The sequence below is a fragment of the Somniosus microcephalus genome, chromosome 14 (genome assembly GCF_052327205.1).
Source record: "Somniosus microcephalus isolate GS21.2 chromosome 14, FLI_Smic_1.0, whole genome shotgun sequence".
NCBI lineage: Eukaryota > Metazoa > Chordata > Chondrichthyes > Squaliformes > Somniosidae > Somniosus > Somniosus microcephalus.
In genome coordinates, this window is record NC_141000.1 from 102,245,902 (window position 1) to 102,311,881 (window position 65,980).

At 42.7% G+C, this 65,980-nt stretch overlaps 1 protein-coding gene across 3 annotated transcripts; it reads left to right on the forward strand.

Annotated features, from left to right (window-relative positions):
- Positions 1 to 15,898: 15,898 nt before the first annotated feature.
- Positions 15,899 to 37,016, forward strand: LOC147107776 (uncharacterized). Of its 3 annotated transcripts, none has more exons than XM_086007079.1 (9): positions 15,899 to 16,134; positions 20,593 to 20,792; positions 21,208 to 21,298; positions 25,450 to 25,579; positions 27,720 to 27,928; positions 28,650 to 28,831; positions 31,170 to 31,341; positions 33,572 to 33,693; positions 34,323 to 37,016. In XM_086007079.1, exons 3-9 carry the CDS (start codon positions 21,247 to 21,249, stop codon positions 34,998 to 35,000), a joined length of 1,545 nt encoding a protein of 514 aa, XP_085863205.1. In that variant the 5' UTR covers positions 15,899 to 16,134; positions 20,593 to 20,792; positions 21,208 to 21,246; the 3' UTR covers positions 35,001 to 37,016. The 3 variants fall into 3 exon arrangements, with proteins under 3 accessions (XP_085863205.1, XP_085863207.1, XP_085863206.1); XM_086007081.1 differs by lacking the exon at positions 15,899 to 16,134 and adding an exon at positions 16,330 to 16,642; XM_086007080.1 differs by lacking the exon at positions 15,899 to 16,134 and adding an exon at positions 19,189 to 20,280.
- Positions 37,017 to 65,980: the final 28,964 nt, after the last annotated feature.

The window sequence follows — 65,980 nt, forward strand, 5'->3', positions numbered from 1 at the left end:
CATCAAGGCAGCATTTGACCGAGTGTGGCATCAAGGAGCCCTAGTAAAATTGAAGTCAATGTGAATCGGGGGAAAACTCTCCACTGGCTGGAGTCATACCTAGCACAAAGGAAGATGGTTGTGGTTATTGCAGGTCATCTTAGCCCCAGGACTTCGCTGCAGAAGTCCCTCAAGGCAGTGTCCTAGGCCCACCCATCTTCAGCTGCTTCATTAATGATCTTCCCTCCATCATAAGGTCGGAAGTGCGGATGTTCGCTAATGATTGCACAGTGTTCAGTTCCATTGCAACTCCTCAGACAAGGAAGCAGTCCATGCCCACATGCAGCAAGACCTAGACGACATTCAGGCTTGGGCTGATAAGTGGCAACTAACATTCGCGCCACACAAGTGCCAGGCATTGACTATGTCCAACAAGAGACTTACCACCTCCCCTTGATATTCAACGGCATTACAATCGCCGAATACCCCAACATCAACATCCTGGGGGTCACCATTGACCAGAAACATAACTGGACCAGCCACATAAATACTATGGTACTGTGGCCACAAGTGTGCATCAGGGGCTGTGTATTCTGCGGCGAGCGTCTCACCTCCTGACTCCTCAATGCCTTTCCACCATCTACAAGGCACAAGTCAGGAGTGTGATGGAATACTCTCCACTTGCCTGGATGAGTGCAGCTCCAACAATACTCGAGAAGCTCGACACCATCCAGGACAAAGCAGTTCGCTGGATTGGCACCCCATCCACCACATTAAATATTCACTCCCTCCACCACTGGCACACCGTGGCTGCAGTGTGTGCCATCTACAAGATGTACTGCAGCAACTCGCCAAGGCTACTTCGGCAGCATCTCCCAAACCCGCAACCTCTTCCAGCTAGAAGGACGAGGGCAGCAGGCGCATGGAAACACCATCACCTGCAAGTTCCTCTCCAAATTACTCACCATTCTGACTTGGAAATATATCGCCGTTCCTTCATCGTTGCTGAGTCAAAATCCTGGAACTCCCTCCCTAACAAAATCCTGGAACTCCCTCTGAAGTAGCTCCACCACGCAGACTGCAGCGGTTCAAGAAGGCGGCTAACCACCACCTTCTCAAGGACAATAAATGCTGGTCTTGCCAGTGACTCCCACCTCCCAGGAACTAATATTTTTTTAAAACACGATGGTGTCCTCAGTGTGAAGACAGGACTTCGTCTCCACAAGGACTGTGCAGTGGTCACTTCTACCAATACTGTCATGGACAGATGCATCTGCGACAGGTAGATTGATGAGGATGAGGTCAAGTAGGTTTTTCCCTCATGTTGGTTCTCTCACCACCTGCCGCAGGCCCAATCTGGCAGCTATGTCCTTCAGGACTTGGCCAACTTGGTCAGTAGTTGTGCTACCGAGCCACTCTTGGTGATGGACATTAAAGTCCCCCACCCAGAGTACATTCTGTGCCCTTGCTATCCTCAGTGCTTCTTCTAAGTGGTGTTCAACATGGAGGAGTACTGATTCAGCAGCTGAGGGAGGGCAGTAGGTGGTAATCAGCAGGCGGTTTCCTTGCCCATGCTTGACCTGAAGCCATGAGATTTCATGGGGTCCAGAGTCAATGTTGAGGACTCCCAGGGCCACTCCCTCCCGACAGTATACCACTGTGCCGCCACCTCTGGTAGGTCTGTCCTGCCGGTGGGACAGGAGATACTCAGGGATGGTGATGGTAGCATCTGGGACATTGGCTGAAAGGTATGATTCTGTGACTATGACTATGTCAGGCTGTTGTTTGACTAGTCTGTGGGACAGCTCTCCCAATTTTGGCACAAGTCCCCAGATGTTAGTGAGGAGGACTTTGCAAGGTCGACTGGGCTGGGTGTGCTGTTGTCGTGTCTGAAGCCGCTGCCTAGGTCGATGCCAGGTGGTCCGTCCAGTTTTATTCTTATTATTGTGTTTCGTAGCGGTTTTGTACAACTGAGTGTCTTGCTAGGCCATTTCAGAACCAGTTAAGAGTCAACCACATTGCTGTGGGTCAGGAGTCATATATCGGCCAGACCAGGTAAGGACAGCAGATTTCCTTCCCTAAAGGACATTAGTGAACCAGATGGGTTTTTACAACAATCCAGTAGTTTCATGGTCACCATTACTAATACTAGCTTTTTATTCCAGATTTATTGATTAAAAAGATGTAATTTCTCAGCTGTCGTGTTTTAATTTGAACTCATGTCTCCAGATCATTCGTCCAGGCCTGTGGATTAATAGTCCAGTAACATAACCACTATGCTACCATACCCTATTGCCTTTCTTAATAATAGTCTGAAACAATTAAATAGCAATTAAAGGGATACATGACAGCGGCAAAACGGCAACACGATGCACAAGTAGGAAGATGGGCTGAGAAAAAATAAATATCCTATGGAAAAAAGAAATTAAGATTAAACCTACAAAAAGAGAAATTAATATACAGAAAGGCATAACAACAGCAGAGAATTCTAAGTGGAGGAAGTAAAAGAAATTAAGAATGGGAAATGGGAAACATAGAAAATAAATTATATATGCCGGAGAAGAGCTGCTTTGGAATGGAATTTGCCTCCGGTATCTGGCTCTTGTCTGAAAATATCACACCTAGGATTTACAGCTCTGAGCAAAGGGGATTTGTCGCAGGGGAGGAAATAAACAGGAGCTTTGAAGAGTACAAAAGCATAGTGTCATTTTGCACAATTTACAACAGATGATGTATGTAGTGTATGTACCTTTAAGTCAGAACTACTTTTACAGCTCCTGTATACTGTAGTACCGGCAGTGACCACACCGGTATATAAGCTTTGCGCATGCCTCTGTACCCCCAGTCTAGAGATTACCCTCCTCCAGTAAAGACCTGCTATTTGTTAATGTACAGCATCCGTGTGATTATTTAATAATAGCGTATCCACTGAACCACAGATCCAACAATGTAGTCATACCCTGCAGCTCAGCTTCTGTAAATGGACCTTTTAATTCCCATTAAACACTCCCATTTCTTGGTTAATAAGCATAAACCAAGTGTCAGAATCTTAATTTATCAATGCAGGATGCTAAGTACTGTATGAACTGAGTATGTGCATGCAATATATAACAGTGTATATTGTCTCCTGCTACTTATAATTTGTTGAAACACAGATATCTCAAAACAGGGATAAATAATACAGGGACTAGAACTTGTTAAATAATGACTTCATCTTAAGTGGTATTAAAGGTGTCCTTACCGTCAATCACCAATCTGATCCGCTCAATAATTATCTCTGGTTTGAGTTGCGATACAGCTATCTTTGCCATCAGTCAGTGGTTTCTTGGAACCTGCACCTGTCTAAGTTGTGACTTTGCGGTAACACTTGATATTAGCCAATTTCTCCTCTGTGCGTCATTTAAAACTGCTGCACCGTCTAGTGCACTGCTTTTTCTGGTCACGTAACTAATTGCCGTCTGTGGGACCTTCCTGTGTGCAACTTGGCTGCCACGTTTCCCTACATTACAACAGTGACTGCACTTTAAAAGGCTTAAGTACCAGTAAAATGCTTTGGAATGTCCTGAGGTCGTGAAAAGTGCAAGTTCTTTTTATCGAAGGACATAAATGAATCAGTTGTGTTTTTACAACAATCCAACAGCTTTGTGGTCATTTTTTCTGGTACCAGCTTTTTATACCCACATTTTTTTAACTGAATTTAAATTCTCACACTGCAATGGCGGGATTATGAACTCGCATTCTCTGGATTACTAGTCCAGTAACATAAACACTGTACTTCCCAAGCAAGATGTCCCTCTTTAGTGCAGAGGATCGTTTCATGTGGGTGCTAAAGATTGCCCTTCCACCTACTGGTTTGTTTCTATGAACAGTTCAACCTCATCAGTCTTTCTGAGCCCCTCCTTTCCATTTCCCACTTCTGGAACTCATTTTTCATTTTGTACACACAGCAGTGCAGCTTTCTAGTGCCATATTACGGCATTAACTACATTTTGATTCTGATTGATAATTGCAAAATTATGCACTCTGCCCTCATGTAGCCAGACAAAGCTGGTTTCTACAAACTTCCTGTGCTTGCAATAGCACACTGCTGCATATGCAAATTAGCATTTCCAGTAAGATGAAATGGAGACCCACACATTGTTTGAAATATTTCAACAGGTTTTGCACCAGGGTCACTGAAGCATATATTTGAGACATCCAATAGACTAGTTAGATTCAATTGTCACCAATCTTCTAATATTGCAGAAAATTTTGCAGGCTGAATAACAGTCTGACAGGCCACGACGTGAACATAGAAACATAGAAGATAGGAGCAGCAGTAGGCCATTCGGCCCCTCGAGCCTGCTCTGCCGTTCAATGAGATCATGGCTGATCATCTAAACTCAGTACCCTGTCCCTGCCTTCTCCCCATATCCCTTGATCCCTTTAGCCTTAAGAAATATATCTAACTCGTTCTTGAATATATTTAATGAATTGGCCTCAACTGCCTTCTGTGGTAGAGAATTCCACAGGTTCACCACTCTCTGGGTGAAGAAATTCCTCATCTCTGTCCTAAATGGCTTACTCCTTATCCTTAGACTGTGATCCCTGGTTCTGGGCTCCGCCACGATCGGACTCTCTATCGAGTTCAACAATTTCAGGTCATAACCTCGGCCCCTATTACTTTTTACTTGTAATTTTTCCACTCCTTTCCCCCCCCCCCCCCTTTCCTTTTGTTTCACTCTCCCACCTGGCAGCTATCTCTTGCCCTGCCAGTGCACTTCACACCTAATCTCAGCCTATTACCATCTCGTCTGGCTTCGAATACCTTTTATTGTCTCTTCTACTACTTTTGTCTCTTTCACTTCTTTTGTCCGATCGCAGCCCTGCCTTCGGTCTATTTTCTTTTCTTTCCAGTTTTGAAGAAGGGTTCGACCCGAAACGTCAACTCAAATTTCTCTCCACGGATGTTGCCTGACCTGCTGAGTTTTTCCAGCATTTTCTGTTGTTATTTCACAATACTCAAGGTGTGGTCTCACCAAGGCCCTGAACAACTGCAGCAAGACATCCTTGTTCCTGTACTCAAATCCTCTCGCTACGAAGGCCAACATGCCATTTGCCTTCTTAACCGCCTGCTGCACCTGCATGCTTACCTTCAGTGACTGGTGCACATGGACACCCAAGTCTCGTTGCACTTCCCCTTTTCCCAATCTATTGCCATTCAGATAATAATCTGCCTTCCTGTTTTTGCCACCAAAGTGGATAACCTCGCATTTATCCACATTATATTGCATCTGCCATGCATCTGCCCAATCACCCAACCTGTCCAAATCATACTGGAGTTTCTCGGCATCCTCCTCACAGCACACACGCCCACCCAGCTTTGTGTCGTCTGCAAACTTGGAGATATTACATCTAGTTCCCTCGTCTAGATCATTAATATATATTGTGAATAGCTGGGGTCCAAGGACCGATCCCTGCGGTACCCCACTAGTCACTGCCTGCCACTCGGAAAAAGACCCATTTATTTCAACGCTCCTTCCATGGCCACAATCATCATTATACCAGCTGACAGCGTGGGAGCCCACAACCCATATGATGCGAGGGGGCTACCCACACTCACCAGACACAAGCATCGTACTGGATATCAACCCAGAATTCAGAGCTGGAGTTCCGATCTCCACTTGCTGGGACTGTCTGGAGTGGGGTTCGCACCCTGCACCGTCTGACTCAGGGGCAGGAATGCTACCACTAAGCGAAAGGCTCGCTGCTATAGGGAGTTGAGGGGGGCAAACTCAAAGGGAAATTTACAATTTCTCGCAAATGCCTACAGAATAGCATTACCATAAACCTAGGAGCAAGTTACCTGTCTGTCCTCTTGGTTAGAATATTGTAAATTTTGGGAGTCCAATATCAATGTGACTTGAAGCTCCATATTGCTTCATAATATAAAAGCTCTGTATAATGTATATATACATTTTTATATGAACTTTTATCTGAGCTAATGTATTGCAAAGGCTAACTGTAACACTGTTAGTTACTTTCTGAAAGGATCTCCTTTGTCTTGGGGCCTGAGGGCTGAGCGATTATAGAGTTCTGGTTAGTTGCGGGTGATAACTGAGCAAACCTCCCAGACAGGAATCATTAGCATATTAACTGCAACTGGTCAAGAATGTTTAGCCAAATACCTCAGGTTTATGAAAAGTTGCAGGCATGCATGTGGGCTAACCGAGGAAGTAGACAAAGGTTGTTATCGGTAATATTTGACCTACAGGGAGACCGCCACCAAGAAGACTGATGTCTCAAAATTAACACCTTGACATAGAAGGCTTTGATTCAGGCCTGAGCTATTAAGCATTGCTCCAGACAAAGATGTGGCTGCAAACCACATCACCATCTGCTCGAATGGTAGAAATAATTAACGGTCCATATTTTGCTGGAGCGGGGCATCTCGTGATGTGCCTCATTAGTTCGACTTTTCCCTCACCCTTCAGCTCAAAAAAATTTTGCTCTGCAATTTGCTGGAAGTACGAGCTGATAACATCTGGAACCTTGGTGATCGATGGGACTAACAGTCTATCTCCTTAACCAATGAGATTTAAGGATTGAGAAAGAAACAGAGGAACGACGGAGAAGGAAATAGGGTGGATTAGAGTCAAATCAGGTACAGAAAGAAAAAGAAAAAGAGGGAAAGAAAGATTGGATTAAGAAAGAGAGAAAGAAAAGGCAGAAAGGAAAAGTAATTTTAAAAATCTTTAACAACAATTTACTACCTGTAGGAATGAGACTCCAGCTTAAATTGTTCACTTTATGGGCCAGAGCAGTTGAGAGGCATTGCAGGAACATAAATCTCATCATTAAAAAGTTACTTCACTGTTAAGTAGCAGCATAACTTTCTGCGGCGAGTTTAATTGGTAATTAATGCACAAATGCAGCAATTTCATGAAACTCAAGGCGAGGTTGCAGGTGAGCAGCCATTTTCATGAGGATAACAGCAGAGCAGTACAAATCTTCCAACAATTTGTGCCGATTCACAATTCACGGGGTATCTCTTCCTAGCCACAAGTTGCTGGACGATTTACACAATAATAATAGCGAGCACCATTAAACTCACTGTTATTTTAGTAGCAAAATCTGGGCCAATATTTTAAATATCAGCCTGTTCAGAAAAAAACAGAGGCTTCTTCAAAGAAACTGTCCTCTGCTCCAAAGGAGGTGATGGATATAGAATCATAGAATAGTACAGCACAGAAGCAGGCCATTCGGCCCATCGAGTCTGCGCCGGCTCTTTCAGAGAGCAATCCAGTTCATCCGACAGCCCCGCTCTTTCCCCATAACTCTGCAATTTTTTCTCCTTTTATCCAATTCCCTTTTGAAGGCTAATATTGAATCGGTATCCACCACCCTATCGGGCAGTCCTATCAAATCCTAACCACTCGTTGTGTAAAAAGGTTTTTCCTCATGTCGCCGCTGGCTCTTTTGCCAATCACCTTAAATCTGTGCCCTCTGGTTATCGATCCTTCAGTCACTGGAAACAGTTTCTCTTTATTTACTCTAACTAAATCCTTCATGATTTAAACATCTCTATCAAATCTCCTCTTAGCTATATATATGGACAGCAGCCTTAGCAGTTTAATTCGCACAGTTCAAGCATATTACCACATCACGGCATTGAGGCAGAACTCAGTACATCAACAAAAGATCCTGAAAAGGGAGACATTATAGAGTTTAGTTGTTTCAAAGTCAAGAAAAAAGTTGTGTGTAAAGTTAACATTGTTCTGTATACATTTTGTTTCTATTTGAATTTCATAATAAATTGAACTGACAGTCTAGCCTGAATTATACAGTTGTTTTCCACCTATCAAAGAGGACAAGAGCACATGGTGGGCAACCCATATAGAACTTCAGTGTGAAATAACTCGGTAAAAGGGTCATTGTTAATTCTGCAGCATGCTAACCCATTCAGTCCACATATAAAGTCATAAGTTCGTGATCATAGAAGGCGTGCATCTATCTCTGACTGCTGCCTTGTGATATGAGCACTGATGATATTGGGACAGTTCTGACATTTTTTTAATTCGTTTTTTTATGGGATGTGCGCGTCGCTGGCAAGGCCAGCATTTATTGCCCATCCCTAATTGCCCTTGAGAAAGTGGTGGTGAGCCACCTTCTTGAACCGCAGCAGTGCATGCCGTGAAGGTGCTCCCACGGTGCTGTTAGGTAGGGAGTTCCAGGATTTTGCCCGAGCAATGATGAAGGATCGGTGATATACTTCTAAGTCAGGATGGTGTGTGACTTGGAGGGGAACTTGGAGGTGGTGGTGTTCCCATGCGCCTGCTGCCCTTGTCCTTCTAGGTGGAAGAGGTTGCGGGTTTGGGAGGTGCTGTCGAAGAAGCCTTGGTGAGTTGCTGCAGTGCATCTTGTAGATGGTACACACTGTAGCTGCGGTACGCCAGTGGTGGAGGGAGTGAATGTTTAAGGCGGTGGATGGGGTGCCAATCAAGCGGGCTGCTTTGTCCTGGATGGTGTCGAGCTTCTTGAGTTTTGTTGGAGCTGCACTCATCCAGGCAAGTGGAGAGTATTCCATCACACTCCTTACTTGTGCCTTGTAGATGGTGGAAAGGCTTTGGGGAGTCAGGAGGTGAGACACTCGCCACAGAATACCCGGCCTCTGACCTGCTCTTGTTGCCACAGTATTTATGTGGCTAATCCAGTTAAGTTCCTGGTCAATGGTGACCCCCAGGATGTTGATGGTGGGGGATTCGGCGATGGTAATGCCGTTGAATGTCAAGGGGCGGTGGTTAGGCTCCCGCTTGTTGGAGATAGTCATTGCCTGGCACTTGTATGGCGTGAATGTTACCTGCCACTTATCAACCTAAGCCTGAACATCGTCCAGGTCTTGTTGCATGCGGGCATGGACTGCTTCATTATCTGAGGAGTTGTGAATGGCACTGAACACTGTGCAGTCATCAGCGAACATCCCCATTTCTGATCTTATGTTGGAGGGAAGGTCATTGATGAAGCAGCTGAAGATGGTTGGGCCTAGGACACTGCCCTGAGGAACTCCTGCGGTGATGTCCTGGGCTGCGATGATTGACTTTCAACCACCACAACCATCTTCGTTTGTGCTTGGTATGACTCCAGCCAGTGGAGAGATTTCCCCCCCCCCCCCAATTCCCATTGACTTCAGTTTTACTAGGGCTCCTTGATGCCACACTCGGTCAAATGCTGCCTTGATGTCAAGGGCAGTCACTTTCACATCACCTCTGGAATTCAGCTCCTTTGTCCATGTTTGGACCAAGGCTGTAATGAGGTCAGGAGCCGAGTGGTCTTGGCGGAATCCAAACTGGGCATCAGTAAGCAGGCTATTGGTGAGTAAGTGCCACTTGATAGCACTGTTGACGACACCTTCCATCACTTTGCTAATGATTGAGAGTAGACTGATGGGGCGGTAATTGGCCGGATTGGATTTGTCCTGCTTTTTGTGGACAGGTCATACCTGGGCAGTTTTCCACATTATCGGATAGATGCCAGTGTTGTAGCTGTACTGGAACAGCTTGGCTAGAGGTGCGGCTAGTCTTCAGCACGACAGCGCGGCTGTGCATTGTAACAGTCACATGCAAAAAAATTCTAAAACAGCAAGGAAAATTCAACAGCAAAACATTAGGAACCATACAATGTTCCCTCTCATTTTTTTTTGCTGTGCGGTATCTTTTCCAACGGCAGCAGCTGGTGAGTGGCCTGTGCGGGACCTCTCGAATGGTGCGCAGCCGCCCACCTTAGGGGGAACATTGGAACCATATATGATCTTGAATGTGATTTAACGTGGAACTCGCTGCCACATAGAGTGGTTGAGGCAAATAGCATAAATGCATTTAAGGAGAAACTAGATAAGTACATGAGGGGCAAAGGAACAGAAGGATATGGTGATAGGTTGAGATGAAGTACGGTGGGAGGAGGCTCGTGTGGAGCGTAAACACTGACATAGACCTATTGGGCCGAATGGCCTTTTTCTGTGCAGTAAATACTTTGTAAATACTTTGTAACACTGCTGTAAATTGCCTTGTACACCCCAGCGCAAAATAATTCCTTAAGGAATGAAGGGGAGAAATCGTTTTTTTATAACTGGCCCATTATCTCTGACCTGGCATAAAGCCCGGCAAAGACCTATTGGGCCGATTGGCCTGCCTCTGTGCAGTAAATTCTTTGTAATTCTATGATTGTTGACAAACAAATGCCTCATTGTCCATACAATAAGAAATAAGAAATGCAGCACAGCAATCGTACCACTTCTGACTGAGTGAGAGGACAGTTGCTAGTATAAGAGGCCAGTTTATAAAACCCAGTCAGACGGAACAAATTCATTCTTCACAAATGGAACACACCTGACAACTACATGGTTTGTTGCTTAGCAAGGATTCAGTGAAATCAAAACGGAGGCTCCATTCCTTCCAAAACCAACATTTAACGTTGCCAGGAGAAACTATTTGGTCTCTGAGCAGATCTGCCAAGATTCATTCTTTTTGCATGAGACTCATTTATTTCCATTCCAAAATATAATTGATATGTTTTCATGTAACTCACACTTTAAACAACACCCTCGTAGTTACACCTACAGACACCATGAAACATGGGGCAAGATATGGCTGCACTGAGGGTGAAGAGAACAGAGAAAACTGACAATCTGAAAACATTTGAAATTTGGACCAGATTGATCCAATGAAAATTTCCACTCTCTACCCACGCTATAAAGTTCCTATCTGAAATGAGTTTTTGCCGTGTCAACTCAGTTCCTGCTGTGTTCACACCATTTCCTTTTATCCTTTACCATTCACTCCAGTCTAAGCACCTTCTATAGCCAAGAGGGCAAGCCAAGTATGCTGCAGTGGCACCCTTGGCTAGCCACCACAAAAAGCAAGAACAAGACTTGCAGCTATATAGTGCCTCCTCACATCTCTCAGGAACATACGAAAGTGCTTCACATACAATGAATTAGTTTGAGGTGCAGGGACTGCTATTACATTGGAAAGCCAGCAGCCAGTTTTGTACATGGCAGGATCCAACAAACAGCAATGAGATGAATGACCAGATGATCGATTTTTGTTGGTATTGGGTGAGAGAAGAATGTTTGGCAGCATCCCCTACTGAACCAGTGTGCATTTTCCCACTTAAAATCAATGGTAATGAAAATTGGGCGGTTTCAAGAACTGGCAGCTAGTCCACAGCGCCAGATTAACACACGGGTGGCAAGTTGAAAATCCACCACAATGGGTCTGGGATGAGCCAATTGACACATTTTGGGCAGTTTTAACCTAATCCATCCGATGAAAACTGATGGGATCGGGTGCAATGTTGGTTTCACACCCTGCCCAATTTTACTCTCTGTTGAAGTTAATGGAGAGTAATATTGGGCAGGATGTAAAGCCAGCATTCCACCCGATCCTCCGGGTTTCCTGACCGGAGAGTTAGGTTAAATTTACCCCCATTGTCTCAGTTCAAAGTAATATTCAAGTAGCAACATTCCACAAACTGGTTCATCTATCTTTAATAAGCATCTACCACTTCCCCCAATCACTGGCTGCTGTGGTAATTTTAATTCCCTTGAGAATTGTATTTAACTTCAATGTAACAAGTAAATCACACCAGTATCTTCCCTGTGGAAAAATGGTTAAAATTCCCAAAGCATGGCACTCATAAAAAATGCGAGGCTTCAAACCTTCAGTCTCAGCTCTTTAAGCCTCTTGGACCTGAAGGACTGGTCCAGAGACTTAAGCACAAACATCTAGGCTGACACTCCAGTGCAGTGCTGAGAGAGTGCTGCACTGTTGGAGGTGCCGTCTTTCAGATGAGACGTTAAACCGAGGCCCCGTCTGCTCTCTCAGGTGGACGTAAAAGATCCCATTGCACCATTTTGAAGAAGAGCAGGGGAGTTATCCCCGGTGTCCTGGTCAATATTTATCCCTCAGCCAGCATAAGAAAAAAAAACAGATTATCTGGTCATTATCACATTGCTGTTTGTGGGAGCTTGCTGTGCACAAATTGGCTACCACATTTCCTACATTACAACGGTGACTGCACTCCAAAAAGTACTTAATTGACTGTAAAGCATTTGGGATGTCCAGTGGTTGTGAAAGGTGCTATATAAAGGCAAGTCTTTCTTTCTTAACACTAATTCCTGATTAGTGCAGAAAAATTGCTCCCTAATTGGCCTAAATTCACAAACAACCCCCCAGACCCAGGAAGTTTAAAGAGCTGAAGCTGAGCTGAAGTCTAAATTCACTTTGCACACAAGCATGTAAAAACAAAAGAGATCAGCAGGGGCTTTGTAGACCGGATAAATAGAGTTCATGAATGAGATTTGAGCTATGCGTTAGACATCTCCACTGCAGAGCACAGGTTTTTAAAATAGGGTCCCTGGATCCTAGGAGGTCTGTGAGGGATCCCAGTGGTCTCGAAAGTCAATACAGTAGATGGTGTCAGTCTTGGCTCAGTGGTAGCACTCTCATCTCTGAGGCAGAAGGCTGTAGTTTCAAGCCCTACTCCAGAGACTTGAGCACATAATCTGGGTTGAAACTTCAGTGCTATACTGAGGGAGTGCTGCACTGTCGGAGGCAGCTCCAGCTCGGAGGTACTGAATCGTAGAATCATAGAATGGTTACAACACAGAAATAGGCCATTCAGTCCGTCAAGCCGTTGCCGGCTCTCTGCAAGAGCACTTCAGCTAATCCCACTCAACCGCCCTTTTCCCGTAGCCCTGCAATTTTTTTTCCTTCAGGTACTTATCAAATTCCCTTTTGAAAGCCACAATTGAATCTACCTCCACCACCCTCCAGGACATCCTCTCTCTCCCGCACTGTAATATTCTCCTTAATTAATACTGCCACCCCACCTCCTTTCTTTCCTCCCCCTTTCCTGAACACCTTGGGCAGGATTTTCATTGGGCCAGAATCGTCGTGGTTTGCTGTGCACTTCACAACATGGCACAGCGTCGTGGCTTGCAGATTCCTGAGGACCAAGTGGCTCCTCACATATCCTCCTCAGATGAGGAGGAGAGCGAAAACGAACATCCTGCAGAGGCCCATCAACCAGCGGCAGCAGTACGTGAGAACATAGCTGCTCGGGATGCAAGGAACGCGCTCATCTTGGCCAGATTTGCTTAGCCTAGCCACTCAAGCGCTTTTGCCTCGCATCGTCTTACCTGAGCATCGACAATGGCCACAAACGAGCTGATTCCTAGCAATTTGACCACCACACTGACAATTGCAAGTAATCCTAAGCCCTCAATGTGGAAATCCCATTCGCAAAATGACACCCTTGTGACTATTTGTGCAGTATCTTTCTCTTACGCATGCTCCTACGTGGTGCTTCCCCTGTTGCTTCAGCAGATGTAGAGGCCCCTTGCTCAGTTTCTTGCTGCTCCTGTCTCGACACCTTTGGCGGGCGTCCTCTGGGGTGACGAACCTATGAGGGCTCGTCAACAGTCTGCTGCTCCTGCGACTGTGCAGGGGTTGAGACGTCGATCTCAGTTGGGTGGGGACTCTGGTGGGGCTCTGACCGAGGGCTCTGCAGTGGCATGGAAGTGTGAGCACTTGGAGAGGAGCCCCCACTTCCTTGATATCTGCCACCAACTTCCCTCTCATGGGTCAGGTCCCCCTCAGCGCTTGCAAGTGGCTTGAGAGCACCTTGCTGCATATCAGGGGGGCCATGCGGACCCGTATCTGCACTGGCAGTCCTACTCAGAGAGACTGCCATGAAGGTCTGGTTTCTCTGTTCAATAGCTGACTGTCGCTCCTCCAGAGATGTCAGTCTATTCTGAACACTCACCATGTTTTTAACACTCTGGCGACTTAGCTCCTCGATGGCTGTAGCCATCCTCTCGTCTACTGTGGCCATCCTTTCCACGAAGGTTGCCATCCTTTCCGTGGTGATGCGTTCATGCACCAATGACTCCACAAAGGCTCTGCTCATGTTAGTGGTCCTCCTTGTCTGTCTGACGGTCATCCATTCCCTCTTTGCCTGCACACTCTTATGCTGCGAGGTGACCACCTCCTGAAACGTGCTATCCACGTAGCTCTCAGCCTCATGGATGCACTGCAGTGACGCCAGCTGCTGTTCAAGCTCCGAAACCTTGAAACCTCCAGCTAACGACACTTCCTGCAAATGTGGTTGTCCAGGACACGGGAAATGTCCTGGAATCCCACATGGCACAAGATGTGCATTCCACAGGACTGAGGTGACCTGCCATGCCTCTACTTAGTAGACTATTAACTAACTTAACAGAAATAAAGTCAAAACTTTTTTAAAAATCACCAGCTACTCACAAATCAGCTCCTTCCATTGTGTTGACGTCACTTTAGGTTTTTTACCTCACTCCCTGACGCTCGTGCTCCCTCGGGGCATACCTTTATCTACGGCCGCTCCTCCTGCTTTCCTGCAGGTCTGCTCTCATGTCTATTAACTTAGAGTCCTTGGGTTCTGTGGCTCCACTCCTCTTTTTCAGTTAGACGTCTCAAACGCCTTCCTCCTCTCCACCGAATTCCTGCTCTCACCAAATTCTTCCACTCTACTTGCGATCCACTCCAATTGCGTTCGCCCAGCTCTGTTTCCAAGCTTTATTGCCTTTCAGGTGACACATTAAATTAGGTTATGTTGGGGGCCTCCAGGAGTGTATTACTAATTGGAGGGGTTCTCTGGAAGTGTGTCAACATGTGCAGTGATTGTCACCCACATAGAAAAGTTTGAAAACCACTCCTGTAAATTGTCCAGTATACCCAAGCATAAAACAATGCCTTAAGTAAAGAATGGGGGGGGGGGGGGGGGGGGAGAGAATTTTTTTTATATAACTGGCCCATTATCTCTGACCTGGCTGACTCAAAAAATAAATCCATATATTCATGTGAAATTGCAATTGGTTTCACTTTTGCTTATCATGGATAGCGGCTCCTTTAAAGGAACATTTTCCATGTTGATAGCTCCACTTACCAGAAATAAAAACTGAAATTGCTGGAAACACTCAGCAGGTCAGAGAGCATCTGTGGAGAAAGGTAGAATTAGCATTTCAAGTAGATGACCTGAAATATTAACCCTACCTTCCTCTCTCCACAAAAGCTGCCTGACTTGCCGAGTGGTTCCAGCATTTGCAGTTTTTATTTCAGGTAAGTGTGTTAAGAGTGGTTAGAATTTGGAATACACTGGCTGTTAGGATGGTGGATACAGATTCAATAGTGGCCTTCAAAAGGGAATTGGATAAATACTTGAAGGAGAAAAAAAATCGCAGGGATGGGGGAAAGAGCCGGGGGAGTAGGACTAATTGGATTGCTCTTCGAAAGAGCCGGTGCACTCGATGGGCCGAACGGCCTCCTTCTGTGCTGTAAATTTCTATGATTCTATGCTTCTATTAGTGGAGCTGTCAACATGGGACATTGTCCTTTCCAGGAGCTTCCATTTATGATAAGCACAGAAGTTTCCAGTGTTTTCTGTTTTTAGTTCAGATTTCAAGCATGTGTGCGGTATTTTTTGGGTTTTTTTGTCACACTTCAGGCATAACCTGTCCCATTACCGTCTCCTTTTGCCTTGAATGTCTCTTAACTTCTCCTGCCTTCTATCCTGTCACAGACCTTCCCTTTTGTTCTTTCATCCCCTCCCCCATTTCCCAGCCCCTACCCTTGCTTAAAAATCTGTTCCATTTCCTGCTTTATTCCAGTTCTGATAAAAGGTCATCGACCTGAAACGTTAACTCTTGTTTCTCTCTTCACAGATGCTGCCTGACCTGCTGAGTATCTCCAGCATTTTCTGTTTTTATTTCAGTGAAACCGGTTGGGCAAGTCTTTTGAGTCACGTGATTGCCGATAAAGGCAAGCAGCCGGGGAGCGCTGACAGCGGCGGTACTTGTCATGACATCATGCCCGGCGCTGTGATTGACAGGCCCGACAGTTCCACCCCCGCCCCCTCACAGCTCGCCAAGGATATCCAATTGTCGACAAGAGGTTACCAACTGTCGTTGGGCTTTACGGAGGCTGACGGGACATTGGCAGAGGACCTGTCGTCCGCAGGCAGGATTGGTGACAGTGGTGCTTGGTGCAGGGGAGGCAGCGGTTTTAATTGTATGGGGGACCAAGATTTTTTTTCCGTTTCCTCTCATGAAGCAGCGAAAATTTTCTTTCATCGCACAAGATGGTAAGGTGTCCAAAAAAAGAGAAATGATTAAGTTGATGACGAGGTGCAATGGCGCAGCTGCTGGTTGTTGTGAAGGGGCGGGGCGGGGCGAGGTTTGTGTGTTGAGCATTACCGGACCGTAAATGTGAAGGTTTTTTATTATAAAACTAAAGGTAAAATGGTTAAAGTTCCCGGTGCAGGCGTGCCAAAAAAAAGTCAAGACAAAAGCTCGCCTTATTGTCAAATAAGGTCAAGCCAACTTATTTTGTTAATTTTAAGGTTATTTTGATTTTTAAAAAAACCTTAACTTGGTTAACCCACAGGAAAGGGGTTTTGCGCCAATATTTTTTTTGCTAATGAGCTGACACCGTAACAACCGAAGGAAGCGCTGCCCATTGGGTGAATGTTTTCAGAATGAAGTGTTAAAATTACATTGTCTTGGGTCATGTGAAAGGGAAACGGCTTAAAGCCGGTCAGGATTGCTTATTAAAGTGAGTGTTGGATTTTTGAGCTGCTCTTCATGGAAAAGGTATTTGACGAACTTTGCCATCATGCTTATTTCATGTTTTTGGAGATTTTTTGTTGTTGAACAGATTGTAGCTTTTCTACTTTCTGTGGGTTCTTGTTTCTGCTTCACTGCAATGTTTAGGAGGTGGGTTGTATTAACTACATCTATGTATCAATGACTTGTATTTATCTGATGAAAGGTCATCGACCTGAAACGTTAATGCTGTTTTTCTCTCCACAGAGGCTGTCTGACCTGAGTATTTCCAGCATTTTCTGTTTTTAATTTCAGATTTGCAGTATTTTGCTTTTGTACTCTCATTTATCTAATGCCTTTAATAAAAATTTCCCAAAGTCTTCACCGAAGAGGAATGAAGGCCAAGCAATAAGAGTTGAGGTGATTGAATGGAAAAAATGGGAATTGAGGTGACAAGTGGGAGGATGCAAGTGAGAGGGTCTAAAGCAAGGCGTTCTAGAGAGTAGGGCAAAAGCTTCTGTCACGGTTGGTGGAGCAAAGCCTGAGGCCAGAAGGGTGTGATGCACAGGAGGTTGTAGTCTGGCTGGGACAGGTAAAAAGGGATGAAGCCATGAAGGAATTTATCATTTAAAAATGGTGTTTAATACCAATGCTCCTGCAGCATTTTCATCAAACACCCAATAATCGGTCTCATCAAAAAAAATCAGTAAACAAACAATTAGGAAAGCAAATGATATGTTGGCCTTTATTACAAGAGGATTTGAGTATAAGAGTAAAGATGTTTTAATGTAATTATATAGGGCCCTGGTGAGACCACACCTGGAGTATTGTGTATGGTTTTGGTCTCCTTACCTAAGGAAGGATATACTTTTCCATAGAGGAAGTGCAACAAAGGTTCACCAGACTGATTCCTGGGATGGGGGGATTGTCCTATAAGGAGAGATTGAGTAGACTAGGCCTATATTCTCTAGAGTTTAGAAGAATGAGAAGTGATTTTCATTGAAACACACACAATTCTTATAGGGCTTGACAGGGTAGATGCAGGGAGGATATTTCCCCTGGCTGGGGAGTCTAGAACCAGGGGTCACAGTCTCAGAATAAGGGGTCGGCTATTTAGGACTGAGATGCGGAGAAATGTCTTCACTCAGGATGGTGAATCTTTGGAATTCTCTACCCCAGAGGGCTGTGGAGGCTCAGTTGCTGAGTATATTCAACAGAGAGAATGATAGATTTTTGAATATTAAGGGAATCAAGTGATATGGGGATAGCGCAGGAAAGTGGAGTTGAGATAGATCAGCCATGATCAGGCTTGAGGGGCCGAATGGCCTACTCCTCCTATTTCTTATGTTCTTGGAGCAATGCCATACTTCTTCTGGGAGGACTAGGTGAACTATGGCTACATCTGCACTGCACCCACCTACATCTTGGTGCAATGCATCAGACAGCTTGTGGTTCAGTGATGGTCAGAATGGGTTAACTATGACATGTCAATAGTGAATGGTGTGTCATAGATTAGGGATGCCCTGGTTCTTTACAAGTGCAATTTTATTTTATATTTTAAATTTAGTTCATTTGATTATTTGTGATTGACTACCATTAGATAGTAGCATTAAAAATAAGGGGTAAAAGTAACTTTTCAAATTAAAATGTTTATGTACAAGTATTCTATTGCAGTATATCCTTAATTTCTTCATATGGCAAGACAGTTAATTGCAAATGCAGCTACTTTTTCACAATTGCATAAAATTAAAACAGTAAATGAATTTAAATATTGGTTACACCAAAGATTAGACCAGATTGAATGATCTATAACTTCATGCTTTTATTAGAAATTCAGCTTGGAAAGTTGATTACCATTCATAGAGTTACGCAAAACAACAACTTGCATTTATATAGTGCTTTTAACTTTTTTAAAAACCAGACGTTTTAAAAATCGAAACAGCTAGGGGAAAGGTTACCGAGCCACGAAGGGGGAAATTAGATGAGGTGACTGAAAGTTTGGAAAAGGTGTTTTGACGATAGTGAAGTGGCAAGGGGAGGGATTTAGCAAGGGAGCTTGAGAGAAGGAACAAGCCCTCTGCAGGCTCTGCCACCAATGGTGGGGCAGAGGGATGGGGATGCAGAGAAGACTATTGTCGGGGGCTGAAGGGTGGGTGCGGGGTTTGCAGAATTAGTGTTGGTTGACGGCCATAAAGGTATTTGAAGATGAGAAATTCAAAGTTAATGTGTTGGGGACAGGCAGCCATTGTAGATCAGTAAGGATGCAATGATGGGCAAGCAGGAGTTCACGCAGGGCAGCATATAGGCAGCTGAGTTTTGGATAAGTTGGAGATTGCAGAGTGTGGGCAGTGGTAGACTGAAGTAGGGTTGGAGCAATGTTGATGAAAACAATTAATCTTGATGATGGATAAGATGTGGGTTTACATCTCCATTCTGGGCCAAACGCAGTGCCAAGAGTTCATACAGTCTGGGTTCAGCCTGAGGCAGTGGCCAGGAAGGGAATCTAGCCTATGGAAATGGAGCAGAGTTTATGGCAGGAGCCAAAAATAGTAATTTTGGTATTCCTGATGTTCAGTTGAAGGAAGTTGTGACTTCTCCATGAATTGATGTTGGACAGAGAGTCTGACAGTGCAGAAGTAATCATGTGACCAAGAGGTGGTGGCAAAGTAGAGCTGATGCCACCAAAGGGCACCATGTAGATGAGAAAGAGCAGGACAGGGATAAAACCAGGGACTCTTGAGGTGACCGGGTGGGAACAGAAGCCATTGTTGGAGATGGCTGTGTTCTGACCAGTAGAAGTGGAGCTGTGCAAGGGCACTCCCTCAGCATTGAACGATTGAGGAGATTAGCATGGCCAGCTATGAGCACTGCAGAGGTCAAGAGGGATAAAGCACAGCAGCCACAGAGGATCTTGGTTCTGTGAAAAAGGAGCAAGTTGAATTGGATGGTTTCCAACAGGGTGTTTCAATAGAGATTAGCATGCAGCTGGCAAGTAATGAAACATTCAAGGGTGTTGTGGCAAGGCAGATTAGAGAGGGCAGGATATTGGAGAGAATGGATAGGTTGAGGAGAGAGGGTGATGACAGCCATTTTGAAGAGATAGGGACAGTGCCTGAGGAAAGAGTCATTAACAATGTCAAGAAGCACCCAGGTCCAGGAGGGGAAATTGACTGGTCTGGAGATGAGTGCGGAGCGGACCAAGGGCGAAAGCGGTGGATCTCAGAAGATGTGGGAGCAGGATCAGAGCTGCTGTCACCAATAAGTTGTCTTGTGTGGATATCAGAAGATGTGTGAAATGGATAGCCACATGGTTCTGATCACTGGCACAGATCTGAATGGTTCCCAAAGGTTCACTACCTCTCTTGGTGTAAAAACAAGATAAATATTATTTGCCATTTACTCAAATGAGGTTGGAAATGGTGCAGTGGATTCACTGAAGCTAATACTAAAGCGACTCTTCAGATAATGTTTTACCTGTAGGTCGCTGTTCAGCAATGGCAGTCACTAAAGCCAATGTTTGCATGAGAAAATGCCATAAAAGGCTTGAAAATCAAATTTTTGGAGCATTCCTGTTACCCTGGCTGGAGATTGGTCAATTCTTTCGGTGACAAGTAACTATAAAAGACCACAATAGGAAATCCACAAAGTTCCAGAGCTGCTGCCAATTTGATGTTTCACAAAACCAGGTGTGATTTTTTTTTTCCAAGAAAGTGCAGCTGAAATTAATTGCAATCTAATATATAATGACTAACACATCCTAGTTTCTCACTGGACAGAATTGCAGTTATTAAATAAGTTATTATATCTTGATTAATCCTTCAATGAGAGCATCATCAGAAACCTACTGCATGGAGTTCACATCTGCCATGGATGCCCTCCAGCAGCAAAATGGATCTAAAAACATAATGAGACTGACTTGCTATGTATGTTTGTATTTTTTAAATATCTAAAAGAATGGTTACAGGGCTGTAATCTAATTTCTAGTTTTATTCTTGCAGTTTGACATCATCTGAAATACATCCTTGGTTTATCATCATTCAGGATATCTTCGGTCAAGCCACAAGCATACGATAAATTAACACTACCTTATCTCTGCAATAGCAGCTGTGTTGGACAGTTGGCAGCTGCATTCCACTTGTAGCAATAAATGGCAAGCAGGCCAAAGCAGAAGGAAATGTATCAAGGAAAATTAAATAAGGTATTGGGTATTACAGAATTTACCAGCTTAAAATCATATACTAGTTTATTTGTCTGCACGTCAGTGTAATTTGCTTGAAAGGGTAAAGAATGAAGAGGTTTGTCTTCTTGTGTGGAAACTCTTTGAAAGTTGATTGGAGGGTGTGTTACCACACTGGAAAGTAGCACCGACTATTGAATTCTTACTCCTGTTGATGAAATCATCCCATTTATACTGCAGGTCCATTAACCAATAAAGGGGGAGGGGAAGGATGATCCAGGTGGAAAATAAGTCTTATCATCTATTTCTGGTTCAAAAAGCTAGTTAATTTTGCTTTTGAACTTCCGCCTACAAGGGACAGATTGCAAAAGTGTTTACATTTTAATTATATGATGTAATCAATTGTAGTTTTTAATCAATTTTATTTGCATTATAGGATGAAAAAAGGAGAGTGTTAACATTTTAATCTGCCTTAATGATGTTTAAAGTAATGGGCTTCTTGTACCTTCATCAGCTTCTCAACTCTGGTAAATATATAACTTCTCAATGTATGATCAAAATATTTTTCTGTTTTGTAAATGTTCACCACCTTGCATCTCCTAGAAAGTAATCATTTAAAAGTTTATTCTTTGAATCCTGAAAGACGCCTCACCTATCATAGTTACCATCTTTCCTTTCATATTAAGCTTCCAGAATAAAGTTGACTTTCTAAATTTAGAAGTATTTGCAAACTGTCTCAACTTGAGTTTGAGAATTGTGGGGAAAAATATTGTGAATTATTTTGATATTGAACTATTGGGTGTCGGTCTTGGCTCGGTGGTTATACTCTTCTGAGATAGTAGGTGTGGGTTCAAACCCACTCCAGAGATTTAAGTAATCTAGACTGACATTTTGGTGCAGTGCTGAGGGAGTGCTACACTGTCAAAGGGTGCCGCCTTTTGGATGAGATGTTTAAGGCCTTCATCCACCCTCTGAAGTGGATGTAAAAGATCAAATTGCACTGTAGAGCAAGAAAGAGCAGAGGAGTTCTCCCAATGTTCTGGCCTAAATTTATCCCTTATGCAACATCACTAAAATAGATTATTGGGTCATTAATTTCATGCTGTTTATAGGACCCTGTTTTGTGCAAATTTTGATGCCATGTTTCACTACATTACAACAGTGACTACATTTCAAAGTACTAATTGGCTGTGAAGCACTTTGGGACGTCCTAACATTGTAAAGGGTGTTCTATAAATGCCAGCTCTTCTCCCCTTACTCTCCTAAAAGGGCTACTCGGAATCATAAGATAACCTAATTGAAAGCAGACTCTACTGACTTGGTTTTGTTTATGGCACCATCCATTGCTTACAACTGAGTACTGGTAAATCTCTCATGGCCTTACTCGTGTTTAGTTGGAGGAAATGTTATGTTCTTTAGCTGTGTTTGATGGAACAGACTGAGAAGTTACAGTAACACTTACTTCCAAAGCCAGCAGTTCTTGTAATTGTTTTTAGCAATAACAGTTCTATTCTGTGGTGGAACTAAAAATAGCAGATATTAATGTTTCAGATAATAAACCTGATTGGATGGTGGATACAGATTCAATAGTAGCCTTCAAAAGGGAGTTGGATAAATACTTGAAGGAGAAAAAAATTGCAAAGATATGTGGAAAGAGCAGGGGGAGTGGGACTAACTGGATTGCTTTTCAAAAGAGCCAGCGCAGACTTGATGGGCCGAATGGCTTCCTTCTGTGCTGTACTATTTTCTGATTCTATCATACCTTTTGGTGTAAAGCTTGTTGAGTTTCTGGGTCTGTGCCAATTAACCTTTTCACTCTTGTTCCAAAGGATTCAACTTGACCCTTTATTCAGTGTAAGCGAGACTTGGTACATTACTAGTATCTGAGCAGTAGTTAACAAGGCGCAATCAAGTGTTATTTTACCCGTTGTGCCCTGGGTAGAAAGGTTGCAATCTCCACGAGCAAACTCCCGCCAGCCCTTTTAGACTCTGCGTACGGTCGGTGTCACGTGGTCCCTCCACCAGTCCATCCATCCATCCACCAATCCATCCCGTCTGTGGGCAGTCCCAAGCTTTTCAGCTGAATACCTCTACAACCCTTATGTCTAAGAGACCCTCTCTTATACCCCTTCTTTCCAGCAATGTCTATGAGGATCAGTTAACCCAATCATGGACTTGCACCTGAATTTCACTACCCAATTACAGGGATGCCATGTACTCATTGACCCCACCTGCCCCTGTCACGCCATCACCCTCATGACCCCTTCCTTCTCCTGACACCATCTGTGTTTCACTCCCTAACGGTGTCTAATTCAAACGAGACATGTCCATAATTTCACTCGCCTGGGAAGTGAACAGTTATGGTTTTGTTATAGCTTCTCTGACTTAGCCTTTGTCCCTTCTCAGGGCCTCTGGAATCTTGCCAAGCTGGCCTTGTTTTACAGGCGGCTGCTCTTCTGAGAAAATGCTGAAACGGCCTTTTAAATTTTGGACAAGGACCCATGAGCCTTTAGTTTTCTTCCTCCTTCCCTCCCAAACCAAGGCTACCCAGGGCATTTCATAACGGGTTTACAAGTATATGATTATAAGTGCAACAATTACACACAAATCTTTAATGTACAATTAAAAATAGTATGAATTGTTTATTTCAAATTAGTTAGCAAGTGAATGTGAATTGGAGACTTTCCCAGTATTCTCAAGGCTTTGGCATGTCCTTTTATTGGACCTTTCCTTGCTCTATTCCAGCTTCACTTTTGTATTGTGCTAAGCTCAAATGATGGCACGTGATCTAAGCTGATGCAGTACTAAGGGCATACTGCATTCTCAGCGATGCTGTCTTTCCGATGAGACATTCAACTCGGGCACTGCCTGCTTTTTCAGGTGGCTGTAAAAAATAAAATAAAATCCTATGACACTATTCAAAGAAGAGCAAGGGAGCTATCCCAGTAATCAAGCCAGCATTTATCCTTCAACCAACACTACTAAAATAGTTAATCTGGTAATTTTTTTAATTTGCTGTTTGTAGGATCTAGCTGTGTGCAATTGGCTACCAAGTTTGCCAAATAACAATAGTGACTACATTTCAAAAGTAATTTATTGACTGTCAAGCATTTGGGACATTCTGAATGCATGAATGTTACTGTATAAATGTAAGTTCGTTCTTTTGTTAGTAGAAAAATACTTTACTGGCTGGAGTCTGAAGATGATTCCTCAATTTACCCTTGACATTGCCACAATATTTTGACCAAACCCACCGTGCGTTGTGCCTTTCTCCAACAAAATACATAAATTGAATTGCATGATCGAACTGCAATCCACACAACTACTGAACACCCATTTTAAAGGCTATTCTGCAAATGAATGTTTCAACTCATTTGAAAGAAAGATGTGTGCCTGTTTACACTATGCATCCATTTTGCCCCCCTTCCCAGACCATGGGCAGCACGAGTACACAATGCTAATATAAAGTTAATTGGTGTGATACAAGGAGCTGTTTTCTCTGCTTCCTGATTTTCATTTTTCTTTTCTGTTAAATACTTCACTGCTGATCCTCCACGTTTGCAGCACTTCTCCCACTACCTAATGTCACAGTGAATCTATGGTATTGGGAGTGGAGGAATGCTGGCTGCAGTTAGGTGGGAGATTTTACCTCTAGTCTGCTCAGCCCACCCGAATGCTGCAGCCTAACCATGGCTGGGTAATGGGTGTGCCACTCTGCTTGAATTCATAAATATTTCAAGAACTAAATGTTCCTCCAGTGATAGACAAATCACAAAGTAGTGACAATCAAGCCATTAAAAAAAACAAAGTGCTGGGGTTCATTTCTAGAGGAATAAAATTGAAAAGCAGAGAAATTATGTTAAACTTGTATAGAATCTTGATTAGCGAGTACGGTGTACAGTTCTGGGTCTCCATAAAAAGGATATAGAGGCACTGGAGAAGGTGCAAAAAAAAAAAAAAAAAAAAAAAATTACAAGCTTGATACAGAACTGAGCAGTTATACCCTTCAGGAAAGCTGGAACAAGCTGGGGCTCTCTAGAAAAGAGAAGATTGAGGGTGACCTGCTGAGGGTCTTTAAGATTATGAAAGTGGTTTGATAGAGTAGATATAGAGAAGATGTTTCCACTTGTGGGGGAGACCAGAACTAGGGGCCATAAATATAAGATGCTCACCACTAAATCGAATAGAGAATTCAGGATTAACTTCTTCTCCCCAGAGAGTGGGGAGAATGTGGAACTCCCTACCATAAGGAGTAGTTGAGGTGACCAGTATAGATGCATTTAAAGGGAAGCTAGATAGGAATAGGAGGAAATGTTGATGGGGTTAGATGCAGAAGGGTGGGAGGAGGCTCATGTGGAGCATAAACACTGCCTTGGACTGGTTGGGCTGAATGGCCTGTTTCTGTGCTGTAAATACTATGTAATGCTATGTGATTGAATTAGACTATTCCACCAATTATGCCAAATTAAAAGATTACTGCCCTCTGGACACACTGTTTATAATTTAGCATTTGTCTGTAGTTTGCTATCTGAGCACAGTTGTACTGACTACAGCCAAAACACTGCCAGCTCTCAAAAGAGGAATTTGAGATTTTCTTGTATAAACTTACTTTGCTAATAACTTTTTTAAATGTTGTTTGATGTTTATGCCAAAAGATTTTTTTTAAATACTGTTGTAGTGACTGCTGTGGTGCCTCCACCTCGCAAGGCGTCAATTATGTCAGAAAACTTACGTCACTTCCTGATGTGGGAAGCAGGGACAGATGCACCATTTACTACACGCTACACGGTGGAATACTTGCCTTTCGGGTTGGTACCCTCTGGCCTTTTTCAATCCTTTCAAATTATTATTACTGTGCAAAATAATTGCCAGGATAATTAACTTGTGCAAGTCAAATTGTAGTTAGGTGGAGGCTATGGCGGAGCAGGCTTCAAGATGATCAGTGGGGTGGGGAACATACATTCAAGGCAAAGCAATAAAATTGTATACATGTCTTGGTTGATATTCAGTTCTAATTTTGCTTCTGTAATCAATATAAAAGAACATAACAGTCCCTACCTGGGCCCTTGCTTTCAAAATTGCCATCATCAACCCCATTCTCAACCACCCTGTCCTTGCAAGCTACCACCTCATCTCCAACCTCGCTTCCCCTCTTTAGTTTGAGCATGTTGTTACCTACCAAATCCATGCCTATCTTTCTTGCAACTCCATGTTTGAATTCCCCAGTCAGGTTTCTGCTCCTACCACAGCACTGAAATTGCCCTAACCAGTCATAAATAACATTCTCTGACTGTGGTGCCTATCCCCCATATCCTTTGCCACCTCCCTGCAGCCTTTGACAGTCAACCACACCTTTTCCTTGTTGTTCAGCTCAGTGGGATTACCCTCACTCTTTCCCATTCTTACCTATCCAATTGTAGTCAGAGCATCATCAGTAATGGCTTTGTTTTCCAACCCTGGACCATTACCTTTGTCCCCCAAGGATCAATTCTTGGACCCCCCCCCCCCCCCCCCCCCCCAATCTATGTGCTGCCCCTAGGCGGCATCATCGTAGACATGGGTTCAGCTTCCGAATGTACACTTACGACACCCAGCTCTACCCCTCTCGACCCCTCCACTGCCTCTCTGCTGTCAGACTGCTTATCTGATGTCCAGACTCTTGAGCTGTAATTTCCTCCAGTTAAGCATTGGGAAGACTGAAGCCATCCTTTTTGCCCCCTACCACAATCTGCATCCCTTCGCCATCAAGTTTCTCCCCCTCCCCAGCCATTGTCAAGTTGAACCAGACTGTTCGCAATCTCGGGATCTTACTGGACCCGAGCTGAGCTACCAACTCAATGTCCTCTCTATTACAAAGACCACCTCTAACGTCGTTCACCTCCACTCTTGCCTTTGTCTCCTCCAAACTCGACAATTCCAGTGCTCTTCTGGCCAGCCTCTCATCCTCCACTCTCAACTTCATCTTACCCAAAACTCTGCTGCCCATATCCTGTTCCACACCAGGCCCCATTCACCTATCGCCCCTGTCCTTGGTGACCTACATTAGCTCCCAGTCTCCGCACCCATCCCCCCCCCCTCCCCTCCCCCCTCACCAAACGCCTCCAATTTAAAATTCCCACCCTTATGTTTAAATTGCTTCATGGCCTTGCCACTCCCTGTCTCTGTAACCCCTCTCAGCTCTAAAATCACCACCTCCACACCCCACCCCCCCAAAAAAAAACTCTCCATTCCTCTGACTGGCCTTTTGTGCATTCCCTCCCTTTTGCCTTCAGCCACCTAGACCCCATGCCCTGGAATTCCCTTCCTAAGCTTGTCTCCCTCTTCTTTGTTAAGGCCCTCCTTAAAACCCACCTTTTTTTGATTTTTGTTGGCCAAGCCTTTAAGCACCCTCCTAATATCTCCTTATTTGGTTCACCCTCCATTTTTGCCTGATTATGCCTTTGTGGAGGGCCTTGGAACATTTGTCTACCTTTAAAGATGCTATATAAATGTAGGTTTGGTTGATATTACAGTAGTGTAAAGATATTTCTTTTAATATAAATTCTACTCTTGAGTTTACACTTAAATTGCTCCAACGTATCTGTAGCCAAGCTTCCCCTCCTTGTTACATATAGCAGGAAAGATAGATATGATGAACTAATGAACATTGTAATTATGGTGCTGTTATTATTCCATAATAGCTATCATGTAAATTGCACTATAAGCACATTAAACTATAGTCTGTTTTAGAAATGGGGACTAGGGTGCGAATTTGTAATTTTATTTATAAATCTTACTTTGAATGTGTTCTAGTGTAAATTAACTGCTTGATTGGTACTTATTTCTTCACCGAAATAGTTGATTTTTTTTTTGCGTGTAACCATTTGTGGCATAATAGGTTGAAGCTTCTGCACAACATTGCCTCTAACATGTCTCCTCTGTTCATGTGTTTGTTTAAATTCCAAATAGCGCACAAACTGAACTGAGTGCAAACCTGTGTGATCCAGAGAATCAGTGGCTTGCTACACAAAACTGCTCACTGATCACAAACCGAACATGTGACCTAACGGATGAGTTCAGTGACATCAATGAGTCTTACTGGGCTCGAGTTAAAGCGGTTACAGAAATGGGTGAATCCAATTGGACTTGCTTGGACGAGTTCCAACCACAGCAAGACAGTAAGCTTGCCATCTTGTTCTTGGATACATACAACTGTATTTCTTGAGACCATAATCATGTACTAATTATAGCTTGCTCATAATTTTCATTGTTATTGCAAATGTATAAACACTTGTTTTTATAGAAAAAAAAATAACCTCTGCGCATTCTTTAAAATATTGCTTTCCCTCTATGCTCTTTTTTCTGTTCCTATTTACCTTTGCACATGTTCTCTCTCTGATTTTGCCTATTTTACCTTCTCCATTTCCTTGCTTCATACTAGTTTGTACTCTTTCCAGATCTGTAGAAACTTTAATGGGGAAAATGTTGTTTAAATAGATGGGTATATCATATAAACTGGCAAGTTCATTTGTTTAACTGTATATTAAATGTCACCACCAACCCTTACCACCACATACACTGTTACTCACAGTGAAGATTAAAGAAACTGCCTAAAACTTGAGCCAAATTTCAACTTGCTTATTGGCAAGTTTAATTAAATTGAATAAAACTTTGGTTGCAAAATCAAATGCTATGTTTTCAGGTTTGCATTCATTTCAGTGGAACAAAATACATCTGATTTTCTGAAACTATAAAGTGGGTGTGGAAAAACAGTTTAAGCAAAATTTCTTTCAGTTTCAGGTGGTGCTCAATCAGAATTGTTTTGAAAATGCAATCTAATACCATTAACTTGTAAATGTGTTTTTCCTCATTAAAATCAGTTTTATTTTTCTTCTACAGCAAAATTAAGACCAGTTAATGTTCACCTGGCAGAGACCTCCAGTGGAATCCTTAAAGTTAATTTTGATTCTGCAGCACCCCCACCACACATTTCACGTAGCTTGGAAGCCAAATCGTTAATTGATATCTATGCGTCATTCTATTATCACATTGCCATATTCAAAAGTGGAGAGTTGGAAAAGGTATGTTTTTTTTAAAAAGCAGTTGAATAATAGACTAAGGCAATTTCAGAAATAGTACTGAATTTCTGAATAACGACTAGATGAACAATAACTTTTTTACTATATATCAGTTCTGGCTGTTGTAAGTGCTACTTTGTTTTCTCCTTGGGGAGCCTGCTCTCTCTCCTCCCCCAATTTATATAAAAAAAAATTTAAAAAACCTCCAGCTGAAGCCTGGGAAGCTTAATGTGATTGTAAAAAGGGTCCAATTTGAATTTTTTTTTTTTTTTTTAAATGATGTGTTGATTGCTTTCCTTTAGGATGCTTTCAAATTTAATTCAAAACATTAAATAAAATATTAAAATTAATTTGTAGGCTGTGATCATACTATTTAAATACAAGTTTATTCATTCTTTTCTCAGTCAAAAGTGTTTGTTTCCTCAACATCGCTTTCTGGACTTTGGATGTGCTTCCACTCTTTTTTTCTTTGATAGGCTGAATATGGGCAGGTGAAATGGCCTCTTATCAGTATTGTCACTAGGCAATTAGAAATGCACGGAAGTATCTTGACATAACTCTGATGTTTAAGAAATTATGAGTATGAATCTTACTAATACAATTAGTGCATTGTTTATTAAGCTACTTGCAACACCACCAGTTTGTGATTTTTATTTTTGACATGATTTAAAAAATGGATTGCTGTGCAGAATTTTGGGGGATTGAGTGGTGTAATTGCTGAATTGACGGTGAGTGTTATCTGGGACCTGGGTTAAACCAGCCCAGAACACTGGGCTGAATGTCTCCTTTCTGCTTCCTGTGGCTGTGGACCCAGTTTCTAGTAGAGGGTGGATCCACAGCATAAATAAAGCTGGCACTCTTGCTCAGATACTGTGAAGATGGCTAATTATGAAGTTAAAGAATTTGCATTGATTCTGTGGGTGGTGTTGCACATTTTGGGGGGTGGGTGTATGGTGCGGGTAGCATAGAGCGCTTTTCTTCACATCTGTTATGTGCTATACCTTACTAGGAAGTCTTGCTGATGCCTTGTCTCAGTGGTAGTACTCTTGCCTCTGAGTCAAAGATTGTGGTTTCTAGCTAACCTCCAGAGACTTGCGTATATAATCTAGGCTGACACTGCTGCACTACTGATAAGTGCTGCATCGTCTGACATTAAACCAAGATAAGACGTCTGCCCCCTCAGATAGATGTAAAATATCCATGGTACTAGTCAAAGGAGAGGCATTCCCCTAGTCACCTGGTCATCATTTATTAATGGTCTTGGTATTGGCTAGGATGTAGAAATTCTGTTCTTTGAACAAAACACCAAGATTGCAAAAGGTCTGGTTTCGCCTAAGTGAGTGGCAAAGGCAGGGAATGGAGTCAGTGGCAAGAGAACAGTTTGTGCTGTGTACCAAAGTCGGATATTGAGCTGGAGGAAGTTGTCTTATTCAGGACTTGCAGTCTGACAATATGGAGGGGACCAACGAGTGAGGAGATGTGGTGGAGAGATGGAACTGTATATCCAACATAAATGAAAAGTGACCCTGTGCCTGCAAATGATATTGCCAAAGGGCAGCATGTGGAAAAGGAGGGGAGCAAGGATAGGTCTTTTGGGTACCCCACAGGTGACGCTGCAAGGGCGGGAATAAACGTCATTGCTGGAGATGCACTGGCTGGGTACAGATAGGTAGGAATGGAACCATTCAAGGCCTGGACTGACAGAGGATAGGCATTGGAGTGGTCAACTGTATTAAATAATGTAAAAAGGATTCGGAATAATGTAGCACAGTCAGAGGATGCCACTTATGACGTTGGTCAGTGCTAACAATGGCAGAAGTCAGACTGGAGGGATTCAAAAATTGAGTTTTGAGATGGGCATGGAGATGGGAGACAATGACCAAGTTCAAGAACTGTAAGCGGTAAAAAAGACTAGAGATGGCATAGTTGAAGAGGATGGGCATATCGAGGAAGGGCTGATGACTGGTTTTGAAAGAAAACCACTAACTGCTTGTAAGCCAAGAAGTGGATTTGATTGGTTAAAGTTGACTGAAGAGGTGATTGAGGGAGCAGGTGTTGGGACTCTCAGATGAGATGAATTTGTCAAACTTTCTACCTGTGTAAACATTTCATATTTTTTCTGGAAATGTAAAACTTAATGGAGAAAACCAAATTGCTGAAATTGGATCAATCATCACTGCTTATGCCTATTCTGAATTTAACAATGATTGCATACCAAAAACTGGTCTACAAACACAGCACTTGTACACAATATTGTGTTGATTGCAGAAGATTTTCTAAGTCTAGACGGTAAATAGTCCTGTATTGATTTGGATGTAACTCTGGTCTTTTTCGTTTACAGAATAGAGATGTGTACAGACTCTCGGAGGAAATGAGTGTTGAAGAGATAATTGAAAATGTGCAACCCAACGCAAATTATTGTGTCACAATAAAAATGTTTCAATTTAAAGAAGATCACTCTGACCCTTTGGAAATGAAATGTATAGTCACGCAATATGTGCAGGAAGATAAAGGTACAGAATGATGGCACAAGCTGGGTTGGCAGGGTTCCAGCTTTCTTCATTAAAATTTGTAAGAGCTGTCCAATTTAGTCCCACGCCCCAGCTTTCTCCCCATAGCCCTGCAAATTAATCCTCTTCAAGTACATGTCCAATTGCCTTTTGAAAGTTCCTATGGAATCTGCTTTCAACACCCTGTCAAGTATGTGTTTCAGATCTTAACAACCCTCTGTGTGGGGGAAAAAAATTCTCATTTCCCTTCTAGTTCTTTTGTCAGTTACTTTAAATGTATGACCTCTGGTTACTGACCCAATTGCCAAAGGAAATAGTTTCTCCTTACCTGCCCTATGAAATAATTCTTCATAATTTTGAATATCTCTCTTGGGTCTCCCTTGGCCTTCTCTGCTCTCAGGAGAACAATCCCAACTTCTCCAGTCTTGCCACATAACTGAAGTCCCTCATCTCTGGTAAACTTCCTCTGTACCCTTTCCAGAGCCTTGACATCCATCCTAAAGTGTGGTGCCCAGAATTGAACACCATACTCCTGCTGAGGCCTAACCAGAAATTTGTACGGTTTAGCATAACTTCCTTAGTTTTTGTATTCAGTGCCTCCATTGCTGTTAATAAGGGATGAGATTGGTACGGTAGAGATAAAAGATCTTGGTTCGGCAGATCGTGATGTAGAACTGGAATCTGTTTGGGTGGAGCTAAGAAACAGCAAAGGGCAGAAAACATTAGTGGGAGTTGTGTATAGGCCACCAAACAGTAGTGGTAATGTAGGGCACAGTATAATCAAGAAATTAGAAGTGCATGTAACAAGGGCAATACAGTAATCATGGGGGACTTCAATCTACACATTGACTGGGCAAATCAAATTACCACTAATGTGTGGAGGATGAATTTTTGGAATGCTTATGAGATGGCTTCCTGGATCAGTATGTGGAGGAACCAACCAGGGAACAGGCTATTCTGGATCTGGTACTGTGTAATGAGAGGGCTAATCAATAATCTTGTGGTAAAGGGGCCTTTAGGGGCAAGTGACCATAATATGATTGAATTTTACATTAAGTTTGAGAGTGATGTAGTCCAATCTGAAACTAAGGTCTTCAATCTAAACAGAGGAAACTACAAGGGTATGAGGGACAAGTTCGCCATGGTAGATTGGGAGACCACACTAAAAGGTATGAAGGTGGACATATAATGGCTAACATTCAAGGAAGTAATGCATAATTTGCAACAAGCATATATTTTTCTAGGGTGTAAAAACCCAAAAGGAAAGTGATCCAACCGTGGCTAACACAAGAAATTAAAGTTAGTATTAAGTCAAAGGAGGAAGCTTATAACGTTGCCAGAAAAAGTGGTCAGCCTGAGGATTGGGATCTTTTTAGAAATCAGCAAAGGGGGGCCAAGAAGTTGATAAAGAAAGGGAAAATGCAATATGAGCACAAACTAGCGCAAAATATAAAAACGGATTGTAAAAGCTTCTATAGGTATGTGAAAAGGAAAAGACTGCTGAAGGTAAATGTAGGTCCTTTACAGTCAGAGACAGGAGAATTTATAATGGGGAATGAGGAAATGGCAGAGAAATTAAATAAATATTTTGTTTCTGTCTTCAGAGGAAGATGCAAAAACCTCCCAGTAATAAGAGAAAACCAAAGCACTTTACAGCCAATGAAGTACTTTTGAAGTGTAGTCACTGTTGCAATGTAGGAAACGCAGCAGCCAGTTGCGCACAGCAAGCTCCCACAAACAGCAACATGATGATGCCCAGCTTTGTTTGTGATTTTGGTTGAGGGATAAATATTGACTAAATTATCCGTATTAAATTGCAGTTGCCATGTGTCTGCCCATTTCCTGAAGTCTGCTACTTTCCTGATCGCTATTTATTATGTAGTACTTTATCAAATGCATTTTCTCTTTCTTTATTCTATCTAATGCTTTCATGATTTTAAACACCTCTATCAAATTGCCTCTTAACCTGTTAACATCTCAATTAAAATGGAAGACAAAGGAATGCCACATGAACATATTCAAATGCTAATGTTGCAGTTTGTCTTCAGATATTGGTGAGCACTTATTGAAGAAACCAAACTTGCAGAGAAGTCTGAGTGCATTTAACTTAAATAAAAACTATTTTTACTGGGTTTAAGTAAAAGAATGGGGCTTGCCACTGTTGATTTGGATAGTTCTAGGGGTGGGGAAAACTTACAAAGGCATGTTTCTGATGTATCTTATTCTTTTGCAGTACCACAAACACTGCTAATATTTACTTTATCCATTTTGGGATTTGTCTTGGTTATCATCTTCATGGTATTATATCGAGGAGGTTGTCTTGGTTTCTTAAGAAAATATGGTCCACAAGCTCTGGTATGTAATTGATTTTCAAAAATTATCTGATTGAAATCTTACATGAAATAGTTTTTCAGTGCTTAATAAAAGTAGATTGATGGGATCTCTTAAAGCTTACTTTTTCAATCCTAGGTAGCATCTTTAGAAGTTGTGTGATTACTGTTTTAGAAGTTCAATCCTTTGTTTGCCCTAGAAAGAGAAGCATTTTTCTCCTCTACATATATCACTTTTGAGCTTTTAGCTTTGTTTGCACAGTGTTATAATGCCTGGTTTCTAATGATGTCTGCTGCACTCGCAGGTTCTTGTCTGGTACATGTACTGATCAAGAAATGCATGTAGAGATTATAGCAGCTAGGTCTATGAAACCATCAGCCCAGTGTAATAAGTAGTGGAGTGCATTAGAGTTAAAAGTACAAAACAAGAGGTATTGTTTATGAAAGGTGTTGGTCAGATCTCATCTGTAGTACCATTTGCAGTCTGGTCACCTAATCGGGGAGAATATTGTTGCCCTTAAGGGGGTAGTCATATATTTAACAATACCCCAACTTGAGTTACCATCTTCAGAAGAGGTGAAGCAGGAGAAAATTAACAACCTTAATGTAATTTTAATGTTTAAATTGAATGTTTTATTTGGTCTGTCCCATCAGAATAACTTGAAACACGCACATGCTGTCTACAATTGTAATGATGTGCAAGAAAAAATCAGCACTGTGGAAAATGTTTGTTTCAAAGAAAGGAAACTCCAAGACATTGAAGAAGACAGTGAGGAGGAACTAATGTATAGTGCTGATGAGGAAGCTGGCTATGAGTGTAATTCACTACCTCTACCTGTGCAGAACAGTTCTCGGAGTTCCAGTGCATTTTCTAAAGTAGGAATAGATGGAGCCAGCACAGTGTCTTGTGATGAACAAGTGTGTGATTCAGAGCCTGAACATGTTTTCACTAATCTCGATAACTGTCAGATGGCTCCAACAGACGTAATGCAAAATGAATGTCCAGATACTGAAACCATGAGCCAGATACAGAAAATCCACAGCAGAAAGAGCAGTTCAGCTTCTGCAAACATTAATATTTTTGATGTCCCACTGTGCTCTGTCCAAATCCAAGACCCAGACTGTTGCTTTGCTGACTTTGCAAATGAACAGATGCGTGCTCAGGAGGCACTTGAACCTGATATTGCAGAAAGCAATGATCTGAGCGAATGTTTGATCTCCGAGGTTTGTGAGAATGCTGTAATTTACCAATCCGAAAATCCCGGTCTGTGTGACGTACCAGGCTGCTCATCACTTCCCCAGGCTATGCATTACGACTATATGAGACGCTGAAGAAGGTTTACATGAAACGAGAAGTGTGAGAACTACTTTTGTAAAACTGGTCCTCAGAATATCCTCAGCACTTTTAAATGCAAAAACACTGCCTCTGAGTGTCCTTGATATCTTCACTGAAAAAGTTTCAGCTGATGGAATTTTCCTTTCAGATCCTGCAGTAATCACTTTTAACTGTATGCTTTTGAGAGCATTTGAAATATCTAATTTAGCTTACCAAAAAATAAGCATGTTGGGGTTTGCAGTTACTTGTAACCTCAGAACTTTTGAGTAGAATTTTCAAAATTTGGATTAGAAGGGAAGTTGAATATTCAGCTTTGAGTGCTGGTATATTTTATCAAGGTGTGCTTCTGTTTTCAGTTTTTTGGCCAGGGGTGGGGGGCGGAATAGTTAATTTTGAGCAACTTGTCAGTTGAGAGGGGAAAAAAATGCTCTTTAGATAAGTACATGACTTTGTTTTTGGGTAAGTTTACTTTTGCTGCAACAAAATTATGAAAAGTATTGAGATAAAAGTGAAATGAGCATAGGGACACAAGTGCAAAATTCAGAAACTTCAAAGCTTCAAACAAAGTTCCCACTCCAGAGACTTGAGCACAAAAATTTAGGCTGACACGCCAGTGCAGTACTGAGGGAGTGCTGCACTTGAGGTGCTGTCTTTCAGATGACCTGTCAAACCGAGGCCCCGTCTGCTCTCAGGCGGACATGAAAGATCCCGTGGCATTATTTTGAAGAGCAGGGGAGTTATCCCCAGTGTCCTGGCCAATATTTATCCCTCAACAATGTCATTATCACTATGCTGTTTGTGGGAGCTTGCTGTGTGCAAATTGGCTGCTGCATTTCCTACATTACAACAGTGACTACTCTTCAGAAGTACTTCATTGGCTGTAAAGCGTTTTGAGACGTCCTGAGGTCATTAAAAGCATTCTATAAATGCAAGTCTTTTTTGCCTTTTTATGCGGAAGAAACTCCCAAAGAAGATACTTGATTTGGGGTCAGTTGGTTCCTTTGTAAAATGGTCTGGATCAATATCTGTTGAAAAACAGGATGGAGGGGTTCAAAGGAGGTAGGGAAAGGAAATTAGAGTACCCTAAAAAGGGATCGTCAGGTGGTATGGGGAGAAGTCCATAATCACATCATGCATGGGGATTGATGGGCTGAATCGTCTTCTTGCTCTGGATTTTCTTCTGTCTGTGCATTCTGGTTTTATTTGTGGCTAACTTTAAAAAATTGTCAATCTAGAGGGTTTTTTGTTTTAAATTTAGTTTTGGTCATTTTTAGTAAGGTTGAGTTATATTGCTTGCTCCCTTCAAAATATTTAAAAAAACAATGTTCCTTTGGTTCGATCTTCACAGATTGAGATTTTAGTCAGGTGTTGTGGAAAGTTGATTTTAAAAATGAAGACTTTCTTGCAGCTGGGTTATCTGCTATTCCATCTTGGAGAAATGGCTGGCTATTCATGGTTTATCTGCACCATCTCAAAGGAAAATTGCTTCTAAACTGAAAGCAAACCTCTCCTGTAAAACTACAACAAAATACTGCAGATGCTGGAAATCTGAAATAAAAACAAAATACTAGAAACACTCCACCGCGCAGGCAGCAGCTGTGAGAAACGAGAGTTGATGTTTCAGATCGATGAACTCTTCGTTGTTCGAATGAAATCAAATGATCAGTAAGTTTTTGTTCCCTGCTGGGTATACAGCTCTAGCTCACCTCCTTGCATAAAGTACTGATACCCACAGGATGTTTACATTCATTTCTTGCCTGCAGTGATGTCTTAACTAATGGTGGTTCTAAAATAGCCAAGTCTTAATTGTTGGAGTACGACAGTATCATTGCAGTTGGAGGAAAGGTGCTGCTACTGTGGATGTGTTGTGACTTGAAAGTCTTCATTGTCCGTATGTGGCCATGTAAAACCCTATTGTATTTTTATATTCAGTTTCTCATGGTTTATACTGGAATTTAGTGATTTATGTAAAATGCCTTTACAATTAGCAAAATATGAAGTTTTTTAATTGAGTTAGAGTTGTATTTCTCAATCTTGGGTATTTTCCATCACTCCCCCAAATTATTTTTATCTTTTACATTTTCCAGTCCTTTTTCACAGAATCACAGAAACCCCACAGTGCAGATAGAGGCCATTTCGGCCCATCGAGCCTGCACCGACACACATCCCACCCTATCCTGTAACCCCACGTATTTAATCCCCCTAACACTAAGGGTCAATTTTATCATAGCCAATCAACCTAACCTGCACATCTTTGGACTGGTGGGAGGAAACCGGAGCACCCGGAGGAAACCCACGCAAACACGGGGAGAATGTGCAAACTCCACACAGACAGTCGCCCGAGGCCGGATTCGAACCCGGGTCCCTGGCGCTGTGAGGCAACAGTGCTAACCACTGTGCCACCGATTTTCTAGTAGTTTTATTTTCTGATTTCCTTTCTATTTCTCTTCCATTTTTTAAATCCTTTTTGTATGTTTTATTTCACTGATGGACCAAAGCAAGAACAATTGCAACAGGTGGAAGAACTGATAGGCAAGCAACTATTCAATAAAAATAGTGGGACAGGGAATAAAAGACATGAAACTGGACGCCATCAGTTATAGGAGGAAACCGACAAAGGAAGTGAAATGCAACAGCAAGAGGAAAAAGAAGAGAGCCCACAATTTAAAAATATGAATTTAAAATGGGCACAGCCAGTTGAATACAGGATTAGTAAACTCTGAAAATGGCTAGAGAGGGCACACACCTATACTGACAGGTGCTGAAAAGAATCCACATTCTGGTCATCCTGACTCCGAAGCAACAATTTAGTGGTGGGATTACCCAAACTAAGGAAATTTTTGCAATATTTCAGTAGATGCTTAATGTGCATTAGCGCCCTATGACATGGTACTCTGAAGGCAGTTGCCTCCTGTGTCACTTAATAGGCAGTAGCGGAAACACTGCGCACACAATGTTTCACTGAATTGTGTTTGGTGCGTTAGCCTAAAGCCGAAATGATGTATAATGTGAGATCAGGGCTATATATTTGGTCGAATGTTGTATATATTGAATTATGAGACTTTAGCTCCCCCAATGGCCTAGTGGATTAAGGCACCACTCAGTGTAGTGCTAAGTCATGCACGCCAGAAAGATGGCAATTTAAATTCCCATCAGTGCCGAGTTAACTGATCTCAGCCAGAGCAACACTTGGAGCATTACTGTTGGCCTCAGTGTGGCTGGATTAGGAAGGGGGATATATCACCCCAAGTTCATGTTCCTGATTCCTAAGCAGTGGTTGCTTCTATAAAGTGCTTATCTATCGACATTAGGTGAGAGCCGATTGGGCTCCACTGGTGACCTTCATGGTTAAATAGCCTACTGACACTGTCTAGGCTCACAGGTAACAAATAGCCAACTTGGGACCACAATCCTGTAAGAATAAGGACTTAAGGGGAGAAGAGGGAAAAAATAAATGCTTCCTGAGTGTAATCGTGTAAAGAAATTAAACATTTGGGTGGGAATGTAAGTTGTGAGGAGGATGCAAGGAGCCTTCAAGGGGATATAGACCAGCTAAGTGAGTGGGCAAGAACATGGCAAGTGGAATATAATGTGGAGAAATGGGAAGTTATCCACTTTGGTAGGAAAAATAGGAAAGCAGAGTTTTTTTAAATGGTGAGAGATTGGAAAATGTTGGTTTTCAAAGGGACCTGGGTGTCCTTGTACATGAATCACTGAAAGTTAACATGCAGGTACAGCAAGCAATTAGGAAAGCAATTATATAGGGCCCTGGTGAGACCGCACCTGGAGTATTGTGTACAGTTTTGGTGGCCTTGCCTAAGGAAGGATATACTAGCCATAGAGGGAGTGCAACGAAGGTTCACCAGACTGGTTCCTGGGATGGGGAGGTTGACCTATTGGAACAGATTGAGTAGACTAGGCCTATATTCTCTAGAGTTTAGAAGAATGAGAGGTGATCTCATTGAAACATGCTAAATTCTTCCAGTATTTGACAGGGTAGATGCAGGGAGGATATTTCCCCTGGCTGGGGAGTCTAGAACCAGGGGTTACAGTCTCGGGGGTTGGCTATTTAGGAGTGAGATGAGGAGAAATTTCTTCAGAGGGTGGTAAATCTTTGGAATTCTCTACCCCAGAGGGCTGTGGAGGCTCAGTCTTTCTGTATATTCAAGACAGATCAATAGAATTTTGAATATTAAGGGAATCAACAAGGGATATGGGGATAGTGCAGGAAAGTGGAGATGAGATAGAAGGTCAGCCATGATCTTATTGAATGGCAGGGCAGGCTCAAAGGGCCAAATGGCCTACTGTTGCTCCTATTATGTTATTACAAGTCTACAGGGGCACAGAACACCACATAGCAAAGTGGCTTCTCCATGCCTCTGGGCCACTAGTTTGTTCTAGCCATTAGCATGTAGCTCTCAACATTGGGGAAGGTCTGCGCTTGCAAATGCAGTTGCTTTAAAGTTGTAATATGATTATTTGAAGTAACTATACATGTGGAGTTCGAGTTCCCACTGGCACTCTGAATCTGCCCACCCTGTGTTAAGGGGAGGATTCTGGAGCCTAGTTATGCTGAGGAATCGCTTTTTTTCGGAAGGTGTGATTGTGGGGGGGGGGGGCCGGGGGCGGTCGCGGAAGTACATCTGGAGTTTCTTTAATAATTTTTGCAATGAATTTTCAAGTTTTGTCTACTCTTACTGAAGCAACCTGTCTTTGGCCTTATCCTTTTAATCTGATTTCTTTCTGAAGCAGAAAGGGTAGACAGTCGTACTTGTGGATGAATAATCTTGTAATTTTTTGAAAAATTTAGGACAAGAATACATTTTATGAACTGATGATGAAATAGGTATGAAAATAATTTCAGCTAGAGTACAATTTAAATATATTTTAGGAGAATTATTCATCATGGAGGTGAACGTCTGTGCTGAGAAATGGGACGCTATTGAGCATTCAGGTCTAGTAGTGCGCAGACTAGATGCAAAGTTGCCTTTGCTCCTCCTCTATGTACCTTATCCCACCCCAGAGGAGCGCTAGTATTAATTTCTGAATCGACACAGGCCCACTCCGAGATGGTCCATTTTCGCTGTGAGCGCAGAGGCCTGGACTTTCCACCCTTGATTAGGGTGCATCTCAGCCAGGTCTGGACATGTGCCTGCCCCAAGATGTCTCGCAGACCGTGGCCATATTTCCAACCCTGGAACAATTTATGTACCAGAGGTGGGCTCTCTGGCCTCTCCCAGGAAGTTGAACCAGTCTGCGCCAGAGACTTGTTATAACAGGCCTCGGAGGGGGGCAGGGGAGAGGATTGTAAGGCTGGAGGAGGAGGCTGCTGGTGATCTTCACAGAAGATTTTTAATTTGGATGATGGGGCCTGTGCATGGCAGTGCTCTGAAAGCTCTTGCACAGGACCCTCTTCTCATGTCCTGCCATTCCCTCTGCTCACCTCTGGGTGCTGGGACCTAACAAATTGACCACTGTGCCCAGCTTTTGAAAAATGACAGGAAACATGGTGTTTGGTTTCTCTCATACGTATGTATGTATTTTTCACCTGCCCACATGTGTGGGTATAGTTTGCCATGACTGGCCTGGCCACTGGCAAACAGCAGTGTCTCCACTGCTTCCCCAAAGTTGCTGTGCGCCCCCACCCACCTCGGATCTGCTAATAAATTGACAGGTGGGGAGAGAGGGCAGGCAGAAAGCTTAAGCCATACTTGAATAAATTACCTCAAATATGCTTCACTTAGGTCTCTTACCACAGTACAAAGAATTTAATTTGATCATTGTAGCTTGGGCTGAAACCCATGTCCCACTATCAGCAATGCTGCAGCTATAAACTTATAACCATTGTTTTATGGGATGATCTTTTTGAATTTCCCCCTTTTTTTATTGCTATTGGAAGGAATAAAGATACTTTTAAGAAGCTAGCTGAACAGCATTGGACTGCCCATGAGGGTGCCAATCATGTAGATCTTGTGACAAAGTTGAACTGACATCATGTTGGGATAACTTTCTGGCACTTTGTGAAAAGAATGATTAACAATAACTTCACACTTTCCAGTGCCACAGGTACCATTGGGATATGCTGGGTGTACTGTGGAAATTGTAACCTTTTTTTGAATATCAATGCAAATATTGAATTGCAAGTTTTAGAAGATAATTGAGTTTTGCAATCTGTAAAATGTGGAGCTTCTCAAATTTAAAATGTTAAAAAAAAAAATGGGTATCCATGACTATTAATCTCTGCCATAAGCTAATGAAATGAAAAGGGCATTACAATAAATGTTTCCAATTGTCAAGTGCAACGTGATGTTTATTTAAAGGCTGGGAATGTACCTTTTGATGCAAGTAGCATCTGCTGCTTATATCCCTTTCTGGTCTAACCTCATCTTTTATTACCTATTCCCTTGATTCAGGAGTCCTATTGCCTAATAGTAAAGAAAATCACCATTAACTTCTAAAGGGAAGTATTTGTCGTCCATCGCTGAAGCCACACACCACCTTCAGGGAAGATGTGATTGGTGACCTGCTCACCATCACCAATGATTAGCCTTTATAAAACACTGGTGCAGCTTCAACTGGAGTATTGTGTTCAATTCTAGGCACAGCACTTTAGGAAGGATGTGATGGCCTTGGAGAGGGTGCAGAAAAGATTTACAAGAATGGTTGCAGGGATGAGTGACTTTAGTTACATGGATAGACTGGAGAAGCTGGGGTTGTCCTTAGAGCAGAGAAGATTGAGGGGATTTGATAGAGGTGCTCAAAACCATGAGGGGATTCTAGACAGAGTAGGTAGAGGAAAACTGTTCCCATTGGTGGAAGGGTCAAGAACCAGAGGACACAGATTTAAGGTGATTGGCAGAAGAACCACCGGTGACACGAGGAGAAACTTTTCTGCGCAGCGAGTGGTTAGGATCTGGAATGTACTACATGAAAGGGTGGTGGAGGCAGATTCAATCGTGGCTTTCAAAAGGGAATTGGATAAGTACCTGAGAAATTTGCAGGGCTACAGGAAAAGGGTGGGGGATTGGGACTAGCTGAAGTGCTCTTGCAGAGAAGGCACAGGCTCGACGGGCCAAATGACTACCTCCTGTGCTGTAACCATTCACATTCTAATACCAATGAATTTCTTAGCAGGCTGTAGAGACATGCCTGAGAGTAACATGGTACAGTCATCCCTCACCATTTGTGGGAAGATGGTTGGACTTGATTCAGCATTGCACAAATGAGAAAGAAAAACTTGCATTTATATATTTGGAGATCAGGAATGCAATAGAATGAAGGATCGATTGTGTCCTTGGAGCTGTACAGTGATGCTCTGGAAGGCAGTGTCATGACATCACTTACAGTAAAATACAACTAGTTGGGAGTGAAGGTCAATCTCTGGGTTCTGCAGGTACTAGTAGAACCACTTATTGTAATTACAATCTTAAACTGCCTGGCAAACATCTATTTATTTTACACAAATTCACAACAAAGCATATTTGGTTTCTTGCATACCTAATGCAATTGAAATGTTAACTGTACTTTCAGCGTGTCAACCTGAACAAATAATGGAAGTTGTGCAATGGTTTCTGTAGAACCTCATCAAAGGTTTTATTTTAAAATAAGAAGGAACTTAAAGTTCAAATTATTTATTAGGTATAAATATTGTGGACAGATACATTGAGGCAAAGTGAACAAGTATGTTGGTGGCTCTTTAGTTCTGGCTCTCAATTTGAAAAGAGTTCCCTGAATGCTCTTCCAAAGCAGTGTCACCAGCAACATCGATAAAATTCTCTTTAGACTTGTGGCAATTTTGGCCTTTATTGCGAAGTCCTCTAATAATGGACTTTGAACCCAGACAGAATCCTGCAATTAATTTTCCTCTTGGGGTGGGAGGGGGATCTTAGCACAATTTTATGCAAAGCATAGACAAATGCTCCAGAATTACATCTTTTACTTCCAGGATTGATATTCTACAGTTCACAATGACAAGACAATGGGGCCTGCAATTTGCGGTTATAACTATGCTGAACTGTCGGCACTCACCATCATTGTGTAAAACTGACAGCAATTTCTGGCAACTGCACATGTGCAGTTAAACATGGAAATCCAATGTTCCTGTCAGTGATACTCTGCTCCTCCCAGGGTGCGCTGTTGCAGTCTGCGCAGATCCAATCAACACCGAATCAGTGAATTGATGTCAACTTCAACTTTTTATGCAATATTCTCACTGTAAAAAACCATTGAAAATGTTAAGCCTTGTTGAATGAGGTGTAATTGAGTTTTTAACAGCGTACTAAGTCATAATTACTGCTGAACAACCTCTCTGCCCTTGGAAAAACACATCTTGTAAGTGTGGAGTGTCATTCCTTCAGAATAACATTTAAAATTTCCATGATTTTTTTAAAGTTTGATATTAGTTTCTATCTTAATCCCATATTTATCTCCCAATCTTTATTTTGCTTTCTGTAAAATGATTAAAATGTGAATTATAGTCCATGCTTTTTACTTCCTGGTTTGCTGTCTGAGAATTCTTCAATGGGATTAGCTGCTCAGTCTGCCAGGTGATTTCACTGTTGCTGGACACCACAGATCCCCTATCAATGGTGCCAGATTTAAAGTCACATTGGAATAGGGGAAACCAATGCTGTAGAGCCCACTAAATCTTTGTGGGCAGCTTTTTTTTTAGGTCAGTGGTGAGTGCTGCCCCTTCGCCGCTGACTGCAAAATCCAGGCCTATGTCTTCTAGCACTCCATAGCAAAAAAGGTTTTTGAAAAGTTGTGTAATTTTTCATGCGTGATTAAAAACAAATTACAGTTCTTGCCTTTCTTGTCAAATGTCAGTCAAATATCCCAGTAAAACCTTAACAGCTATGCTGTTGGATTTTTTTGTTTTATTTCTTTTACTCCATAATATGATTGAATTTTACTTTAAGTTTGAGTGATGATGTCCAATCTGAAATTAAGGTCTTCAATCTAAACAGAGGAAACTACAAGGGTATGAGGGGCAAGTTGGCCATGGTAGATTGGGAGACTACACTACAAGGTATGAAGGTGGACATACAATGGCTAACATTCAAGGAAATAATGCATAATTTGCAACAAACATATTCCTCTAGGGCATTAAAAACCCAAAAGGAAAAGTGATCCAACCATGGCTAACAAAAGAAATTAAAGCTAGTATTAAGTCAAAGGAGGAGCTTATAAAGTTGCCAGAAAAAGCAGTCAGCCTGAGGATTGGAATCTTTTTAGAAATCAGCAAAGGGGGACCAAGAAATTGATAAAGAAAGGGAAAATGGAATATCAGCGCACACTAGTGAAAAATATAAAAACGGATTGTAAAAGGTTCTATAGATATGTGAAAAGGAAAAGACTTGGGAAGGTAAATGTAGGTCCTTTACAGTCAGAGACGGGAGAATTTATAATGGGGAATGAGGAAATGACAGAAATTAAATAAATACTTTGTGTCTTCCTCCGTGAAGACAGAAACAAAGTACCTCCCAGAAATATGAGAAAACCAAGGGTGTGACGAGAATGAGTAACTTAAAGAAATTATTAGTAAAAAAACAGTACTAGCAAAATTAATGGGACTAAAAGTCAATAAATCCCAAGGACCGGATGACCTACATCCTAAGGTTTTGAAAGGTGGCCATTGGAATAGTGGACGCAATAGTTGCCATCTTCCAAAATTCTATAGATTCTGGAATGGTTCCTACAGATTGGAGGATAGCAAATGTAACCCCGCTATTTAAGAAAGGAGGGAGAGTGAAAACGGGGAACCACAGACCTGTTAGCCTCATCAATAGTTTGGAAAATGCTGGAATCTATTATAAAGGATGCAATAACTGAGCACTTAGAAACTAACAGTAAGATTGGGTAGTCAACATGGATTTATGAAAGGGAAATCCTGTTTGACAAACCTATTGGGGTTCTTTGAGGATGTAACTAGTGGAGTAGACAAAGGGGAACCGGTAGATGTGTATCTGGATTTTCAGAAGGCCTTCAATAAGGTCCCACACAAGAGATTGGTGAACAAAATTAGGGCACATGGAATTGGGGGTAATATACTAGCATGGATTGAGAATTGGTTGTTAGATTCGAATTTTGGAGAAACTCTAGACGGAGACGGAATTGAGGACAAAAACAGAATTTATTAAACAAAGAGAATACGTGTGCACACGGGAGAGTCATCCTGCTTCCTCAAACAAGAGATGCACTCACAGGGATAAACAGTGATTCATTCAAGTTATACAGTTCTATAAGCAATGCCCACTTACTATAGAATGGGGCATATATGTACAAACAGTGTCATAACAGTTGCTCTTTATTGGTTTATGTGGTTAGTCACTCAACTGTCAGGCCCACCCCCCTTGAACTCAGGTAACCCATGACCATGCTAGCCACAGATGTGGATCGTAATTCTACTCCTGCATTTCTGTTATCTTTTCCTCGCTACAGGCCTTGTTTATAGTTTGAGAAACATGTCTTATCCTTCTCTGTCGAACAGGCCAGGTAATTGCAAGGCCACATTGATTCATGTGTTCTGAAACTTAGTACAATGTTGGTTTCTAATTTGTACCCTTATCTCCTGGGAAACAGGGCAGTGTTTAGACACTGCTCTACTTGAGGGGCTGTGGACACACACATTCCCATGCCCTTATCACTTCTATGTGTCTTTGATGTTTGATATTCGACTTTGCTGCATCCCTGCTATCTGTTCCCGGCCGCATATTGTCAGTCTCTGGTAGAAGACTTTTATAAAAAAAAAAAAAAAAAAAAAAAATCTTTGTCTTAAACAGCTAACATAGTCAAGCATCCCAGAGTTCATTGGGAACAAGTTGAACCTTTCAGTTTAACATAGTCAAGTATCCCAGAATTCATTGGGAACTAGCTGGATCCTTCAGTCCCCCCTTCCAACCCCCGAAAGGACCCTTGAAGTGGGGTTGGAAAATGTGCTCTCTACGCTACGATAGTGTGATAAACTGGTGGGATTATAGTATTGCAGAAACGCATATAGGTTTTCCCTGATCGAATAACATGAATGATGAAGGTTTTCCTGTAAACACCCCCCACCCCAATTTATTCTATACTTCTCCCCGCCCCCAGGCCTTTGGCTGTTCCAGGTAGGCCGCACATTTGCTGCATATGGTCTGGTGTGAATCCTGTCGGGGTGGCCAACCATCGAGGCACCAGGTATGCATCAGAGTAGAGTTAATATTTAGGTATTCCCCAATTCATTGTACAATCACTTCATTATTCATACACTTGATTTCTCCAATAAGTTGTTAAAGTCATTATCTGAAATGCTTGGAGTAGGGGCAGTACAAGCATTAACAGTTTTAACCACTTGTTTTGCAATTCATTTCGCCCGAGTCCATTTACATTTCCTGCATGTCATACATAACAGGGTCAGGACAATTACTAACTGCACCACGACTAATATATATGAAATCAGTCGGATCCACGGATGGATCTGTATATTTAGTCCCCAGTCTATCCTTTCTCCTCCACCCGCTGCTCTTATTGCTGCATCATATGATCTGGCAGTAACGGCCCTGATCTGATCCCTTACTTAAATTCAATTCACTGTTCCGGTGTTCCAATTCTGCCCCACCTGGGATATCCTCTGTTTCTTCTATCTTTCCTGATCTTACCCTGCCTGGGGTCTCCTCTACGTTGCTTCGGATCTTCTCTTTCGGTGTGCTCAATTAACTTGTTAGTGCTGGTTAGTCATGAGCATAAGTACCCAATTGGCTTATGTATAAAAGTCTTACTACATAGTGTATACATATATCAAATACACTATCGTTATAAGCTGGATAACTACCAGAGCGTGTGAAATAATACGAACGTAAGGGTGTGCTGATGTATTAAGCCCAATATCCCACCAGTGTGAGTTGTCCCCTATGCTGACAATTTCAATATCCATTCTCGAGTTGTCTTGCCCCAAAACATAAAAATGCTTTAGGGAGGAGTTCAGTCGCATCATGAGCTCACTGAAACCCTCAAACAACAGGGGAATTGTGCCACATAATTGTGTAGCTCATACTTAAAAACGTGTTGGTTGATGGGACAGGTCCTGTTAGACCTGTAAAGCATAGTAGTTGCGGTAGTAGTGACACAGGAGGCACCACCAAAATCAACTTATACTGGATTCGTACTGGTTTTTCCCACGCTCTTACCTACAAAACATAATTATTACAGTCACAGTTAAATTCAGTCTTACAATCATTTCAAGCAACATTACAGTTTAACATCTAATCAACAAATCATGGACTTAAAAGATTCTCCAGATCTCTCTTTTACTCATATACATCTTGTGGATAATTCTTACTAAACATGATTTCTCCTTTAGCCCTCAATTGTCCCAATCCAAATTCTTCAACCTCAATTTCAATCCCTCTAACAGGTACCAGTGTGTTTAGCACTATTCTGATTGTTTCGTTAATTAGATAGTTTCTCGATGGATTATGTATCAGGCTCAGTGAGTGGGCGAGAACATGGCAGATGGAATATAATGTGGATAAATGTGAAGTTATCCACTTTGGTAGAAAAAACAGAAAGGCAGAGTATTTCCTAAATGGTGAAAGATTGGGGAATGCAGATGCTCAAAGGGACCTGGGTGTCCTTGCACATGAGTCACTGAAAATGAATGTGCAGATGCAGCAAGCCATTAGGAAGGCAAATGGTATGCTAGCCTTCATTACAAGAGGATTTGAGTACAGGAGTAAAGAAGTCTTACTCCAATTATATAGGGCCTTGGTGAGACCACACCTGGAGTACTGTGTACACTTTTGGTCTCCTTACCTAAGGAAGGATACACTTGCCATAGAGGGAGTGCAATGAAGGTTCACGAGATTGATTCCTGGGATGGTGGGACTGTTGTATGAGAAGAGATTGAGTAAACTAGGCTTGCATTCTCTTGAATTCAGAAGAATGAGAGGGGATCTCATTGAAGCATACAAAATTATTACAGGGCTTGATAGGATGGATGTTGGGAGAATGTTTCCCTTGGCTGGGGAGTCTAGAACCAGGGGCCACAGCCTCAAGATAAAGGGTGGGCCATTCAGGAATGAGATGAGAAGAAATTTCTTCACACAGATGGTGGCGAATCTTTGGAATTCTCTACCCCAGAGGGCTGTGGAGGCTCACTCATTGGGTATATTCTAAACAGAAGTCGATAGATTTCTGACTAGTAAGGGCATCAAGGGATATGGCGATTGGGCCAGTGAATGGAGTTGAGGCAGAAGATCAGCCATGATCTCATTGAATGGCCTACTCCTGCTCCTATTTCTTATGTTCTTAATAAGCACATCTACTTCAGAGACCACACATCCAGAAGTTTCTCCCCATTATCTAGTGTCCTGCAAAATTGTTTCATTGAATTCTAACCCTGTGGTTGCATACTGTTGCAAAGGACTGTAGAAATCGGTGAAATCAGAATTAAATCCCGGTAACATTGTCTTCAGTAGATAGTTTCCTGCACTCTGACCCCCTCCTACTTTTCAGCAAGCTGAAGGATAATATTTTAAACTAACTTTTAGATTTTGTACATGTTATTTGACATAACAGACTAAATGTTGGTTGAAACTGTGAAAGGGAACTGGACTGCACAACACAAGCCAGTAATCAGATAAAATGAACAAAATAAGCATTGCAGGCTGTGATCTGCTCCGTCAGAGTGGTAAAGGATCAAAGAGGAATATAGAAATGAAAGAAAATAATAGCACAAAAAGAGAACAGGCATAGAAAAGTAGAGGGAAAATCCAAAACACGAATGAAAAATGAAATAAAAGTGGTGAATATTGAGATTACTCACAAGAATGGTAGGCTCTGTTTTATCCTATCAGATCACCGTGTATTTAGTGATTTTGAACTCGGGTGTTACAGACAGAGTACACTTATGTATAAATAGCTAGCCTTAGTATATATATCATATAAATGTTTTCTCTGTCTTACAGTTCTTTAAAAAATATTAAAAATCAAACCATTTTCCCAGTAACAAATTCAAATCACCCATCCCATCCAATTTTTTCTCCGGCAAACACCCCAAATTAGACTGGGGTACAGTTCCTGCAATCCAACTATTTTTAGTCCTTATCCTTGCTCAACATCAACTTTCCAGAAGAGGATAGCAGCAAGAAATGGCACCTTGCCTAATTATAGCTCCCGTATTGCTGTCTTGCCTGAGGTAAACCATCTCCGCACAGGCCAGGGATCCAACCTGCAAATTTCCTCATCTGTATGACTCAATTATGTGTTCTCTTTGCCAACTTGGCTATTCGATGAACTTCAATTTATTTTCTATTTACATTGAGCCAGACACAAGAGATGAATAGACTTTTTTCCTTCCACTTGAGAACTTGTGGGTTAAACTTCTTCGCCAATATCCCTTCAAAAGAATCAAAAATAAATGAATGTCATGTTTTTAAGCAAAGAAATGTTATCAATGATTAGCTAAGTCATATAGACCTGGAAATTGGCAGGTTGATTCCCTATTTGTGCTTAGTTACCTGATTTCAACCAAGCTTGTGGCAGACCCACAGGGGCCTTGGGTTAGGGAGATGAAAATTGACTACGTTTCTGATCACTATCTAGCAGATCCTGCCAGAAATATGAGTATTGATGAGAGCCTGATATGATATAATGAGAGGTAAACAGGCAGTGGTGACTTTATCGGTAGAATTAAGGAATAGGAAAGGATTTAAGACTGTAGTAGGAGTTGTGTATAGGCCCCCTGGTAGCAGCTGTGAAGTGCTAGATTGTATAAATGCAGAGATTAGACAAGCGTGTAGCAAAGGCAGAGTGGTTTTAATGGGAGATTTTAACTTTCATATAGATTGGGATAAGCAGACTAGCACATGTCAGAAAGGTAGTGAATTTCTTGAGTGTGCCCAGGATAGTTTTCTGCAACAATACAGAACTAACAAGGCAGCATGCCATATTAGATTTAGTAATGAGTAATGAGCCAGATTTAGTTAACAGCCTAAACAGTGGGTAAACATGTATCTAATAGCGATCATAACATGATTGAGTTCAACGTAGTGTTTGAAAGGGAGAAACACGAAACAGCTACTGAGATTCTAGATTTGGGTAAGGCCGACTTCAACAGGATGAGACAGAGACTGTCCACAGTAAACTGGGCAAATCTGTTAAATGGGTAAAACGACAGAAGATCAGTGGGAGGTGTTCAATAAAGAATTTAATGTAATACATAGCCAGTTTATACCCCTGAGGGGCAAGAGCTCTTCTTGCCAAAAAAACAGCCATGGACAACTAAAGAGGTAAGAGACAGCATAGAACTCAAAGAAAAAGGATACAAAAATGCAAAAAATAGCACAGACCCTGGTGAATAGGAAAGATACAAAGAACAGCAAAGGGTGACAAAACAGAAAGTAAGAGTTATTAAAAGGGATTATAAAAAGAAACTTGCAAGGGATATCAAAATCAATACAAATTTTTGTTACAATTATATTAGGAAAAAGAGGGTGGTCAGAAGCAAAGTTGACCCCTTGAAAACTGATTTTGGTGATATTGTCAATAATAAGGAAATGGTGGACATGTTGAATAATTACTTTGCATCAGTATTTACGGTAGAGGAAGAGGATAGCATGCTGAAAATCCCAAGGAAACTAATATTGAATCAGGGACAGAGACTCAATAAAATTAATGTAAGCAAAATAACAGTAATGAAGAAAATAATGGCACTAAAGAGTGACAAATCCCCAGGACCAGCTGGTTTCCATCCCAGGGTTTTAAAGGAAGAAGGTGAGCACATTGCAGATGCCCTAGCTATAATCTTCCAACGTTCTCTCGATTCAGGAACCGTTTCTTTAGATTCGAAAATTGCACATGTCACTCCGTCATTTAAGAATGGTCAGAGAGGGAAACCAGGGAATTATAGATCAGTTAACTTGACATCTGTTGTCGGGAAATTACTAGGGTCTATAATTAATGATAGGGTGACTGAAAATTTTCAGTTAATCACGGAGAGCCAGCATGGATTTGTGAAAGGTAGGTCATGCCTTTTTTTAATTTGCTTATGGGATGTGGGCGTCGCTGGCAAGCCCAGCATTTATTGCCCATCCCTAGTTGCCCTTGAGAAGGTGGTGGTGAGCCGCTTTCTTGAACCGCTGCAGTCCGTGTGGTGAAGGTACTCCCACAGTGCTGTTAGGGACCAAGAAATTGATAAAGAAAGGGAAAATGTAATATGAGTTTAAACTAGCAAAAAATATAAAAACGGATTGTAAAAGGTTCGATAGGTATGTGAAAAGGAAAAGACTGGCAAAGGTAAATGTAGATCCTTTACAGTCAGAGACGGAAGAATTTATAATGGGGAATGAGGAAATGGCAGAGAAATTAAATAAATACTTTGTTTCTGTCTTCACGGAGGAAGACACAAAAACCTTCCAGAAATATGAGAAAACCAAGAGTCTGGCGAGAATGAGGAACTTAAAGAAATTATTATTAGTAAAATAATAGTACTAGCAAAATTAATGGGACTAAAAGTCGATAAATCCCAAGGACCGAATGACCTACATCCTAGGGTTTTGAAAGAGGTGGCCATTGGGATAGTGGACGCAATGGTTGTCATCTTCCAAAATTCTCTAGATTCTGGAATGGTTCCTGCAGATTGGAGGATAGCAAATGTAACCCCGCTATTTAAGAAAGGAGGGAGAGAGAAAACAGGGAACTACAGACCTGTTAGCCTCACATCAGTAGTTGGGGGAAATGCTGGATTCTATTATAAAGGATGCAATAACTGGGCACTTAGAAACTAATAGTAAGATCGGGCAGAGTCAACATGGATTTATGAAAGGGAAATCCTGTTTGAGAAACCTATTGGAGTTCTTTGAGGATGTAACTAGTGGAGTAGCCAAAGGGGAACTGGTAGATGTGTATCTGGATTTTCAGAGGGCCTTTGATAAGGTCCCACACAAGAGGTTGGTGAACAAAATTAGGGCACATGGAATTGGGGGTAATATACTAGCATGGATTGAGAATTGATTAACAGACAGAAAACAAAGAGTAGGGATAAACGGTTCTTTTTCAGGATGGCAGGCTGTGACTAGTGGGGTACCGCAAGGATCGGTGCTTGGGTCCCAGCTCTTCACAATCGATATCAATGATTTGGATGAGGGGGCAAGAACATGGCAGAAGGAATATAATGTGGATAAATGTGAAGTTATCCACTTTGTTGAAAAAACAGAAAGGCAGAGTATTTCCTAAATGGTGAAAGATTGGGGAATGCAGATGCTCAAAGGGACCTGGGTGTCCTGGTACATAAGTCACTGAAAGTGAATGTGCAGGTGCAGCAAGCCATTAGGAAGACAAATGGTATACTGGCCTTCATTACAAGAGGATTTGAGTACAGGAGTAAAGAAGTCTTACTCCAATTATAGAGGGCCTTGGTGAGACCACACCTGGAGTACTTTGTACAATTTTGGTCTCCTTACCTAAGGAAGGATATACTTGCCATAGAGGGAGTGTAATGAAGGTTCACGAGATTGATCCCTGGGATGGTGGGATTGTCGTATGAGAAGAGATTGAGCAAACTAGGCCTGTATTCTCTTGAATTCAGAAGAATGAGGAGGGATCTCATTGAAGCATACAAAATTATTACAGGGCTTGATAGGGTAGATGCTGGGAGAATGTTTCCCTTGGCTGGGGAGTCTAGAACCAGGGGCCACAGCCTCAAGATAAAGGATAGGCCATTCAGGACTGAGATGAGAAGAAATTTCTTCACACAGATGGTGGTGAATCTTTGGAATTCTCTACCCCAGAGGGCTGTGGAGGCTCAGTCATTGGGTATATTCAAAACAGAAGTCGATAGATTTCTGACTAGTAAGGGCATCAAGGGATATGGTGATAGGGCCAGTGAATGGAGTTGAGGTAGAAGATCAGCCATGATCTCATTGAATGGCGGAGCAGGCTCGAAGGGCCAAATGGACTACTACTCCTCCTATTTCTTATGTTCTTATGTTCTTAGGGAGGGAGTTCCAGGATTTTGACCCAGCAACGATGAAGGATCGGCGATATACTTCTAAGTCAGCATGGTGTGTGACTGGGAGGGGAACTTGGAGGTGGTGGTGGTCCCATGCGCCTGCTGCCCTTGTCCTTCTAGGTGGACGAGGTCGTGGGTTTGGGAGGTGCTGCCGAAGAAGCCTTGGCAAGTTGCTGCAGTGCATCTTGTAGATGGTACACACTGCAGCCACGGTACGCCGGTGGTGGAGGGAGTGAATGTTTAAGGTGGTGGATGGGGTGCCAATCAAGTGGGCTGCTTTGTCCTGGATGGTGTTGAGCTTCTTGAATGTTGTTGCAGCTGCACCTATCCAGGCAAGTGGAGAGTATTCCATCACACTTCTTACTTGTGCCTTGTAGATGGTGGAAAGGTTTTGGGGAGTCAGGAGGTGAGACACTCGCCGCAGAATACCTAGCCTCTGACCTGCTCTTGTTGCCGCATTATTTATGTGGCTGGTGCAGTTAGATTTCTGGTCAATGGTGACCCCCAGGAAGTTGATGGTGGGGTAATGCCTTTGAATGATAAGGGAAGGTGGTAAGACTCTCACTTGTTGGAGATAGTCATGGCACTTCTGTGGCGCGAATGTTACCTGCCACTTATCAGCCCAAGCCTGAACGTCGTCCAGGTCTTGTTACATGCGGGCATGGACTGCTTCATTATCTGAGGAGTTGTGAATGCTGCTGAACACTGTGCAGTCATCAGCAAACATCCCCACTTCTGACCTTATGTTGGAGGGAAGGTCATTGATGAAGCAGTTGAATATGGGTGGGCCTAGGACACTGCCTTCAGGAACTCCTGCAGCGATGTCCTGTGGCTGTGATGATTGACCTTCAATCACCACAACCAGCTTCATTTGTGCTAGGTATGACTCCAGCCAGTGGAACGTTTTCCCCCTCATTCCCATTGACTTCAGTTTTACTAGGGCTCCTTGATGCCACACTCGGTCAAATGCTACCTTGATGTCAAGGGCAGTCACTCTCACCTCACCTCTGGAATTCAGCTCCTTTGTCCATGTTTGGACCAAGGCTGTAATGAGGTCGGGAGCCAAGTGGTCTTGGCAGAACCCAAAGTGGGCATCAGTGAGCAAGTTATTGGTGAATAAGTGCCGCTTGATAGCACTGTCAATGACACCTTCCATCACTTTGCTGATGATTGAGAGTAGACTGATGGGGCGATAATTGATCGGGTTGGATTTGTCCTGCTTTTTGTGGATAGGACATACCTGGGCAATTTTCCACTTTGTCGAGTAGATGCCTGTGTTATAGCTGTACTGGAACAGCTTAGCTAGAGGCGCAGCTAGTTCTGGAGTACAAGTCTTCAGCATGATAGCCGGGATGTTTTCAGAGCCCATAGCCTTTGCTGTATCCAGTGCGCTCAGCCATTTCTTGATATCACGTGGAGTGAATCGAATTGGCTGAAGACTGGCTTCTGTGATGGTGGGGACCTCCGGGAGTAGGCCGATATGGATCACCCACTCGGCACTTCTGACTAAAGATGGTTGCAAACATTTCAGCCTTGTCTTTTGCACTCACGTGCTAGGCTCCACCATCATTGAGGATAGGGATATTCATGGAGCCTCCTCTTCCCGTTAGTTGTTTAATGGTCCACTACCATTCATGACTGGATGTGGCAGGACTGCAGTGCTTTGATCTGATCCGTTGATTGTGGGATCGCTTAGCCCTGTCTATAGCATGCTGCTTCCACTTTTTAACATGCATGTAGCCCTGTGTTGCAGCTTCCCCAGGTTGGCACCTCATTTTTGGGTACACCTGGTGCTGCTCCCGGCATGCTCTTCTACACTCCTTATTGAACTAGGGTTGGTCCCCTGGCTTGGTGGTAATGGTAGAGTGAGGATATGCCAGGCCATGAGGTTACAGATTGTGGAGGAATACAAATCTGCTGCTGCCGATGGCCCACAGCGCCTCATGGATGCCCAGTTTTGAGCTGCAAGATCTGTTCTGAATCTATCCCATTTAGCACGATGGTAGTGCCACACAACACGATGGAGGGTGTCCTCTGTGTGAAGACGGGACTGCTTCCAATGCTGCCATGGACAGATGCATCTGCGACAGGTAGATTGGTGAGGACGAGGTTAAGTAGGTTTTTCCCTCGTGTTGGTTCTCTCACCACCTGCCGCAGGCCCAGATTGGCAGTTATGTCCTTCAGGACTCAGCCAGCAGTGGTGCTACCGAGCCACTCTTGGTGATGGACATTGAAGTCCCCCACCCAGAGGACATTCTGTGCCCTTGCTACTCTCAGTGCTTCTTCTAAGTGGTGTTCAACATGGAGGAGTACTGATTCAGCAGCTGAGGGAGGGCTGTAGGTGGTAATCAGCAAGAGGTTCCTTGCCCATGCTTGACCTGAAGCCAAGGGTCCGGAGTCAATGTTTGGAGTTTGGGACATTGGCTGAAACGTATGATTCTGTAAGTATAACAGGCTGTTGTTTGACTAGTCTGTGGGACAGCTCTCCCAATTTTGGCACAAGTCCCCAGATGTTGGTGAGGAGGACTTTGCAGGGTTGACTGGGCTGGGTGTGCCGTTGCCGTGTCCGTAGCCAGTGCCGAGTCGATGCCGGGTGGTCCGTCCAGTTTCATTCTTATTATGTTTCGTAGTGGTTAGTTACAACTGAGTGACTTGCTAGGCCATGTCAGAGGGCAGTTAAGAATCAACCACATTGCTGTGGGTCTGGAATCACATTTAAGCCAGACCGGGTAAGGGCAGCAGATTTTCTTCCCTAAAGGACATTAGTGAACCAGATGGGTTTTTACGACAATCCGATAATTTCATGGTTAACATTACTGATACTAGCTTTTTATTCCAGATTTATTTAATTAACTGAATTTAAATTCCCCAGCTGCCGATTTGAACTCACGTCTCTGGATCATTAGTCCAGGCCTCGGGATTACTAGCCCAGTGACATTACCACTACGCCACTGGCCTGACAAACCTGATTGAATTTTTTGAAGAGGCGACTAAAGAAGTGGGCAAGGCATGTCCATGGATGTTATTATATGGAATTCCCAATGGCATTTGATAAAGTCCCTCATAAGAGACTGTTAACTAAGGTTGAAGCCCATGGAATTGAAGGCAAATTATTGACCTGGTTAGGAAATTGGCTGAGCGGCAGAAGACAGAGAGATAATGGGCAGGTACTCTAATTGGCAGAATGTGACTAGTGGTGTCCTGCAGGGATCTGTGTTGGGGCCTCAACTATTCACCATATTTATTAACAATTTAGATGATGGCATAGAAAGTTATATATCCAAATTTGCCGATGACACAAAGATAGGCGGCATTTTAGGCAGTGTAGATGAAAGCATAAAATTACAAAGGGATATTGACAGATTAAGTGAATGGACAAAACTGTGGCAAATGGATTTCAACATAGGCAAATGTGAGGTCATCCACGTTGGACCTAAAAAGGATTGAGGGTACTTTCTAAATAGTGAAAAGTTAAAAACAATGGAGGTCCAAAGAGACTTGGGGGTTCAGGTACATAGATCATTAAAATGTCATGAACAGGTACAGAAAATAATCAAAAAGGCTAATGGAATGCTGGCCTTTATATCTAGAGGACTAGAATACAACGGGGTAGAAGTTATGCTGCAGTTATACAAAACCCTGGTTAGACCACACCTGGAGTACTGTGAGCAGTTCTGGGCACCACACCTTAGGAAGGACATATTAGCCTTGGAGGGAATGCAGCGTAGGTTGACCAGAATGCTACCTGGACTGCAGGGGTTAAATTACGAGGAGAGATTACACAAATTAGGGTTGCATTCCCTGGAATTTGGAAGGTTAAGGGGTGATCTGATTGAAGTTTTCAGGATATTAAAGGGAACAGATAGGGTAGATAGAGAGAAACTATTTCCGCAGGTTGGGGATTCTAGGACTAGGGGGCATAGTCTAAAAATTAGAGCCAGGCCTTTCAGGAGTGAAATTAGGAAACACTTCTACACACAAAGGGTGGTAGAAGTTTGGAACTCTCTTCTGCAAACGGCAACTGATACTAGATCAATTGTTAATTTTAAATCTGAGATTTGATAGATTTTTGTTAATCAAAGGTATTAAGGGATATGGGGCAAAGGCGGGTATATGGAGTTAGGTCGCAGATCAGCCATGATCTCACTGAATGACGGAACAGGCTCGAGGGGCTGAATGGACTACTCTTGCTCCTATGATCAAATAACTTGCTGGTTGAGGCTCACACATGAATAATGGCCATTTGGATCAGATTATATAGACCAGTTGGTGCCATGAACAGTACCTAATAGAACTGGTGGCTTTACAAGGAAAGAGGAGGAGGAAAAGAGAAAAAATGGTGATCAAATTTAAAAAGCTATACATGGTGTATGTTCAAAGCATCAACATATGTTGGACTTTGCTCTCCTGATTTGGCATCTGACCCCTAACCCATCCCTCCACTCATTCTTTGCCTACATTTTTTGCTTATCCAATATATTATTTCCTTGTATTTCAAAAATTCTATCTTTGTAACCTGCATGTATTTTATATTCTGAATGTGCAGGTGTCTTTATATTGTACATTTCTAGACATTCATTGTTATGTTACAGTTGTTCCTTTATATTCTGTTGTTCTTTGCTGTGATTTACACAACTAGTGGGAGTCATTAGGGTCTATATTCAACACTGTGGCCCCCGTTTTACAGATGTAGAACCTTTGGCCTCTGTTCCTCAGCATTGGCCACACAGTCGACAGTGAGCCCTGATCCTTGTTGTACCCTGAAGCCAACTTAGGAGCATGTAGTTAAGTCAACTGTACCCTAAGCATACTGTAATTACACATACTGAGTCATTGTATAGAGAACATATAATGAACAAAGAGTTGTCTGTCCAAAGAAGAAAGTTGAATACAGTACTTAGTTGGCTAAATGCGCTTTTAGAACAGCATGCAATTTAAAAGATTTGCATACTTACATGAAAATACATAGTGAGTGATGCCAAACAATTTTCCCCAAAGCATACAGAGGGCGGCTTTCTAGTGGCTAGTAAATCAGGTGGGCAGGCCATGCACTGCGCCCAGTCAAAGGAGTTTGTGTGGGGTCCATGCCATTTTCATGGTCGGGCCTAATTTAAATTAATTCAGCAAGCTGTCAGCTTGAAACATGCTCCCTATATACAGCACACTGATTAGCAGGGTGAAGAATTTGGGAGGGAAGTCACTATTTAAAAGGTCTGTAGGAGCAAAAAGGTGCAAAGTGATTTTACACTTTACTTTGGGGAATTGCCTTTTTATCTCCACATGATTTAATTTAATTTTTAACTTAATGGGCTCTTTTTCCTCAAGAAACTTCAGACACAAACCATGGCTTTATAAAGAAAACAATAATTTATTATTAATACACTAGAAAATTTCCATTAGAATCTAATTTGTTTATGCACAAATTAGAATTGCCTGAACAATACAACACCTGAATTTCAAGATGCGTAACCTTTAGAAATTAAATGTCTATCCTAGACTAATACCACAACAAAAGTCATATACTCATTGGTAGGGTGGTAGCGAGCAGTCAAGAAGATACCGGGTGAGGAGGCGACGCCAGGAAGCAAAAGGTGAGGTTGGAGCAGTCACGGTGGAGCTGTGTCTCTTTCCACTCTTGAATTCTCTAGCTTTTTAAAAGCCCTTTAAAGCCTAGAACTACACATCTGGGACAGTGGCTTGTCAAAAATAGGTTCCAACAAATACCACCCATAATTGATTGACACACTTGTTTTCTCTGTGACCACAACCTAGCCTACGTAGGTGTTCAAAATGGCGTCCAGCCAGCCGGAACTCATTCGTATTGCTATGGTGATTAACCCTCTGCTGTGTGGTCTTTTACAATGTGTCCACAGTGTAACCAAGTTAAGTTGACAGGTGTTCAAACAACCTCTTAAAGAATCCTTTTTTTTCAGACATGCTGGAGCCGATTTAATATTAGGGTTTTGTCACTGCATACGAATTTTCACCATAGGCCTGCTGCAGCAACAACAACAACTTGTATTTATATAGCGTCTTTAATGTAGTAAAATGTCCCACTTCACAGGAGCGTTATCAAACAAAATTTGACATCGAGCCACATAAGGAAATAATAGGGCAGATGACGTAGGTTTTAAGGAACATCTTAAAGGAGGAAAGAGAGGTAGCACGGCAGGGAGGTTTAGGGAGCGAATTCCCGAGCTTAGGGCCTTGGCAGCTGAAGGCACGGCCACCAATGGTGGAGCGATTACAATCGGGGATGGGCAAGAGACCAGAATTGGAGCAGATATCTCAGAGAGTTGTGGGGCTGGAGGAGGTTACAGAGATAGGGAGGACCAAGGCCATGGAGAGATTTGAAAACTAGGATGAGAATTGTAAAATCGAGGCGTTGCTTAACTGGGAGCCAATGTAGATCAGCGAGCACAGGGGTGATGGGTGAACGGGACTTGGTGCGAGTTAGGACATGGGCAGCAGAGTTTTGCATGACCTCAAGTTTACAGAGGGTGGAAGATGGGAGGCTGGCCAGGAGTGCGTTGGAATAGACAAGTCCAGAGGTAATAAAGGCATGAGTGAGGGTTTCAGCAGCAGATGAGCTGAGGCGGGGCGAAGTTATGGAGATGGAAATAGGCGGTTTTTAGTGAAGGCGCAGATATGTGGTCGGAGTCTTATCTCGAGGTCAAATACAACACCGAGGTTGCGAAGAGTCTGATTTAGCTTCAGACTGTTGCCAGGGAGAAGGACGGGGTCAGTGGCTATGTAACGGATTTGTGGTGGGGAGCAAAGATAATGGCTTCGGCCTTCCCAATACAGGAAACTTTCTGGTATCCGGCACGGACGGGATCAACGTGGTGCCGGTTCATCAACAATTCCGGATAACCGAACGCTATAGTAAAAGATACGGACCTTAGAGCTCCGTATAAAGCAACAAACCCTGTTGCTTAGCAACAGCTTCAGAACAATGTCCACAAGTTGCAAGCGTCTCTGTAGCTTAGCAACATCTGCAGCCAAACCCTTGCCTTCCTCCATTTGTTGCTGTGCAAGTAATAAAAGTTACCTTAACCGACTCCTGAATTTTGCCAGTTAACCGACATTTCCGGTTATTTAGGGGCCGGTTAATCGAAAATTTCCTGTATTTAGTTGGATGAAATTTCTGCTCATCCAGTACTGGATGTCAGACAAGCAGTGTGACAATTTAGAGACAGTGGCGGGATCGAGAGAGGTGGTGGTGAGATAGAGCTGGGTGTCGTCAACATACATGTGGAAATTGACGCTGTGTTTTTGGATGGTGTTGCCGAGGGGCAGCATGCAGCAGCACCATAAAAGGGAAGGTGCTTTTTATCATGGGGATAGCAACAAGTGAGACTGCAGCAGCTAGAAAAATGACTTCCAACAGGAGTTCTCTGATGCAGTGGTGGCAATGCCTGCACCCAATCTGCACAAAACATTGATCCCGCTGATAAATACGTGGGGTCTGTTTTTTTAGGCGCGCCGGGAGCATTAGGCCCCTAGAATATGTAATTTAGGGGCCTAATGCCTGTTGAGGATCCCTTTTAGAAATTTGTCTCCGATGAGCAGGGCTGGCGTTGGGCCTTGAAGGAATCTTCAGCGACTGCCATCCAAAGGTCCCCTGACTCCACAGGAGTCGCGATCGCGCACCACCCATCTCCCCATGCCAGCTCCAACCTCCCCCCCCCCCACCCCCCATCGCACGATTTGCCTGAGGGCTGCCACCGGCCAGGCTGTCCGCCCAAAATTGATGACTTCGCCCGGGCGAACTCCCTGTGGAAGCGCGACCCGCACTGGCAGCTCGCGGCGAATGTGCTGATGAGCCCCGAGTACCACTTTCCATCGATCCTTAGACCTCTTGCTTCGGGTACGCACTGGCCGCTTCTCCCCATAATGTCTACAGGGCTAGCTCCACCCCTCAACCTAGCAACCTCTATGATACATTCAATCAGGTTGGGAAGACACGACTTTCTTTTCCAGAAGCCATGTTTCCCATCTCTAATTGCCCTTTCTCTGGCGAGGTGGTCGTGCGGTGTATCCCGAATGATTTCTTCTAACAACTTGCCTGCATTGATGTCAAGCTAATGGGCTTATAATTTTATGGAATATAAACAGATAATGCTGGAAATACGCAGCCGGTCAGGCAGCATCTGTGGAGAGAGGAACAGAGTTAACGTTTCAGGTCTGTGACCCTTCATCAGAATTGGAAAATGTTACAGATGTAATAGGTTTTAAGTAAGTACAGGTGCAGGGAAAGGGGGAGGGGAGGATAGAACAAAAGGGAAAGTTACAGGGAAAGGGTGGGGAGGCGAGGAGAAAAGAACTACATCCCATGTATACATAACTTACCCATAGTTTGCTCAAAGGGTATATGGGTATATATGTTGACTGGGAATGTATTTGAAGCAAATAGTGCAAATGGGTTAAAGAGACAAGGTGCTGCTCAAACAGGAAAGGGTGTGCTTGTTGGGCTTTTTACTGTTTCTAATATTTCCTGTGTCTCTTAAATTAATTCTGGGACACCCCTTTGTGATGTTGACTATTAAATTTTATTCCACATATTTAACAGCTGCTTTTTCCACTATCTATGATTATTCTATGCCTAGCAATGAAATACCATTGCAACCACCACATCTCATTTCAACTTCCCCTCCCCAACAGGTACTTGACTACAATGCTAAAAATCCCCTAAATTTAGCTAAAATAATAATATAGCCTGTAACAAGTCCAAAGTTGATTGTGGGCTTAGTGAAAACTGTTTGTGGCTAAAAGCTATTTAAGAAATGTTTTCAAATCTCAATTTCAGTTCTCTATTTCAGAATCAAATGCTTTAAATATAAGAATTTATGGAACCACATTGTCCTCCTAAAACGGCGGCATTACTTTCATTAGTGCCATTTACAGGGCTGGTTCCTATGCTTTGCTTTGAATAAATATTTCTAAAGTTTTGAACTAGTTTTCAGTCATGGAGTTCTGTGTCTTCATCAGCTCTGCAACCAATAACATTTTATCCTTGTGTTAGCAAGTCCACGCGTCTTAAGATAAATCTTTGCAAGGATTTTCAATTTAGTAAACAAACAGCTCTGAAGATAAGTGAAAGGAGCCTCACAGCAATAATAACTTACAATTCCATAGTGATCCTCAGGTAAGAAAAGCATCTCCAAGCACTTTACATGATGGAGATTTTTTTTTCCAAGTAAGCAGGAGAGAAGGCAAACAGAAATTCATTTAGGGGCCAGAAGTATTGTGAAAGAGAAGTGTTTTTAGCAAGATTTTGAAAGCAGCGATTGAAGTAGCAAGATGGAAGGATTTAGGGAGAGGATTCCAGAGGCCTGGGGTGTAGTGGCTGAAGCAACTGCACTGATGGTGCACCGGGGAGCAATGAATAATCCGTAGTCAGAGGAGCAAAGGATACCTTTGGGGATACACAGCTGGAGGAGATCACTGAGGTAAAGAGGAGGCCATGGAGGTTTTAAAATTGAAATGATGCCCTTAAAGTAAATTCAGTGGGCTACTCATGTGGCCCTGGGAGTACTAAAGCAGTGTTGCCAAACACGTTAGCCATTAGTGGAATACTCTCCACTTGCCTGGATGAGTGCAGCTCCAACAACACTCAAAAAGCTCAACACCATCAGGGACAAAGCAGCCTGCTTGATTGGCACCCCATCCACCACCTTAAACATTCACACCCTCCACCCACACCGTGGCTACAGTGTGTACCATCTACAAGATGCACTGCAGCAACTCACCAAGGCTTCTTCGGCAGCACCTCCCAAACCTGCAACCTCATCCACCTAGGAGGACAAGGGCAGCAGGTGCATGGGAACACCACCACCTCCAAGTTCCCCTCCAAGTCACACACCATCCTGACTTAGCAGTATATTGCCGTTCCTTCACCGTCGCTGGGTCAAATTCCTGGAACTGCCTACCTAACAGCACTGTGGGAGTACCTTCACCACACGGACTCACCACCACCTTCTCAAGGGCAATTAGGGATGGGCAATAAATGCTGGCCTTGCCAGTGGTGCCCACATCCCATAAATGAATGAAAAAAAGGCACATCTGGCTAATTGGGAAATCCAAGTGTGGCTAATTCCACTTTTGACTAGTAAATAAAAAATGAGTAATAAACACCATCATTGAGTATGCGATCTCAATACTCATAGTCACATGGCATATGCATGTGCATTTTAGTGCATTTGTTGGAAAAATGGTAGGACAATGTGGAAAATTGCCCAGGTATGTCCTGTCCACAAAAAGCAGGACAAATCCAATCCGGCCAATTACCGCCCCATCAGTCTACTCTCAATCATCAGCAAAGTGATGGAAGGTGTCGTCGACAGTGCTATCAAGTGGCATTTACTCACCAATAACCTGCTCATCGACGCCGAGTTTGGCTTCCGTCAGGACCACTTGGCTCCCGACCTCATTACAGCCTTTGTCCAAACATGAACAAACAAGCTGAATTCCAGAGGTGAGGTGAGAGTGACTGCCCTTGACATCAAGGCAGCATTTGACTGAGTGTGGCATCAAGGAGCCCTAGTAAAATTGAAGTTAATGGGAATTAAGGGGAAAACTCTCCACTGGCTGGAGTCATACCTAGCACAAAGGAAGACGGTTGTGGCTGTTGGAGGCCAATCATCTCAGCCCCAGGACATCGATGCAAGAGTTCCTCAGAGCAGTGTCCTAGGCCCAAACATCATCAGCTGCTTCATCAATGACCTTCCCTCCATTATAAGGTCAGAAGAGGGGATGTTCACGGATGATTGCACAGTGTTCAGTGCCATCCGCAACTCCTTAGATAATGAAGCAGTTTGTGTCCACATACAGCAAGGCCTAGATGACATTCAGGCTTGGGCTGATAAGTGGCAGCTAACATTCATGCCACACAAGTGCCAGGCAATGACCATCTCTAACAAGAGAGAGTCTAACCACCTTGACATTCAACAGCATTACCATCGCTGAATCCCCCACCATCAACAGCCTGGGGGTCACCATTGACCAGAAACTTAGTGGGACCAGCCACATAAATACTGTAGCTACAAGAGCAGGGCAGATGCTAGGTATTCTGTGGCGCGTGACTCACCTCCTAACTCCCCAAAGCCATTCCACCATCTACAAGGCACAAGTCAGGAGTGTGATGGAATACTCTCCACCTGCCTGGATGAGTGCAGCTCCAACAACAAAAGAAGCTCAACTTCAACCAGGACAAAGCAGCCTACTTGATTGACATCCCATCCACCACCTTAAACATACACTCCCTCCACCAGTGGCACACCGTGGCTGCAGTGTGTACCATCTACAAGATGCACTGCAGCAACTCACCAAGGCTTCTTCAGCAGCACCTCTACCGCCTAGAAGGACAAGGGCAGCAGGCGAATGGGGACACCATCACCTCCAAGTTCTCCTCCAAGTCACACACCATCCTGACTTGGAAATATATCGCTGGGCCAAAATCCTGGAACTGCCTACCTAACAGCACAATGGGAGTACCTACACCACACAGACTGCAGTGGTTCAAGAAGGCGGCTCACCACCACCTTCTCGAGGGCAATTAGAGATGGGTAATAAATGCTGGCCTTGCCAGCGATGCCCACATCTCTTGAATTAATTTTTAATAACGGAGTGTGCAAGTGTTTTTTGATCATCGTGTGTGCTTTACTTCCTTGATTACTGCTTATTGGTTATCTGCTAAAATGTTGTGTAACACATTTGAAACAGCATGGAAACACCAGAAAGACCGTACGTCAGAATAACCGCTCCATGCCGGCAGGTAAAAGCAAGCCCAGCCAATCACGAGCAGGTATCACAGGGCACGCCACTGCAAAGGGCAAGCAGTATCCAATTGTGTTCTGGATGGAGAGCAGGTGTGGATGGGTCTGGCACATCTCGGTGTTGAGGAAGTGTACTTTTATATTACAAAATGGCTTCACAAGGTACAGAATAGAAAATACAAAATGGCTTCCATAGATTAGTAATTGCTAGTTCTGCTGTTAAAGCAGAACTCTCCAATTAACAAAATGACCTCAACTGTTAATTAGTACAAAGACCTTCAAAGGTACATACTGTAAAGCCTCCCTGTCTCTTTCTCATAGCTAGATGAAGAGAGTCCTTGAGTCATGTATAAACCAGGATGGGGAGTCAGAGAAGAACAGAACTTATAGATTAGATAACCCTATCTGTAGGCATTCCTTTTGTTCCAGTCCTTTTTATCCTTGATTACAGTTTGACTAACACTATATTTTTCTTGTTACTAATTATGATCTCAGACTTCGATCATGTGATTCTGAAGGCTTGCTTTAACTATAAATATGTTACCTTTTGCCTATGATCTTAGAAGTGGTCAGCGTAGCCATTGTCTACATGTCCGCTTCCCTTGTATACAAGAACTAATAAAGTCTTCCTTTGACGATACTTTGTGTTTAAAGAGTCTTACTCGGAAGTCGAGACTTCGACAGTGTGCGAGTCAACTATTTCAGCAATCACTCTGAAGAAGTCAAAGTACCGCTCACAACTGCTGAACAGGAACCTAGAAGCTGCACTAAGATGTGTTGTGTCTGGTAAATTCCAAACTTTGGTGAAAGGAAAGACTACAAGGTTTTACATTGAATGGTGGTTGATGTTTGTTAAGTAAACATGCATGTGAAGTACATTTACCTGTATTGTATGTATGGCGTTTTCTACTAAAATTATTGTATGTGGCTTAAACAATGTCACTATAGCCACACCTTTGGCTAGTCAACCAGTTCCATTGGACAATACCGGGTTAAAACATCATGTTCACTTAACCATGGTCACTAAAATCAAATCAAAGGCAGCTTGTTTTTATTTACATCAATAGCATAAATAGAACAAACAGGCAGCTGCAGAACAGGGAGAGTCACCGTGGACCAGTCACACATAAATCCCCCCTACTGACATCAAGAATGACATTGGCAAAGGTTTCGGAACAGTCCAGCTGCATGTCTTCACAGCTGAAAAATTATA

Coding starts and splice junctions, on each gene's coding strand:
- LOC147107776 (XM_086007079.1), top strand. CDS start 21,247: ATGATGTTTAAAGTAATGGGCTTCTTGTACCTTCATCAGCTTCTCAAC. Junction 27,929..28,649: donor GTTCCAACCACAGCAAGACA/GTAAGCTTGCCA, acceptor TTTCTTCTACAG/CAAAATTAAGACCAGTTAAT. Junction 31,342..33,571: donor ATATGTGCAGGAAGATAAAG/GTACAGAATGAT, acceptor ATTCTTTTGCAG/TACCACAAACACTGCTAATA.